The sequence below is a fragment of the Furipterus horrens genome, unplaced genomic scaffold (genome assembly GCF_987537825.1).
Source record: "Furipterus horrens unplaced genomic scaffold, mFurHor1.1.pri manual_scaffold_7, whole genome shotgun sequence".
NCBI lineage: Eukaryota > Metazoa > Chordata > Mammalia > Chiroptera > Furipteridae > Furipterus > Furipterus horrens.
The window spans coordinates 38,889,330-38,960,960 of NW_028327177.1; the positions used below are offsets into that span (position 1 = coordinate 38,889,330).

General features: G+C 37.2%; 1 protein-coding gene and 1 long non-coding RNA gene across 3 annotated transcripts; one reads left to right on the plus strand and one right to left on the minus strand.

The window, feature by feature from the left end:
- The first annotated feature begins 1,466 nt into the window (after positions 1 to 1,466).
- On the plus strand, positions 1,467 to 35,402 carry MYBL1 (MYB proto-oncogene like 1). Of its 2 annotated transcripts, XM_090283617.1 has the most exons (16): positions 1,467 to 1,720; positions 10,158 to 10,263; positions 10,592 to 10,663; positions 14,030 to 14,122; positions 15,213 to 15,433; positions 16,997 to 17,171; positions 19,312 to 19,383; positions 19,892 to 19,996; positions 26,818 to 27,051; positions 28,101 to 28,469; positions 30,324 to 30,466; positions 30,969 to 31,083; positions 31,880 to 31,996; positions 32,089 to 32,193; positions 32,638 to 32,817; positions 34,932 to 35,402. In XM_090283617.1, exons 1-16 carry the CDS (start codon positions 1,701 to 1,703, stop codon positions 35,058 to 35,060), a joined length of 2,256 nt encoding a protein of 751 aa, XP_090139743.1. In that variant the 5' UTR covers positions 1,467 to 1,700; the 3' UTR covers positions 35,061 to 35,402. The 2 variants fall into 2 exon arrangements, with proteins under 2 accessions (XP_090139743.1, XP_090139744.1); XM_090283618.1 differs by lacking the exon at positions 32,638 to 32,817.
- Positions 35,403 to 56,815: 21,413 nt separating this feature from the next.
- LOC150004308 (uncharacterized) lies at positions 56,816 to 61,595 on the minus strand. Its single transcript, XR_016512282.1, has 3 exons — positions 61,533 to 61,595; positions 57,489 to 57,587; positions 56,816 to 57,141 (listed from the first exon to the last, which is right to left on the minus strand). It is a non-coding gene; the product is annotated as an uncharacterized LOC150004308 (long non-coding RNA).
- Positions 61,596 to 71,631: the final 10,036 nt, after the last annotated feature.

Genomic DNA, 71,631 nt, shown 5'->3' on the forward strand with positions numbered 1-71,631 from the left:
AACACTGTCTTCAAATGACATTACTTTCTAAATTAAGTTAAACAAAAAGTGAACCAGAAACACAGCAAGGAATTATTTAAAAGGAAAAGCTGCCTGCCTGCCTTCCCAGAAGCCATACCTTGAGAAAAAGGAACTATATAAAAAGACAGATGTTTTAAGTTTTGAAAGTAGTGCATGCCAGCTCCTCTTAATTCACATTTGCACCTGCATCTCTAATTTGCAAAAAGTGATGCGTAAGATTTCAAAATAGCAAAATGTAGTCTGTTATAATATTAACGTGTGGTTTAGCGATCTATGCAGTACAGCATGTTACCTTGCAAATCTGGATCCTTTACCATTTCTAATGGTTACTGTAGTTAATCTACTTTAACGCTCCTTGAATTGAGCAGTTTGTAGTTACTAGATTTGAAACCTCTAAAGTAGTTGCAACTGTTAAAAGCTCCTCGGGAGCAGTTCCTCCTCCTCCCGTCTCTCCTACTGTGGACCACCGTGTCTTTTATCTAGGCGAAATCCCCAGCCTGCTCCCGACTTCCAGCACGGTTCTCCTGGATCAGGGCTCCTTCCCCGGGCACATCAGTTATTTACCCCAGTTCGAAACCTGCCGCGGACCTGGATTATTTCCCTTTTCCGTTCCAAACATGTCTCCAGCTAAAATCTTATTTTTCACCTGTCACACTCCTGTTCATTCGACATTCAGTTTTCTGCCACAGAGTGTTCGCCACCCCAGTAGTTATGCCGTCTGGACAAAAATAGCTCACAGTTTTGCTTGAACTGTAACGGCCGCCCAAATTTCATGGTTAGATTTGTCTCACGTCCAAAGACCACGTCTCCTATTACAGCGGTTGGATACATCCGAGAATTGAGGAGCTGTGGCCAAAAGAAGGTTGCAGGGACATGCCCCAGCTAGCCCGCCCAATACCCCCGGGAAGACACAATCCACAGACCCCCGGAGTTTGAGCTAAGGTCGCAGCTTTCAGACCGGTCCCTCGGAAGGTGCCGGCACTCCTTTTCCCGGCAGGCCCAGCGCCGCCCTCGGCGCCCCGCCTCCTCGAGGTGCGGCACTCCGCGCGCTCCGCGGCCTGTCACAGCTAAACCAGAGAGCCCCACCCGCAGTCCTACACTCTGGCTCCCAGCTCCTTCCCGAGTCCCGCGAGTTCCAGTCCCGGCTTCCAACACCCGAGCCCCGCCCTCAGTCGCGCGCGCTCTCCCCACCCCGCCCTCCCCCTCGCGTGCGGCCGCCACAACCAATGAGGTTCGGGGCCGCGTGCGCAGATTCAAACGGCGGCTCTTGAGCGAGGCTAGGCGCGAGATTCGGCGGTGGGCACAAAACCCTGCAGGAGGCTGCGAGCCCTGCAGAGCTGCTAGCTGCGGGGAGAGGGCGGGGGTCGGCGCCTGCGGCGAGGAAGCTGAGAGTCGGCGGGAGGGGCCGGTGGAGGGCGGGAGCGTGCCTGCTGACATGTTGGGGGCATCCCTGAACTGGCCGGACCGGGGCTAGGAACGGTGCTGCGGGCTGGGGGCGGGTCTCCATCCATCCCTCCTTCCCTTCATCTTGTCCTGCTGGGGACGCATTCCGCACTTGGTGGCCCCGGAGAGGGAACCGGGGAATCGGCGGGAGGGTCCGGGGAAAGGAGCGTTCGCCCGAGGTTGGAGGAGGCTGAACTGCGTCCCCGCCCAGCCCGCGCCTATGCGGTACTTGAAGGATGGCGAAGAGGTCGCGCAGGTGGGTGACATCCCTTTTGCCCTCGCCTGTCGGCACAGTCTGGCCCAGATCCTCTTTTCTTTCCCGCTGCTTCCCCACCAGACCATCCCCGACCAGGGCAGAGGTTTCCCTTCCCGCTGCTCCGTAGCCGCCTCGGCCCGGCCGGCCGGAGCGCAGCCGTGACGTGTGCAGAGTTGGGGACCAGTGTGTTTAAGACTCGGAAAGTAATAGATGCCCAGGTTGCTCCTTCGAGTTGATTCACTCCATAAACAATTACAGCCACTTCTTGGTGGGGAGTTTCTTGCCAGGTAAGTCTGTGCGCTTTGGGGACTACGCTACGCAGAGAAAAGTGGTAGTGTCCTGCCAGGATCACTTGAAAATGGTGTTCTGGGGGACTCTTTCTCTGAAGCACTACCAGTTAAAATGGGAACTCCGTGGTAAACCTGGGCGGGGACACCTCTGCCATCCTTGCTACCTGAATGGTTTGGAAAATCTGCTGAGGGATAGTTGAGAGAGGACCTTTTTGATATTTTCTGTAATTACCATACTCATGTTCTCAGCTATATATATTCTATTGGGAAGCTGTCACACTGTTACTACCAGTAGCTTTATCTTCAAATAAAACAATGTGTTTGATTCACTTAGTATTCTGAGTATCCATGTTGGTTCTGACAGTACCTAAGTTTGCACAGAGGTTAGGCACATTTTTTTGTTGTTGGAAAACTTGCTAGGATGATTTTATGTTTCTGATTTTTGTATGTAGTAATCTTAGGAAAAAAACAAAAATAAAAAAAAACTAGGTTGTCTTTTAATTGCATTATCAATGAACTTGAAAAGCAATTTGGCACAATTTCCAAGTGATTTTATTTTTAGATCCATAACCTCAAAGTCTTAGACATATATTTCTTTTAAAAGAAATATTTATTTATTGTTAGAGAGAGGGGAAGGGAGGGAGAAAGAGAGAGAAAAACATCGATGTGTGGTTGCCTCTCACACGCCCACAACCGGGGTCCTGGCCAGCAACCCAGGCACGTGCCCTGACTGGGAATCAAACTAGCAGCCCTTTGGTTTGCAGGCTGGCACTCCATCCACTGAGCCACACTAGTCAGGGCGAGATATATTTCTTAAGGAAATTTAGTGTCATAATTTATTCATTGCCGGTTTCTGTTAAAAATTGGTAATCACAATATTTGTTGCTTTATTCACTTATTAAGCATCTGCTGTATGTAAGATGTTTTTGCAAAAAACAGCATAAAATATAATTAAGTCGTTGTTAGCTTATTAGTTTATAGCAACTACAGTATAGGTCAAACTCTTGTGGTGGAACAAATGTACATACACACACATATAAACCCACATTTCTAGAACAGGGTTTTCAACCTTGGCACTATTGATGTTTTGGAAGGGGGCTGACCTGTGCTTTGTCAGATAGTTAGCAACATTCTTGGCCTAAAAACAGTTGATGCTAGTAACACTCCACTTAGCCAGTCCTGAAAATCAAAGATCTTCAGACATTACCAAATGTCTGTTGGGGGGCAAAATCATGCAGGTAGAATCACTGCTCTAGAATGTCAAGGACCCAATTAACCTCTTAAATTTCAGAAAAGATAGATAATAAAAGCTCCTGTAATTATAATTACTGAGGTACTGGTTTAGGCCTTTTTGGAATATACAAAACTTTTAAAGTAACTTCATAAAGCAAAATGACAACTGACTATATATAACATGTGGCATTATCTACTTATCAGTACTGATGTTAATCTTATTCAAAATAATTTCTTGGCAAATGCTGTCATCAACATTTAGTTATGTTTAAACATGGATACTTGAATATCAGAACCCTGCCTTCTCCAACTGGTTTTGTTTGTTTCATAATTTGTGTATGCTTCATAATAACAGACTAAGAATAAATGATTTCATGATTAATTTTCCTGTATAAGCTTTCTTTTATTGATAATACTGTGAGTTTTGCAATCTAAACATTATATTGTTGACTTTTAGTCCTTGTTTGCTCTATAAATTAATTTAAATATATATTGTAGAATGATATAAAGAGTCATAAGTTTGGAGTAATTAAACATAGTGAAGTTGCACTCCCTATGGGAGTATTCAGATAGAGGATGAGGTGAGAAATTATCATCTGTGAATGGTTTGTTTTCTTAGGGTCTTCATACTTGAATGTTTCCTGTTCTAAATTATAGTTCTTGTATATGGAAATGTGACTTATTTATCTTGGAAGATAATAGAATGTGAAATGTTTTGATGGAAATAATCAAATAATTGGGCAAAGCCTAGTCTCAGGTCTTTTGGCTAAGTATCTTAATATTAAATATGAACATAATTTATAATTAAAAGAGAAAGGAAATAATTAAGTCACTTTAAAATTTCCTCTAAGCAACCATTTAAGTATCTGAGTGAAAATTATACTTTGCAGTATACAAGTTTTGCATAAGACAATAGTCATAAATCCTATAATACACTTTTTTTCTCTATGATCTGAAAAAAAAAAGTAAAATTCTGTTACCTCAGGTGTGAAACTGCTGAAGGATGTTGGCTCTTTTGATCATTAAGATAGTTGTATCTATATATACACAAAGGAAAGGCTCATTTAGTGTTTTGACTTCAAATAGCTTTAGATCCCACTGGGGGTTTTAATGACATAATTTGCAGGCAATAGTAAAATGGGCATATCTGTTATTAACACATATTTGATTTTTAAACATGTTTATTAATTAATTTTAGTTTTTAAAGGCAGTTCTACCCTTAAAAATAAACTTTAAAAAATGTCATTTAGAAGACAGAGGCCTATTTATGTAGTTAACAGATTTAGGTACAGTATTTTCACTTGAGATGACCTGTGTGGGGTACACTAAGCTGAAAAGGGAAAAGCCAGCTATTGAGTTAGAAGATGTTTTGCAGTGGGGTACCTGTGTGTAGGAAGCAACTTTACTCTGTTGTCTCCAGCAAAAATGGATGTTATGGGTGAAAGAATATTGAAATATGAGAACTAATTTTTTAAATCAGCTTTGTCATGAGCTAGCAGTTTTGTTTTGGGAAAGCAAATAAAATGTGTATACCATGTTTTTTTTTAATCTGTTATTGTAATGGGTTTGAATCTTATGGTCTGTAAGATAACTTCTAATTTAATATACATCCTATTTCGAACACTTTGTAATACTCTTTTCTCATTTAAACATATCCACACTAATGAAATAAAATAGAAATGTTTTCACCTTGTTTTTGTTTATGGGTAGCTATATATAACTCTTTTCAGTATTGCTATAAATAATATTCCAAAAAAGTCACATTTGTTTCACCATAATGATGCTAGTTTGCAGGTAAAATTTGGGGGGAAAATATCCATGTATGCAGTACATCATATTTACCACTGGGTGGCCTGATTTCACTATATTAAATTAACCTGGTAAATTTTCATAACTTAAGTCAATTGGACTTTAAAAAATACACTGTTATTCTGCCAAAACAGTATAATAAAGTTGTATTTTTGATTATGATAAAAATTTCAGACTTGCTTCAGTTTGTGATTTAAAATATGATCAATTTGAAGTGATTTTATATTAGAGCAAATTTAATGCAACTACTGATGTTTTTCAATTTCAAACCAGTAGTTTGTTTTCAAATAAAAATAAATTCTAAACTCTCAAAATCTTCCTTTGGCTGCCTCATTTTACTTTTTTTTAGGTGGTTTACTTGGTGGCATATAAAATCAAACTTCTCCCAAGTGTTTTATTTTAGTATTGTCAAGTGTGAATAGTTTGTATATTATTTCACAAATGACTGTCACATCCTATTAGCTTACACCCCAATGTGAAGTTGCTCTTAACCATCTTCCTTACTTAATGAGTCATAGTATTTGTGTGTGTGTGTGTCTGTATGCTTCACTTTGCTGTTTCATAATCACCCTAATCACTTTGTTCATTCATAATTGACAAAACCCTTTTCATTTGAATACAGTACTTAGGTATTTATTAACAGTTATAGCATAAATATTTTCTTTGACTCAAAAAAGAAAACTGACAGAATGACTCTGGAAACCAAGGCCTGGATGAAGATTGAGACCAAATTCCTCTTCCAGTTTTGCTTTGTGACTGCAGATATAATTTCACTTTTTTTTTTTTTTTTTTTTTGCTGTCTTCTAGACTAGTCACTCTAAGCTAGAAATGGTTTATGTACACAGTAGGAATTTGATTTTATTTACTACATCTTACCAGCATTGATTGCTACAAAACAGAAATGCTAAAAGATAGTGTAAAAATCAGAAAAATAGAGCAGATTATAGAGCAATGGAACTTCTTCATTGTTAGATGGTAAAATTGGAATATTGGTGAGGTTTCTTGTGGGGTTTTATCCTTTCCCTTATTCTCGACCACCTTTCTGTTGTATGTTGATGAGTTTCTAGGGTCTTTTTCTGTCACATTTAAGAGTTAAATCATCTTTTCAACAGTTAGTTAAATAATATAGAAATAACTTGAGCTAAAACTAAGAATTAGCTAGGTAGATAGACTCTAGGAAAGTCCCAGTGTAGAGAGATGATTCTAAGAATTCTGTTTTAATCCTCACAATCACCCACTCAAAAACCCAGCTTCCTGAACATTGGTTGAGCTGAATAGTAACTGCTTGAAACTGATGACCGTGCTGATGAGAAATAGAATGAAACCTCATGTAGAAATAGAAATTTCTCACAGACCAAATATGTAGTTTAAAAAAAAGGTAGAATTTTAAGGTTAAAATGAACAAGTTTTCAGAATATTACTCTTTTGACTCAATATTTTTGGATCATATCCTTAACTTAAAATATTTTGATAAGAACCTTAAGGTGAATTTTGTGCAGATTAAATATGATGTAGATACTTTTGTGAATACTTAACATTTACATGGTCCAGTCCCAAAATAGAAAATTGTTTTGATTTATAAATACCCTAATTTTTAAAACAATCTCAAAATGCTATTGTGGTAGCTGTTGGGATCTGAGGGAAGGGAAGAAGAGAAAAACCTGTGAAAAGTGCAGCTAAGGGCTGTTTGCAATGGCAGAAGCAGTAATGTTGCTGGGGACAGTCCTAGGAGTGTGTGGCAACATTAGTAGACACCCCGAAGAAACACTTCTGTACTGAATATATATATATTTATGTTTGTTTCAGCAGGTTCTGCTTTATATATTCTACCACTTGGAGGTGCATTTGGATTTTAAAAGTCCTTTTTAACACATGGGAATGCCTTTTGCCTTCTCCTGGAGGTATTTTCATCTGTTAAAAAAATGTTTTCTCTCTCATTCCACTTGTGAAGTATTTCTGGAAGTCAGAACACTTGGGAAAGGTGAAAGAGTAAGGAAGATGATTCATTAATTTTACACATACATATATAGTGGCAGATACTGTGTTTGGTGCTGAGAGATCAACATATTAGGTGTGGTCTTTGCACTCCTGGACTTACTATTTAGTTGGGAAGGTTGGCAGGTGTAATGAGCATTACAAAGGAAGGGTAGATGCCATGGTTATATACAAATTGCACAGAAAGATTTCAGTATGGTGTTTTATCTGATATAGTGGTCACCTTCAAAATTTATGAAGTCATTGGATCCTGAAACATCTCCAATTTAACAATTTGTAAACTTTGCTAATCGGGTAGTATTTCTAAAAGCTGAAAATGGCTGCAAATAGCAAATATTTTCTTTACCTAAACTTTTGTTTTTATTTTAGGCATAGTTTAATGAAACAAGCATATATGGAAGTAGGACTGGCAGATTATTGTTACAAATAGACATTGGCTTTAGGGAGAAAGCATGGGATATTGAAGTGTGTTGAACTAAAGAAACACACTGTGGGTCTACCCTAGGTAGGGGAATAGGGGATCTTGGTGTCTTGCTTGGTCAGATGTGAAGAATTTTTGTCCTATGAAATTAACAAATCAAGGGAAATGAGAAGTTCTACAAGGGATTTGTAGACAGTATATATTAAAGCTAAGCCTTTATTTGTAGTTTTTGTAAAATTGAAACTATATGTAAAATTAGGAACTACCTACATGTTCTTGAGTATTATAGTAAGGTTAAACAAATCACCAGACTTCTACTATTTGAAATCAGAATGAATTTTTGGGAAATTGAATCTAGTAAAGCAAAATAATTTGAATATTGTTAGGCAATCATAATAATAATATTGAGCCACCTCTATATCACGCTATATAAGGTGTTTATACATTTTTTCATTTATCGTTAAAGAAGCACTATAAGATAGGTGGTATTATCTTCATTTTACAAACAGGTAAACTAAAGCCCTGAAAGGCTAATATGTTCACAAATAGAAAGGGAGTAGGTAAGTTAGAACTAGAACTCTGCTCTGATTTCAAAATGTACTTGAGGTTTATCTTTGGAATGCTCCGGCTTTTTGGTATCTTCTTACCTATTTTTCCAGTATGGTATATTTAGTGGTTAGGTGGTTAGTTTTGGAATTCAGCCATATTATATTTGGTGTAACTGTGGACAAGAAGTTATACTCTTCTAAGTTTTCTATTCAGTAAAATGGGCATAATAATAATAATCCCCTCTTAGAGTTGTGGGATTTTAGGAGAGAAATTTTATAGACTATCACAATGTCTGGTACTGAGGACGTTTAAATAAAGATTAGTTTATGTTAGTTTCAGATGCTGATGACTTTAGTCCCCTGGCTACTCAAAATTCCCTAATTCAGTTTATCATAAAGACCTGCCTTCTTTCTGGGGCTTCTTGTTCTCATGGCTTTAATTGTTCTCTGTATGTTGGTGATTGCCAGCACTGTGTGTCTACCTTTGACTTCTTACCTGAAGATCCATGAAAATCCACGTGCCCAGTTGCCTTCTGGATCTGGTCTGCACAGTAGGAGTGGCTATGTGGAGCCTTTGTAATGCAGCTAGTCTGAGTTGAGATGCACTGTAACTATAAAATACACACCAGATTTTGAAGACTTTAGTAAGAAAGAAAGGAATGTAAAACATTTTATGATTATGTTGATCCTATGTTGAAACGATACATTTTTAATAATTGGGTTAAGTAATGTTTATTATTAAAATTAATTTCTCCTGTGTTTTTCTTTTTTTTAATGTGGCTTCTAGGTAGTTACATATGTGGCTTGCATTATACTTCTTTGTACAGTGCTGTTCTATGTGGCTTCTAGGAAATTATATATGTGACTTACATTATACTTCTTTGTACAGGGCTGTTCTATATATATATCTACATGTATATTTCTCATATAGTTCTTAAGTGCCTTGAAATCAGCTAGTACAAAACTGCTTACTCTCCCCATTACCTTCTCTCTCCCAAAGTTTGGTTTCTCCTTCTCTGTTCCTTAGTTGAGTGAATTGCTCTATTTATGCTCCCAAAGCTGGAAATTTTAGAGTCATCCCATGTCTCTCATATTCATTAGTTGTAAAATCTTTTTATTCCTTCTTGTTTAATATCTGTTTCATGTGCTTCTTTCCATTGCCATTTTCATTACTTTAGTCAGTTCTTTAATCATTTCTTGATTTTTGTCATATTTAGATCTCTTCTACTCAACAATATTAAAAATAATACTATTATGATTTTTTTAAAATGTGAAATATTTGCTTCATCTGAATTTTTTATTTTAAAGTAGGACTTAATTTTTATTTTTTTAAATAGCTACATAATATCTTGACATTTATTGAAAAGTCCATCTTTACCACATTGATTTGATACATTACTGTTACAATTTATCAAATTCCCAAATGGGTCTTGATTTTTTCTGAATGTTCTATTCTGTTTTATTGATCTGTGTATCTGTTCATGTGCCATTGCCATTCTGTTTTATTGTTTCTCTGCAGCATATTTTGATATTAATTTAGGGACAATGCACATCAGGAATACTGTTTTCCTAGCCAGGAATATAGCCTGCATATTTTTCCATTTCTTCAAGTCTTTTGTGTGTCAAGATAGTGTTTTGTTTTTACTATACTTTGAACTTGTACATAAGTTATTTCTACATAATTTAACTTCTGTTATTGGTATTATTAATGAATCATTTCTTCCCTTGTGCCTTTTAACTGGCTGTGTTTGTATTTTACCATTGCCATTGTCAGGCCTTAATAATTTCTTACTTAGGTTATTGTAAAATATTACTAATTGTTCTTCCTTCATTTCTCCACACTCCTGCCAGCAACACTGAAATACAAGATATTTATCTTTCACTCCTTAAAGTCCTTTAATTATTTAGGATAAAGGTCAAATAAAGAATAAAGGTTAAACTCCTTAGCATGACATAAAGGTTACCACTTGGACCCTGGTGGCATAGCCACCTTCATCTCTGGTGTAAATAATAACTATAGATCCTTATTTTTATATAATATATGCCTCTTAGTCTGAGTGGCTTCTTCAGTCATACCTGTTTATTGATTGAATTTAAAAATTTAAATAAAATTCATTATTTTACAACTGTGCTTTTTTAAGTGAGGATGAGGATGATGACCTTCAGTATGCTGATCATGATTATGAAGTTCCACAACAAAAAGGATTGAAGAAACTCTGGAACAGAGTAAAATGGACAAGAGATGAGGTGATTATCTGATAAGGTTTACTCATTTCATACCCGTCTTTATTAATGCTATTACAGATATGAAAAATATTTAAAAACAAAACAAGAAAAGTTATCCATCAACTAACACATATTATTTTTCTTCAACTAGAGACATAAATAGTAGATTGATGTTGAGATCGACAGAAACAGTATAGTAAATGGGAGAACTTGTATCGTAGTGGTTTCAGTTTTTTTAAAAATGGCCGCTAGATATGACATAAAAGAATTAGAGGATTATCTATATTCAGGGGTAGAAGAATAGGGTGGGGGAAAGCTTTCTAATATTCATACCTTTAACATTTAATAGGATGATAAGTTAAAGAAGCTGGTTGAACAACATGGAACTGATGATTGGAGTCTAATTGCCAGTCATCTTCAGGTAAGTGAAACATTATATTTCTACATATAATGGATGATTTAGGTAATTGGGTTAAATTTGCTGTTTTCTAAAAATGTGTCTATATTATTTTAGATTTAGTTTTCCTTCCTAAAAACATCTCATTCTGGCTCTCCTGTAGTTGCCAATGGCTTAGAAAGTCTGATTTTCAAGTAGTTTACACAGGTCCTAAAATGATGACTAATCTAAAACAAAAATGATACGCGGTTTGGGTAGGGCTTTATAAATAATTGCTGATAACTGTTAAAATATTTTGAGAGAAGTTAAATATGTCGAATATTTGATAGCTACTTAATGAAATCAGAAAAGTATTGAAAAGTTTGCCATAAAATGCTTACATTTTAAAGTGTAAACTGATTTTTTTAGAAAAACTGTTCATCATATTACTATTTACATACTTTTATTAGCGTGTAATTTTATAATTTACAAAGTATTTTCATGTATATGACTTATGTACTCCTTACTATTCTGAAGGTAGTGAGGCAAAATATTTATATTTTAATTTTTGTATTGACTGGCTACTTTGAGCTTCAGAAACCATGCTACCTATGTTCTTTTTATATTGTCATGATACCTTTTATATAACCTTAAAATTGAGATCAAATACTGGAAAGAAAATAATCTTTTGAGTCAGTGTGAATTGTGTTCAAATGTCAGCTCCACCAGCTTAGAAGAATTTTAACCTCTTTGATCTTCAGCTTTCCTATAGTAGTACTGGTTTTGTGGTATTTTTGTGAGAATTAGAAATAACATATAGGATGTTTGGCACAGTTCCAGACATTTAGCAGATATTCAATAATGGAAGCCAAATCCAAAAAGTTATTTACATTAGATTTATCAGTGTAACTTCAATGGTATAACAGCAAATAAAGTAAACAGAAATGCTGCAAGAACATACAGGAACAACCTGATTGTTTTGAAGAAAGTGATAGCCTTAAAATGGATCAGCATCAATGTACAGAAGCCAAAAATGAAGTTCAATTTGAATAAAAATAATTTGAAGTCCACTAGGCACAAAGAGCTATTGGTAAACAAAGCATTTGTATCTATTATCCCTTTATATTCCTCTAAATTATCTATACTTGTGTATGAGGTCTGTCCAGAAAAAGTCCAACCATTGTTAAAATAATGAGAATGGTTTGTGCAACATCAATGTATCCTGGCAGCCAAGGAGAGTGGACTGGAATGTACATGTGTGAATAATAACAACTTCACTATACTAGTCAGTAGGGGCAGTAGACGCCGTTGAGTGAGCATGTGTACTGTGTGGCCATCACATTCAAAATGACTGAGTGAGCAGAGCAACACATCTGCATCAAATTTTGCATTAAGCTTGAACATTCCTCCATGGAAACTATTCAGATGATTCAGAAGGCTTTCAGGGACAATGCAGTGAGTGCAGAGCAAATAAAAGTGTAGCACAAATGCTTCAAAGATGGTCAAGAATCTGTTGAAAGTGATCCATGTTCTAGAAGGCTTGCAACAAGCAGAGCACCTGAGAATGTTGAACATGTACAGTCTGCAGTCAACAAAGATCAGTGACTGACAGTGCGAGAACTAGAAACTGATCTGAGGGTTCCAAAAACTACTGTGTCCGAGATGTTGATGCAGGATCTTGGCGTGAAACATGTCATTCCAAAATTTGATCTGCGGCTTCTGCTACCAGAGAAGAAACATTGTGCTACAGTTGCTAATGACTTGATTCAAACCACTACCAGTGAACCAGATTTCTTCAAGAAGGTTTTAACTGGAGATGAATCGTGGGTCTTTGGCTATGATTCGGAAGCGAAGGCCCAGTTGTCCCAGTGGAAGTTGCCTGGTTTTCCACTCCCGAAGAAGGTGTGGCAAAGTTGCAGCAAGATCAAGACCATGTTAACTATGTTTTTTTTTAATTTGGAAGGTGTTTCCCATTGTGAGAAAGCCCCTCCAGGCCGAACAATTAATAAGGAGTACTACCTCGATGTTCTTCGTTGGTTGAGAGATGCAATACAACGAAAACAGCCGCAGCTATGGGCAACTGGTGATTGGCAGCTTCATCACAACAGTGTACCTGCTTATGCATCATGTCTTGTGCAGTTTTTTAGTGAAACATCAAATCACCGAGGTGACTCAGCCCCCCTGCAGCCCAGATTTGGTGCCCTGTGACTTCTGGCTATTCCCAAAACTAAAATCACCTTTGAGAGGGAAGAGTTTCAGGCCATTGATAAGATTCAGGAAAATATGATGGGCCAGCTGATGGTTATTCCAACTAAGGATTTTGCAGTATTTTTAAATAGCGGAAGAGATGTTGGGAGAACTACGTTAGGTCCCAAGGTGTCTACTTTGAATAGTACTGAGGTGTCATTGTCCTATGTACAATGTTCTTTGTATCTTCTTCAATAAATGTCTGCTTTTCATATTACATGGTTGGATACATTCTGGACAGACCTTATATATTAACTAATATCTTTGTAAACTGAATCACTAATGAAAAGTTACTATTGTTATTGTCCTCATTATAAATCATAGGAGTTACTAGGTCATGAATTGACTAAAATAAGCCTTCATTTATTATTAATCATTTTTGGAGTTTGAGATATTTCCACATAAGGTTTTTTCATTTTTCTTTTAAGCTTCAACAACTAAATAATTTAAATGGTATATAATGCACACTTCCTATGTAGATATATTTAATTTTTTCTTGATACCTTGGGAGAGTCATTATTTATAAACATCCTTTAAGTACCATTCAGTAGTCTAGCAGTGTCTTGAGGGGTTCTTTAATTGTGTAGAGTTATATACTACTGAACTACAGTATATGAATCCAGACTGCTGTGCTATTTGAGTTCTTTCTTCTGCTTTGTATAGTTTTCTGTTTACTTCCTTTATTTCTCAACCTTATATACATTTTTTATGGGCAGTTTTTGTACTATAGCTTTGCTGCTTGCTGCTTTATAAGGCATAGTGTAGAAACAAATACTTTAATTTCAAGTACATATTGTTTTTATCTGTAGTCTAAGTCCTGCCACTACACTACTTTAATTAAAAAAGAATTGGGCTCTGACTGGTGTCTTAGGTCAAGTCCCTGATTGGGGGCATGCCAGAAGCAACTGATCAATGTTTATTTCGCATATGGATGTTTCCTTCTCTTTCTCCCTCCCTTCCCCTCTCTGTAAAAATAAACAAGTAAATCTAACAAAAAAAAAAAAAAAAAAAATTGGGACACAGGCATGTAAACAATATTACATATTAAAGAATGCTGTTGAATACATTATCCTTGAAGACTTTGTTTTTAAGGTTGTAAGACATAAATTTTGGAAGACAGTTGTTCAATAACAAATTTAGATGATTTTATCTAAATTCTTTCAGAATCGTTCTGATTTTCAGTGTCAGCATCGATGGCAGAAGGTTTTAAATCCAGAATTGATAAAGGGTCCCTGGACTAAAGAGGAAGATCAGAGGGTAATATGTTCATATTCTTTTTTATTTTTTTTCACTGTGTAAGTGGATTAGCTTTTTTTTTTTCCTAGTACATTATTTTGACACATAAAGTATGTCTAAGTTACTTTGATTTTGTTCTCTGGGTGCTGCTTGCATAAGAAATTTAAGTTGTGTCTTGAAATGTAGTTTTTAATGAACCGAGTCAAACCAAGTTTATGTAGAATTCTCTTTCTGAGAGTTTGGTTTGTGGGAGTAAAAAATACTGCCAGCTTAGCACTTTGTTTAGAGCTTAGGTTAGTAAAATTTAGGGTTTACTTTCTTTCTGAAAATCAAGTTAATATTTTAAAAACAATTTTATTTTATTTTATCTGATAACATTATATGTAAAGAAGTCATACTCAGCTTCCCCTTTTGACCTATAATGAGCTCTCAAATAAGATAGATACCAAAGCATCACATTTCCAAAGCATTGGATGGTTTAATCAAGATAATTCTTTGTATTATAAAAGTCTGAGAACGGGAGAATTTCTGTCCCCTATTTGGAATTACCCTTTAATTCATGTCTCATAGGGCATAAAAATTGTTAATGTAGTTGGAGAATTAGAGTATTTTTATTTCTACTGAAAAAAAAAAGTTACTTCATTACACTCAGAATTGATTTGATTTACTTGATGGCTGATGATAAGTTTTAAAATGTGTGATCTAGATCCTTTCAGTTTGAGAAATAAAGAAATGAAAAGACAATCTTTCCTGCTTCCAAACTGATTTATTTGGCTTTCAGCTGAAGTTTCTGGGTTGTTTTTTTTTAAAGATGTAAGACTAGAAAATGCATAAGTCTCAACATTTTTACTGCTATTTAAGATTATTTGTATGAAAACTATTTAACTTACAAGTCACTTTAATTAGTATCTTGTATTTTAAGTAAGTTTGGGATCAGTTTTTGAACTGGGCAAATTACTGAAGTGTACTTATTGGTAAAATTATATTTTTAAGTTGTAGTTGTGGCTTGGATTTAATGCATTTTTTTAAAAAAGTGTTTGTCATGTTATGTTATGTTTTTAACATTCTGTCAAGGTAATGCTTTTTTTAATTTTGTTTTTCTGTTTCTTAGGTTATTGAATTAGTTCAGAAATATGGCCCCAAAAGATGGTCTTTAATTGCAAAACATTTAAAAGGAAGGATAGGCAAACAGTGTAGAGAAAGATGGCATAATCATCTGAATCCTGAGGTAAAGAAATCTTCCTGGACAGAAGAGGAGGACAGGATCATTTATGAAGCGCATAAACGGTTGGGAAATCGTTGGGCAGAAATTGCCAAACTACTTCCTGGAAGGTGCTTATATAAATGTATATACATTTTTCTGTATTTAAATTTGATCTTAATTGTGTTACTATTAAATATATTGGCAAGTATCTGATGACTCTTATTTTATTTATAATTAAAATTGAGACTGTATAACACAAGCAACCCTTTAAGACTATTTGTAATATATCTGTAGTAAGGGATATAATTACTTTGTAATGGAATATTTTATAGTAGTTATATGTGCAATAAAATTACAGGCCTTTGGATTATGAATATTTACTGCACTCCCCAAATTATGTTTACATATCAGTGTCAGTCAGGCAGGTCTTCTGTGTTCAAACTTGGTTGGAATGGAATCTGAATTTAAAAGATTTCTTTTGTATTGGATTCTGTGCATAAGCCCAGATAATAATAAATATACTGGCTGCAATAAACTATGAAAGTGCATTAGAGAAAATGCAATTCTTAATTAATTATGGTATGATTCACATCATGGGAGTATCCCTGTGGCTAAAGTATAGAATTTCCCTCAGGGGCAGTGATGTGCTGTGTCCACTCTATGTTACTCTGGTTCAGATATATCCTAGTAGTACAGTAGACCAACAACCTCAGGAAAATCTGCCTCACTGAGAAGATAGGCATTTTTTTTTTTATTGTTGTAATCTCTATCTGTATAGCAGTTCATGGTTTATGAAATGCTTTTATATATATTTTAAAGTAATCTTCATATACTTGTGAAATACACAGAGCAGACATTGCTGTTTTCATAGGTAAGGAAATTAAAGCACAATGTTCAGTTTTTTTTTCAAGTCACTGAACCTGGTCTAGGAACTTTTGATGTTTTTAAACTCATACATATTTTTATTGTTCATAGAACCTAGCCTAGGGCCTTGACATAAATTAGGTTCTCAGTAAATGTTTGTAGACTTTATGAAAGATGGAATTTATATTATAAGTATCTGTAGGTTGAAGATTTACATTTATATAAAGGAAACAGGTAAAAAGGGAGCCCATGAATTTTCTTCCACAGATACTTTGTTCTAAAAAATGAAAAAAAAATATACTAGGATTCTATAATTTGTGGTTGCTTTTCAAACCATGTTTGTTCCTGGCTTCAAGGTCTTTGTCCTCACTATGCCCTTAAACTGGAATGCTCTTTTTTTTCTGTTTTTGTATGGTTGGTTTATCCTTATTATTCAGATCTTAGCTTCACTGTCACCTCCCCAGAGGTCTTTCTGGACTACCTAGTCAAAATTGCACTCCTTACTCATTTTTCTTATCCTACTTTAATGATCTGCATTGTACCGATATTTTTATTATATATTTAGTTTTTTGTTTTTCTAGTCTTCCTCCTTTCCTTCTGCCACACTTCCAATGAGAATGTAGATTTCTTGAGAGGGACTTTCTTTGTCTTTACTGCTATAACTCCAGTGCTTAGAACTGTGTCTGACCTATAGACGTACAGTTTGCCCTTTTAATTAAAAAAGTATCTAATTTTACATAAATATTGTAAAATGTACTTTGTATGTTTTATAGAGTATTAAAATTTGTGGAATTCTCTTTTTTAAAATTACACACTTTATTTTATAGGACTGATAATTCTATCAAAAACCATTGGAATTCTACTATGCGAAGAAAAGTGGAACAGGAGGGCTACTTACAAGATGGAATAAAATTAGAACGATCTTCATCTAAACTTCAACACAAACCTTGTGCAACAGTGGACCACTTGCAAACCCAGAATCAGTTTTACATACCTGTTCAGGCACATATTTTTAATACCTTTATTATTTCTAAAATTTCTTAAGTTGCTATATGGGAAGGTGTTTGGTTTCTTAATAGGACAAATACAACATATATTAAGGGGAATAGACATTTGCATTTCCAAGCTGAAAAAATATTGCATAACAATTATTAGTGGAGGTTTATCTCTATTTGTTTTGATAAATATTTTTGGAAAAAACTTATTAAAATATTTCCTTTTATTGATATGTGCAATTTTTACACATAAAAATTTAGTACATACAATTCCTAACACTACCATTCTTTGCCTCTTCATTTATGATTCAAAGCTAATGGTTATGTGTGCTTTAACACCTATTGTGGTTTTTAAAAAATTTGTGTAATTGTAGTATTCCTTATCCCTAAGATGTAATTGTATATAAAATGGTTTAAAGGAGAAAATAGTAAAATATCATTCAAGCCATCATTTTGGAGGGTGCGGTAAATAACTGGTTCTTTGATGGCATTCAACTTTACTTCCCCCTACTAACCAACCAGTTGAGTGACTTAAGTCTTCATTTAAAAATGTTCATTAGAGTAGAGATTATTCAAGTTCATAATAGGGCAACTCTATTTTCCTTACAGTGCATTTTCCTACCTATAAGAAATTAGTTCAGTAGGAGTTTTCATAAGGTTTGTTTCACATTTCCCTGTCGAGCTATCTGTCATGACATTGTTCATGTTGAGCAATTCTTGGTTCTTGTCACAATGTAACAATTAAGTCAGGACTTAATATATCTACCAAAAGACAAAATCTGGCTAAGTGTTAAAAATTTATGCTTAGTGTGCCTAAGAATTGATTTTATTCCATTATTGGACATTTTTAAAGACGTATTTTTAAAAGAAAGTCATGACATCTTAATTTACAAATAGGAAGGCATATGAAGACATAGTTATCTGCTGATACTCAATACCTTAAGGTTTTTATTGTCTATTTCTTTACATTTTTCTTTGGAGTCCTAGATTTCAGCAGCATAAACTAAAATAGTCTTCTGTCTTAGAAAGTTATTTAAATTTTTTTTTAAACTCATAAATAATTTTTAAAAATTATTTGGAGCCAAGGGAGTGTTTAACAGTCTCAGTCAAAATCTATTGAAAAGATAAGAACATTTCTTGTACTTTAAGAATTGTTTCCCTTGCATTTAATAATTCTTGAAAGATGTATATATTAATAGTTGAATTCATTTAAACTACTAAAAAGATCATTCTAATTTTTACTTGAAAGAAAAAAATTGATTGATTTGAAATACTGTCACAGATTTTAATGAAAGATGTGAGAAAGATATGTTTCTAATCCCACACTGTACAAATGTAAAGTGAAAGACAACTGATGCTAATCAGGCATTGTGAAAATTAAATTTAATGTTAGAAGTTATGTATAATGATTCTACATTAGTGATTTAGGTAGGCCATTATGGAAAATATACAGTATCATGCTTAGATTTATTATATTTTAAGGGTTTAAAAATACATTCTCATATTTCTTTCCACCACTGCACACTAACTACATGCAACTTCAAAATTCTTATTACAGATGCTTTAGAAAAGAAACAGAATAATTCTTAGTCTATTGTTGGAGTATTAAAAATACATGAGTGATTCTTATTTTTTTCTAAGACAAGCCATATAAGATGCCTCTATTTTCATAACTTTCTACCGAGAGGTTGCCATGGGATGGTGGTAGGGGTAGGAGATACGAACACTGAAAAATTTGCTTTAGTCTCCATCTTTGTGAGTGCTTTAAAAGGACTAATCCCTTCCTCTGAAAGATAGGAACACAGTTACTTTGTTTTCTCCAGGAAATAGAGCAATCTTAATAGCATATTTGAAAAAAATACTTCGTGGATATTGTAGTTAATAGATAGAGTGGTTGGCTGATAAATCTAGGCCAAGTAATTCTCACACTTCATCTAGAAGATAGATCTTTCCTGTGTTAAAACTTTTAATCAGACCCTGAGAACAGATGCACTTACTAGATAAGAAACTATTGTTGGTATGAACATTCAAAGTTAACAAAGCTACTTTCTGGCTTTTTAATGTTAGTATTTCATCAAGAGTTTTTGTGTTTTGTCTCAGATTTTAAAGTGTTATATGTACAATATTAATGATTTAATTACTTTTAGATCCCGGCCTATCAATATATGTCACCTGAAGGCAATTGTATAGAACATGTTCAGACTTCTGCCTTTATTCAGGTAACTTTTTATTTATAATAAAACAAAGGTAACATTTTCAAACATTTTTGAAAATCTAATAGTGCCTGTTTCCTCGTATATAAGACTAGGACAAAAACAATACTATCTGTCCCACACTGTACGAATGTAAACTGAAAGACAGCAGCAGTAAGGTGGTTCTTTTATTTTCCAACTTAACACATTCAGGTTGTGAATGGACATATTTTTGCTAAATTGGTTAAGAATGTATATTAAGATTTAATACTCCAGACATAATTTTTTAAATTGATATAGATGATGCAGTATACATTTTTATGCATTTAAATTTCACAAATATTTTCTATTGTAAATATTTACCATCATATCTTTATGTATTAGAGGGATTATGATATTGGCTATTTGGGATTTAGTAGTATTGAGCTTTAGAAAAAATAGATTTTATGTTCTGCAGAAGAAAATAAAAATTAGAACACTTATAATAATAAAGCAGTTATATAAGGAGTCTGTTTTTCTATTTTACTTATTTTAGCAACCCTTTGTTGATGAAGATCCTGATAAGGAAAAAAAAATAAAGGAACTTGAGTTGCTTCTTATGTCAGCTGAGAATGAAGTTAGAAGAAAGCAAGTTCCATCGGTAAGAAACTAGGTTAAGTGTTTAGATTTTATTGTTATAGTCTTATATTTTAAAATTTTTGTTAGCATTGACTTTCATATGTCAGGAAGTGGAAATCATATTCATTATAACTTCAGATTTTTAAATAGACTAAAAATAGTCATTCTAAGTTACAACTTTAAGGTTATCTGATTTTTTTTAATTGTATTTTTTCCATTACCATTTAGTCCCCTTATACCCTCACCCCGCAATTACCGCACTGTTGTCCATGTCCACGAGTCCTTTTCCCTTTTTGCTCAATCCCTCTACCCGCTACTGTCCCCCTCTTAGTGGTCATCCTGCTCTCTATCTATGAGTCTGTCTCTTATTTTGCTTGTTAGTTCAGTTTGTTCATTAGATTCCATATATGAGTGAAATCATATGGTATTTATCTTTCTCTAGCTTATTTCCCTTAGCATAATGTTCTCCAGGTCTATCCATACTGTTGCAAAGGGTAAAACTTTCTTCCCTTTTCACAGCCGAGTAGTATTCCATTGTGTAAATGCCCCATAGTTGTTTTATCCACTCATCTACTGATGGACACTTGGGCTGCTTCCATATCTTGGCTACTGTAAACAATGCTGCAGTGAACATAGGGATGCTTGTGTTCTTTTCAATTAATGTTTGGGTGCTTTCAGATATATTCCCAAGAAGTGGGGTCGCTGGGTCAAAAGACAGGTCTATTTTTAATTTTTTGAGGTATCTCCATATTGCTTCCCACAGTGGCTGCACCAATCTATATTCCTACCAACAACGCAAAAGGGTTCCCCTTTCTCCACATCCTCACCTCCACTTGTTCTTTGTTGATTTATTGATGATAGCCATTCTGACAGGTGTATGACGGTATCTGATTGTGGTTTTAATTTGCATTTCTCTGATGATTAGTGTCGTTGAGCATCTTTTCATATGCCTATTGGCCATCTGTATGTCCTCTTTGGAGAAGTGTCTATTCAGGTCCTTTGCCCATTTTGGGGGGGTTGTTTGTTTTTTAGTGCTGAGTTTTTTCAGTTCTTTATAAATTTTGGATATTAACTACTTCTCAGATGTATTGGTGAATATGTTCTCCCATTCCGTGGGTTTTCTTTTTATTTTGTTGATGTTTTCCTTTGCTATGCAAAAATTTTCAGTTTGATGTAGTCCCATTTGTTTATTTTTTTCTTTTGTTTCCCTTGCCTGGAGAGATATATCCTATAAAATATAGCTACGAGCAATGTCTGAGATTCTGCTGCCCATGTTTTCTTCTATGATTTTTATGGTTTGTGGCCTAACATTTAAGTCTTTAATCCACATTGAATTTATTCTTGTGTCTGGTGTAAGAAGATAGTCTAGTTTCATTTTCATGCATGTATCTGTCCAGTTCTCCCAACACTATTTATTGAATGAACTATCTTCAGCCCATCGTATGTGCTTGCTTCCTCTGTTGAATATTAATTGACTATAAAGGTGTAGGTTTATTTCTGGGCTCTCTATTCTGTTCCATTGATCAATGTGTCTGTTTTTATGCTAGTACCATACTGTTTTGATTACTATGGCCTTATAGTTTGATATTAGGTAGCATGATTCCTCCAGCTTTGTTCCTCTTTCTCAGAATCACTGTTGCTCTGCAGGGCTTTTTGTGGTTTCATATAACTTTCTGAAATATTTGTTCTAGTTCTGTGAAATACGCCATTAGAATCTTGATAGGAATTGCATTGAATCTACAGATTGCTTTGGATAGTATGGACATTTTAATGATGTTAATTCTTCCTATTCATGAACACAGTATATGCTTCCACTTACTTCTATCTTCTTTAATTTCTTTCTTCGGTGTCTTATAATTTTCTGAGTACAGGTCTTTTACATCCTTGATTAGGTTTATTCCTAGGTATTTTATTCTCTTTGAAGAAATTGTGAATGGGATTATTTTCTTAATTTCCCTTTCTGTTAGTTCGTCATTGCCATATAAAAATGCTGTGAAGAAAAAGAACATTTCGATTTTATGCTCTCTAAAGAAATTTTTATATGGATGTTGGGTTTTAGTTACCAAGTGTGAAAAGAATTATCTCTGAGATTTAGTTGATAAGAACAACTGTTAGTATTTAATTAGGATATATGGTTATCATTCTAACAATGATAATTATATAGCCTATGCTAGATGGATTAAGAGGGGAAAAAAGGTTGTGCTTAAGTAAAATTAAAAATTTTTAATATCCTGAGACTTTTTACATTTAAGAAAGGGATTTCCTTGGTTTGGGGCTGAATGAGGGGATAATACATTTAGAGGGATGGGAACTAATATCGAATTACTAAATAAAATAACTTGAGATCTTGAAATAGTATTATGATGTAGTTGGTGAGGTCTTTATACTATTTAAAAGAGCATTAATAAAATGATACTTGTTAATTATAATAGACAAGATATATACCACAGGAAGAGTAGTTTTTGTTTTGAAACTACAAAAAACCATGGGCAAATAGGTAGACCTGAAGAGTGCTTATTTTAAGATTAATTTTGGTTTTATTAAGCAGCTACAAATAAATAGTTATGGTTAGATAGTCACATAATTAGATCATGTTTAAACCAATTTTTATTTTTCAGATATTTTTATTTTTCATTAAAAGGGAAAAGGGGCTTTTTTTTTAAAGAACTTGCTATCTAAAATCCACTCTCATAAAGAACTGGTTTATAAGGAGGTTGGATATTCTAGATTCTAGAGAAAAGTTGCTGCACCCAGCAGAATAGACTCCACACAGACGAATAAATTATTTATTTTTAACAATTACATGATAATGATGGCTACTATTTTTCTGAGATCCATTGTAGATGTGTTATATGAATTTTTGGTAATCCTTATCTCTGTGAAGTAGGCAGTTTATTGTTAGGGATTTGGATTCAGGTGTGTATGATTGCAGACCTATGGTTTTTCCAGTGATCCAGTGATCTCCCTTGATGAATCTTTTTCCTACCTGCAAACTCAGTTGAAATGAATATGGGTTAAAAGCTCTCTTCAGAAAGTGATTGTAAACTCAATGCTAATGATATAAGATTGCTTTACTCTCTTATATTTTTTCGGAAACTTTAAAACAGGTGGATCTTCTTTTGCAACACTGTTGAAAACTTGTTTTGTCACCTTACTTAACTTGAAATGTAACATTTTGTTATTGTGAGTCTCTAGTACATTCTAGCAATCTTTATATTTAATAGTACTAGGTACAATTTATTGAATGCTTCCTCTGGACTGAGGCAATGTTCTCTTTAAAATATGGTAGTTACTAACCACATTTGATTTTTTTTTTCTTGCCTGTAAATTAAACATCTTTGATAATGCCGCAGACATAGTTTAACTTTCAAATGAAAACAAATTTTAAATGAAAAGAAACTTTAAAGACGGTTAGCTGCACTACTTTATAGTCTACCTCTGAGCATTGTGATTTTCCTTGAATCGTGATTTTTGTCCCCAAGATTACTCTCCTTGTCATTAAAGGAACTGCATTAAATCCATTTTTAATTTATCCTGTTCATTTGCATAAACACAACAAGAGCAGAAAATGATCACTTTTATGATCTTTAGTTCTGCTTTGCTGGAACTTACGCAAGGAATATTTAGGGTGACCTTCAGTCTGCCCTTAAAGGCACAGAAGCAGAACCACATACCTGGCATTCAGCCTTGCCTGTAAACACTTGTCTTTTCCAAGTCCTTCCAGTTTTCCATTGTGCCTTAAGGTCCCATCCAGCCATCTTTCAGGAAAACAACCTTCATTCCTTCCCTGGAAAGATTGCCATGGACCGCGCATCCATCCAAGGTACCAGGCCTTTTATCTCGTGGACTTTTATTACCTTTGAAAGTCAATCCCAGTTCCTCAGGGCTTTTTGGTAACAACCAAAGCCCAAGCATGTCTCCTTTAGGCATGACATTCCAGTCAAAGTCTTAGTTAAAAAAAAAACAAAACCTCTATTAACAACTGGTCTTATTAGTTTTATGCAAAGAAACTTATGTCATTACTTACTTCTTTAGAATGCCAAACTCTGGAGGGATCAGATAGGGAGAAAAATATACAGTGTGAAGGAAAATCCTTGTCCTTGTAATATTCACTGAACTTGCATTTCTATTCTTTATATTTTCATTTTTTCCCCCACTAAAAATTTTCTTTGTTTGTTTTTTCATTACAGTTGTCCCACTTTTTTCTTCCTCTTGCTTCCCTACACCCTGCCCCCACTTCTCCCACATTCAGTCCCCACCCAGTTGTCCATGTCCATGGGTCATTTATACATGTTCTTTGAGTAGACCCTTCCCCTTCTTACCTCCTTCTCTCCCTCCCATCTCCCCCTTTGTTACTGTTAGTTTATTCCTTGTTTACATACCTCTGGTTCAATTTTGCTCATTTGTTTGTGTTGTTCATTAGTTTCCTGTAATAGGTGATAGCACAAGTTATTTTTCTTTCGTTGCCTGGCTTATTTTCCTAAGCATAATTCTCTCTAGTTCCAACAATGTTGCAAGTGGTAGAAGTTCCTTCTTTCTTTCAGTACTTATTCATTGTCATTTTCCCCCTTTGTACTTGTGTTCCTCACTGTCTCTCTCTGTTTCTTCATCTTCTTAAAGCAGACCCTTTAGCATCTCTCGCAATGCTGCTTTGGTGGAGATGTATTCTTTTAGCCTTCTTTTGTCTTGGAAACTCCTTATTTCACCTTCCATTTTGAATGAGAGCCTTGCTGGGTAGAGTATTCTTGGTTGTAGGCCTTTGTTTTTCATTGCTTGGAATATTTTTTGCCATTCCCTTCTGGCTTGTAGTGTTTCTGCTGAGAAATCTGATGATAGCCTTATTGGAACTCCCTTGTATGTTATTAGTTGTTTCTCTGTTGCTGCTTTTAGGATTCTCTCTTTCTCTTTGAATGTTGGCATTTTAATTATGATGTGTCTTGAAGTGGGCCTGTTGGGGTTCATCTTCATTGGGACCCTCTGTGCTTCCTGAACTTGCATGACTCTTTCTCTCCTCATGTTAGGGAAGTTTTCTGTCATTAGTTTTTCAAAGAGGTTTTCTATCCCTTGCTCTTCTTCTTCTCCTTCTGGAATTCCTATGATACGGATATTATTATGTTTCATGTTATCCTGCAGCTTTCTTAGAACTTCTTCAGTCTTGTTCGTTTATTTTTCATTTTGTTGCACTGTCTGGGAGTTTTTGTCAACATTGTCCTCCAGCTCGCTGATCCGATCTTCTGCTTTCTCTAGCCTGCTTTTAATTCCTTCTATTGTGTTCTTCAATTCAGAGATTGTATTCTTCATTTCCTCCAGGCTCTTATTGATAGTTTCTATGTCCTTTTTCATGCTGGTGTAATTCTCAATAAGTTCCTTGTAGTTTTTCTGGAGTTCTTTGTAGTTTCCACTGAGCTCATTGAGCTTCTCCATAAGCCATGTTTTGAATTCCATATCTGATAGTTTGCTCCCCTCTATTTCATTTATCACTCTTTCTGGGGATTCTACCTTTCCTTTCGATGTGGGGTTGTTTCTCTGTCTCCCCATTTTTGTGACTCCTATTGTTTGTTGGTGCTTCTTAGAATCAACCACATTTGATTTTAAATAAGATTTAAAAATTAAGCTCATCAGTTGCACTAGCCACATTTTGGTTGCTTATATGAGCAACTTCAGATGTAGAACATTTTTATCACCTCAGAAAGTTTTATTGGACAGTGCAGTACACTTAAAATATTGTTCTTCTTTTTTCCCCCAGTATGTATTATAATTAACATAGAGTACTGTATAAGTTTAAGGTGTATAGAATAATGATTTGACTTACATGTGTTGTGAAATGATTACAACTTAAGTTTAGTTAACATCTATCATCTTATATACGTGCAAAAAAATTTTTTTTCTTTGTGGTAAGTGCTCTTATGATCTATCTACTCTCTTAACAGCTCTCAAATTACATATTGTTTGTTAATTATGACTCTTCCAGGTCTCTTTTCTTGTTTTTTTTTTTTTTTTTTAATTATGAAACACTAGGAAACTGGGCTCAAAGATAAGTATATTGCCCAGTGTACATCATTAGCGAGGGAAAGAAAAATGACACAGTCCTTGACCTCAAAGGATTTACTCTGTAGTGGGAATGCAGACAGGAAACAGGATATATTTTGTTAAAATAAGTCACAAAGTTTTATGGGAGCACATAGGACAGGTGCCTAACTGAGAGTTAGGTAGTCAGGGAAGGATTCCTGGAAGAAATTATATTTGAGCACAGTCTTGAAAGATAGGCAGTAATTATGTATTAGCAAAGTAAATGAACTAGGTCATTATTATACCTGGAATGGGTGAGAGTGGTCAGATGGAATACTTTCTAATGTTTGAACTTTATGTTAAATGAGGAATAGTTTTCCTGGTCAGTAGGCTGGACAGCATTCTATAGATGAAGGGAGCCGCAGTACGTTCAAAGGTATTCCAGGGTAAAAAGACTAACTCATCAGGGAATCACAAGTACTATACTTGGGTATTTCCAGGCAGGAGGAAGTGTTGGAAGATGAAGTTGGAAAGGTAGAGGCCAGATTCTAGGAGTTTTTACTTTATGTTGTATATACATGCTTGTATTATCTCACCATGATTTTATAAATTGTAAAACAAATTTAGTTAGAAAAAAGAAATAGTCAAGATATGTAGTTTAATGAAAAAAATTTATATCAATTTTTAGGAAAGACAATATATTTGCTATGATATTTTTAGCTGAAATGTTATAAAGTATGTTGTTCTAGGGAAAAAAACCTCTTACTTAAAATACAAATTTTATGCTTATATTGAGAATGACAAATAATATTCAAATTTCTTTTGTATTTTTAGCATCCTGGAAGCTTTTCTAGCTGGTCTGGTAGTTTCCTCATAGATGATAGCACATCTAATACTCTAAATAGCCTCGAGGAGCACACTAGTGAGTTTTACAGTATGGATGAAAATCAGACTCTGACTGCTCAGCAGAATTCACCCACAAAGTTCCTGTCCGTAGAGGCAAATGCTGTGCTGTCCTCTCTACAGACCATCCCAGAATTTGCAGAGACTCTACAACTTATTGAATCTGTAAGTATGAAATTATGAGATTACCAAAGGTTCAATTTTAGTTACATGGCTTCATGTTTAGAAACTCAGTTTAATGGCCACTGACCAGTTTTATGTTAAGCATTACTTTGTATGTCATGCTTAATTTCAATCTGATATTTTGCATTGACTTCTCGGAAAAATATATAAATCTTTCTCAGTATGTATCTTGTGTAGTTTTTTTTTTTTAATTTAAAATTTACCAATTCATTCTTTGTAATACAAGTTGTACAAATATGTTAGCGATAGTTGGGAGCTAGAGAAAACTGGAAGGAAGAAAATTAAAATCTTCCATAAATCAAGAGTTACTAATTTGAAGTATTTCCTTTCAGGCTATATCCTATACATATAAAACATATTCATATATTTTAAAAGCCCGATACACTTATGTTTGTGGATTTTCCCCCCACACATCATGAGCATGTCTGTTGTCTTAACTTTTTTTTTAACTTGAATTTTAATGGCTTCGTAGTATTCTATCATATGACTATAATAAATTTATTTACCCAGCGTACTTATATTATTGGTAATGGTGTCCAGTTTTTCAGTATTACAAATTGCAAAATGTATTATGTAAAGCTTTTTACAAAATTATGGTTTCGTCCTTAGGTTAAATTGAATTTCTGGATCAAAGTGTATGACAATTTTGAAGATGTCCCATACACATTACCAAACGATTATGTAGAATTTGTTAATATTTTTCTGATGTGGAGTAGAGTGTGAAGTTTTATGATGAATTATACTCTTTGATAATAACAAATAATTTGTTCCTTTTTAAAAAAGTACATTAACAGTAAGCTTCAGCTTCTGAACTAGATGGAATGTTATTTTGAGATATTCCAAATTGGAGTAATAGTAAAACCATAATCTGTTCCTCTCAAATGGTCTTGTTTAAAAAAAGATGAACAAGGAAAGGAAAGCAGTTCTATTGATAAAAATGAGTAGTTAATTAACTGTGAAAATCATCCCAAGTTCAATATCAGTTTTAACTAGGTTGTAGCATTAACTTTAAGAATTTTAATTTATTGCAGGATCCTGTAGCATGGAGTGATGTTACCAGTTTTGATGTTACTGATGCTGCTGCTTCTCCTGTCAAGTCCACTCCAGTTAAACTAATGCGAATTCAACACAATGAAAGTGCCATGGAGTGTCAGCTTAACGTCAGCCTTGTCCTTGAAGAGAAAAAAAACAGTTGTAATGGTGCAGAAAGTGAGGCTGTTCCTTTAACATCCCCAAGTGTGGCCAAGTTTAGTACTCCACCGACCATTCTCAGAAAAAAGAGAAGAGCACGAGTGGGTCAGTCCCCCAGCAGTGAACTTGGCGATGGCTCATTCAGTGATATCAGTAATGCAGCATTAAAACATACACCGGTGAAAACACTACCATTTTCTCCTTCACAGGTAGTAGTGTTGTTTCTTTCCAAATATTGCTGAGCTACATTAAATTACATCTTTAATATCCTTGCTAGCAGTTCATTGCTTTGATATCATATAAAAATGGATAATGTACTTAAAATGTATATATGAGCATGCTAAGCTCTGATAAATCAGAAGGTATCTCACAAAGTATAGTCGTGGCATTAGAGTGTCTTACAATTTTAAGATATAAAAGGGATGTTTTAGAGAATCTAGTTCCACATCTTTAATGGGATTTATCAGGAAATAGGCCCAGAAAGGTAAAATGATTTGTCCAAGTTATCTAATGGCAGAGCTGAACTTGATATCAAGTGTTCTAACTTTTCGGCAGATATCAGGTGTATATATATCCATAGATGACTGCTCACTGTAAGAATTTCATGTGTCAGAAGATTTTTCTAGGGGTATCAAGAACTACCTGCTTTTTCCTATAGTTGTGTTCCTGGGCAGCTGATATTTGTGTTAGGGCAAACTGTGCCTTTCTTAATGAACAAGTGTGTTCTAGGCTGCATGCTAACCACTTTTATTATAGCATCTCAGTTAATCCTCTTCCAAAAAACCTTAGGAGGTAGGTGGAATAAAATTCAGAAGTTAAGCAAGTTGTAGCCCTGGCTGCTGTGGCTCAGTGGATTGAGTGTCGGCCTGCAAGCCAAGTGTCGCTGGTTCGATTCCCAGTCAGGGTACATAATTAGGTTCCACGTCAGTTCCCCAGTTGGAGGTGTTTTGACATTAGGAATATGAAGAAGACCTGGCAAGACACAATCACTATGTTTTCTGAAAATTGTGCCTTCCCTGCCCTTCAAGAGGTGTCATTTTTGCAAAATACAATGTGATAGTGCAATCCCCACCCCCACCCTCACCCTAGCCCTCAAAGTTATAAAGCCCCTAGAAGAAGAAATATGCTTGGGCACACTAACAATTTTCTATTTATAGGGCTTTACACATTAGCAGTTTTTGTTCAAGTGTAAAATCCAAGGCTGAGAAGGTGAGGCATGATTAAAAAGACCTTATATCCAATGGCAAAGAGCTTGGATTTTATCCTGTAATGGATGGGTATCGCTACAGGGTTTTAAGAGGGTTTGACTGCTAGCTAATCTTAGGGGTAGGGATTTTGCAGATATTAGAAACTAAAAACGATAGAGCTAGAATTCACTTTGCTTATAAATAGCCTTCCAGCAATTTCCACTTCTTTCTACCACTGCTTCTAAACTATTGGCTTCAAAAATAAATTAGTATTTCACAACTGTGTGTAAGTTAAGATCCAATGAGTAAAGCATGCTATTTGGAAAATGGATTCTGTGATACCAATTTTGGCCGCTTAGGGTTCTGAGCTGTGTTGTAAATAAGCAAATTTGCCAGACAGCTGTATTTCTCATCAGCAAATCATTATTCTGAATTCAAAGTATTCTCATAGGGAAGGACACTTAAGATCATTTACTAATAAACTAATAAAACTTTTTTTCATTTGTACTATTATACAGATCTGTTGATCTGTTACATTTAACACAGCAATTTATGGTTTCTAGATTCCTATTTGAGAATATACTGTTTAAAAATTTTTATATTGTTTTGTAACTTTTGAATATGTGTTAAATGACTATTTCTTGAATGCCTATTATGTGCTAAACAGTGTTCTAATTGATGGAAAGGCAGAAATGAATAAAACAAAAATTCTTGCCCTCCTGGAGCTTAATTTTCATAGAGTGGAGCATAAATGTGGTATTATTGGCAATCCTTTTCTAAGAGGAATTGGAGAGTAATTTGCAAATATTATCAGTTTAATGGTTATGCAGGGACTTTGATGTTCTAGAAATTGTCTTTAAACTCTTCTGTTTTTAGTTTTTCAACACGTGCTCTGGAAATGAACAAGTTAATATAGAAAATCCTTCATTTACATCAACCCCTATTTGTGGGCAGAAAGTTCTCATTACAGCTCCTCTTCATAAGGAAACAACCCCCAAAGATCAAAAGGAAAATGTAGGGTAAGTAGGTATTAAGTAATTTTGTTTTTAAAAAAAAAAAAAAAAGAAGAAGCACAATTTCAAGAGTAGATTATTAGGTTTTTGTCCATTTATGCATATATCATAATCCCTATCCATATGGGACTTAGAATTGAAAACAAAATCATAACCTTATGTTTATCTACAGGAGACCAAAAACCAGCTAAATGCACTTGTTAAAACTTCTAACTCAAGCAAGACAACATTTTCACATTAGTTCTATTTTCCATTTTAAGGTCATTGAAATAAAGTCAACTAATTATAAACCTTAATCACATCTACAAAATACTTTTATAGGGGAAAAAAAAATCTTTGATTGGAATAAGAATTGGTTTAAGCAGGCATACCTTATGTAGGTAGTCCTGTAATTTTTAAATAAAGCATGTATACAGGAAAAATTTTGTGTATGCTTCTTATCATGACTTTGCCTTCCTTCATAAAGTCAAATTTTGACTGTAATACAAATATCTAAATGATTGAATAGGTTTAGAACACCAACAATTAGAAGATCTATATTGGGGACCACACCAAGAACACCTACTCCTTTTAAGAATGCACTTGCTGCTCAGGAGAAAAAATATGGACCCCTTAAAATTGTGGTATGTATACTCTTTATTTTTAAGAGTTTTCCTAATTTAATAAAAACACATTTTGATTTTTATCTTTTTAGAAAAGGTATTCACTGAAACTGATAAAAAGTTTTATCTCTTGATTCATAAGTTTGAATTTATGTTCATCTTTTTTTTGACTTATAAACTGTTGCTTGACCTGTTTTAACTTTTTATTTTTGTTGTAGCATCTAGAGAAGGCCAATCAAGTGTCAGCGGAGCTCTTTTCTTACACTAAAACCAACCTTTTAGTAGTTTAAGTAGTGGTTATCAGTAATAGAATAAAATAATTTTAATATTTTTATATACATAAGCACTTTTCTAATAATATTTTTTAAACTGATTGATCAGAATATCTCTTTAAGGCTCAGTTTCCTCTTCTGTTCAATGAAGATCATAAAACACACCCCAGAGAGTTATTGGTAAAGATAAAAGTGATAGTAGAAATAAATCTGGTGAGGCTGTTTCAAGTACAATAGTATGTGCTTCATTAACTGCTGCTATTAAAATAATTTTAATAATAGTGTTAGCAATAGTAGTTAATGAATAGAGATAGGAAGTGTCATCTGTGCTTTCACATACATATGTGAAGAAAGTACCACACTTTACTCAATGCTTGCAATGTGCAATATTATTTTTGCCATGAAACTGATTAGTTCATTAATTATTCAATTATGTATCACGAGGGACTGGGAGGAAAAAGTATAAAAGATGGGTTTCTACATATAGGGAGAAAAAAAAAATTGCTATAAAAGATTTCTTAAAAATCTTTTAAAAAACAATTTAGTCACAGCCACTTGCCTTCTTGGAAGAAGATATTCGGGAAGTTTTAAAAGAAGAAACTGGAACAGATATATTCCTCAAAGAGGAAGATGAATCTGCTTACAAAAGCTGCAAACAAGAGGTGATATTTTAGTATTACTTATTGTTAATAAAAGCCTTATCATGTCCAAGTGACTTTCCTATAATGTGTTCATTATAAATTATTCATTCTAGCATACTGCTTCTTTGAAGAAAGTCAGAAAATCACTAGTCTTAGATAATTGGGAAAAAGAAGAACCAGGTACTCAACTATCTACTGAAGACATTTCAGACACACAGGTTTGTAAAGCATTTTTTTTAATGGTTGCTTTAAGTCCTGGTGGTTTTTGTTTCTTAATCAATGTTGGTCAATTCATTAGAGATTTATATAAAGTTCCCTTTGGTATTATTTTGCCTAATTCAGAAAGAAGATATTAACTATAGAGAATATTTTATTTGCTTCCTTTTTATGTTTTTTGTTTTGAGAGGAGTTGGGTCTCTTATGTATGCTGTCAAAAAGTGGTAGTTCTTAAAACTTTAAATTTCAATATTTATCTTTGATTCATTTCTGAAATATTTAATTTTACTAGAAGTTTACATTACTAGGCATTTCATCAGAGCTAAAAGATTTCTTGGAGGAAAATGAACTGGGATTCCACAACTGCTTACTCAGTAGTCCCTCTATTTGTCTCTGTTTTTGAATTTGTTATTTTATTTTCCTCTTTCTTTGTTTTTCTCTCTTAGTCAGAAAATATATTTACAACATCTTTATTAATGATACCATTACTGGAAATAAATGATAATAGGTGCAACTTGACTCCTGAAAAACAAGATATTAATTCAACCAACAAAATATATACACTTAATAAAAAGAAACCAAACCCTAACACTCCCAAATTTGCCACATTGGAAAAGAATCTTCAGGTATGAATTTATAAATTTCTTTTAATGATTTTTGTTGTTGTTCATTCAATTATCACTTTGGACTTACTGATCACAAATTATGCTTTTTTTAAAAAAATGGCATTGACTACAACAGTACCTAAACATTCATTATTATTTTGTCATTTAACTAGATTTGGGTTTTGAATGACTCATTCATCAGGGCACATATAAACTAAATAATCAGAGTTGTAGCCAGAGACTCTTCTGTGATTTCCTAAGCACTATTTCATTTTATTTTATTTTTCTTTCTTATTTATTTGTTTGTTTATTTATAATGAAATTTATTGGAGTGATATTGGTTAATAAAATTATATAGGTTTTATGTGTACAATTCTATAATGTATCACTGTATATTGTGTTATATGTTCACCACTCCAAGTCAAGTCTCTTTCTGTCACCATTATCCTGCCTTTATCCTCTTCTACCTCCTTCTACCCTCTTTCCCTGTAGTAATCATCATACTGTTGTCTGCATCTATGAGGGTTTATGTTTTCATTTTTAATCCCCTCACCTTTTTCACCCAGCCATCCCCTCTGAGAGCTATCAGTGTGCTCTCTATCTATGAGTCTGTCACTGTTTTGCTTGTTAGTTTGTTTTGTTCATTAGATTTCACATGTAAGTGAAGTCATAGGGTATTTATATGTTTGACTGGCTTATTTCACTTAGCATAATACTCTCCAAGTCCACCCATGCTGTCGCAAAAGGTAAGATTTCCTTCTTTTTTATGGCTGAGTAGTATTCCTTGTGTAAATGTACCACAGCTTTTTTATCTACTCACCTACTGATGGGCACTTGGGCTGCTTCCAAATTTTGACTATGGTATATAATGCTGCAATGAACATAGGGTGCATATTATTTCATTTTTAAACTAAAGATACCTAAATCCACTTCTGGCATCTCTTCCCTTATTACAAATAAGTATTGCCCTAATTGCTATCTTGAAGGGGTAAGTGATTGGGAACAGTTTATACTTGATTTTGTTGGTGTAATGGTTTCCAGTGAACTTCTTGGCTCAAAAGTTGTAAAAGAAAATCCTTTTTTTTTCCTGTTGCTATGCAGCTGTTATGTAGCTGCACATGAAGGATGGAAAATTTTTACTATTTTATCTGAAGAATTTAGTCCAAAGAATTTGAGAGTTCATTGAGGAGGAAGTTTTCTTTACACCACAATGATTGCAGGAATGATTTCTTGAAAACATCTTGGGCCATCAAATATGGCCACCTCATCTCTGTCTTGAGCCATTGCTCATCAAAGGGCCTTGTAGCATATTCTCTTAATCCATTTAAAATGATTTGATTTCCATGTGTTGAACGCAAAGCTTTTCAGGAAAATTTATTACATAACAGGTCATTCTATAATGTAGTAGCCCTTATAATAAAGGCAGAAAACAAATAAAACAAACATAAACTTGACTTTGAGATATGAATGCATTTCCTAATTTGCAAGACATAAAGCATTCTTTGCTCATTTTTTGACATTACATCCTTTCAATCTTTTGTTAAATTTTGAAGCAATAAAGACTGACATTTCTTTCCATGTTAAGACTGATTTGATTGGCGGGATGGGCAGGAAGTTGTGGGGACAAAACTTTTAAACTGCTTGTACAGGCTTGTAACAATATAGATAGCTTTAAAAATGACCTTAAATATTTCAGTATGCATTTTTTAAATTGTGACTTAATGGTCACCATTTTTCTTTTTAGATTTTATTTATTTATTTTTAGAGAGGAGAAAAGAGGGGGAAATAGAGAGAAACATCAATGTATGAGAGAAACATCTCTCAGTTGCCTCTCGCTTGCACCTCAATCAGGGACTGGGCCCACAACCCAGGCATGTGCCCTGACTGAGAATTGAACCAACAACCGTTAGCTTTGCAGGACAATGTTCAACCGACGAGCTACGCCAGTCAGGGCTCAGTATGTATTTTTAAAACATAACATCATTTAAAAAGAATCATTATCCAAACATTTTTACTTTAACTACTTATCAAAGGTCCAATCAATTAAAGTAATTGATTTTTAAAAGTGTACTTGTGAAGTGGTATAATTAAATATTTTAGTAATTTTAATGTTACTATTAATATTTCCTTCCTAGTCAAATTGTGAATGGGAAACAGTGGTTTATGGGAAGACAGAAGACCAACTTATCATGACTGAACAAGCAAGAAGATATTTGAGCACTTACACAGCTACCAGCAGCACTTCAAGAACTCTCATACTGTAATTGTTATTAAATCTGATGAAGTGCCCCGTTCCCTTATTATATTCTGTACTAAATTAGGTTACAATGAAATTTTTGTCAGTTAATTGTTTTTAAAGTTTTAATATATCCCTAAAACTGTTTGCATCTTTTTTCATACTTAGCAGGCAGAAAGCTAAGCCACTTAAGTAAGGGGTAGGCAATTTCATAGTTTATTTTTCAAGAGATGAGATTTTAAAAAATTGTTTTTAAAAAACAAGATGAAAAATTATATTGGAATGTTCATGGATATTCTAAAAGTAAATTCTCACACATTTTCTTTAAAAGATATATTTCTACTCTCTTAATGCTGCAGTTTTGTTATAGATGTGTGATTTCTGAAGTTAGTCTATGTATGGGAAGCACACATGGTTTTATGAAATACTTTTGCCTGCGTGCTGATTTACTTAGGCTGCCATTTACAAAGAAACACAATGGAAAAGAAGTTAAAGGAAGAATAGAAAGTTGCACTACTAATTTTTGGTATTTTTCAAAAACAATTAACTACAGTGTTAAATGTATTTATTTGAGCATAGTACTAAAAACAAAAAGCATGGAAAAAGGGTATTTTCCTTTGTAAAGAGTCAGTATTTTCTTCATATATCTCAGAAGAGCTGAGAGTTCGTTGAATGTATTGTACAGTATGTAGGAGCAAAAAGACGTTGTAAATTGGAAAGTCTGTTTTTATAATTTATTTTCATTTTTAAAGCTTAAATGTAGATATTTATACCTAGACAGGGTGTCTAGAAGCCAGTGTTGTTTCCTGTTATTACAACTGACATATTAAAGAACAGTTTTGACTTTTAAGTATGAAATAGTAGTAAGTTATAGCTACAGAGTATACAGATCTATACTGTATGTCACATTTACCTAAATATTGCACTATGCCCTTTAAATCATGTTGGTTATAAAGTAGTTCCAAAAAATATACTAAATAATAATTTAATATTTTCTTTTTAAATTATATGGGGAGGGGTTATATAAATTAATCTGGTGATTTGTATATGTGTTTGAAATTTTTGCATTTTGTTTAAAAAAATAATATGGTACTTTGGTCCCTAAAAAAAGTCTACACTTAGAAGTTTATTATATTTACTCAGTGTTTCAGAAGTAGAGAACATTATTTTTTATTTATAAAAATATTTTGTCCTTTAATAAATTTTGTGTTTCTCTACAGGTTACAACAGTTACTTCAGTTACCTGTTTTAGGTGTTTGCACTTATTTTATTTCTTCTTGAAAGAATGTCTTTATTTGCTTTTGTGTAGAGATTTTATGTATTTTTTGAGACATATAATGGTGTGCTGTCAACTTAAACACTGACAGGTAAATAGAATTGTACACTGTAGTTTTAATTTTTATTTATAATTGACACACTCTCTCCCTCTCCACCCCTGAAGTATACTGCTATAGACAGTAGCAGAGTCGGCTTGCTGCTATGAGAGAAGGAAAGAGCGACCACCACTTGCACTGTGTGAAAAGAGAAAAAGCAAATGATGGCACGTTCTCAAGTTAGCTTTAATGGAGTCAACCATTACCAGGCAGATTCTTGCAAATACCAAAATGCTATGCCTTAAGACAAGAACAGCTTAAAGATTTTCAGATGTCTTTATGTTAATAGAAATGGAAATACTAAGTATTTTAATGCCTAGCTCCTGAACAGTAGACCTAATAGGATTTTAAGCTATTTAAGTCCACTAGCTCATTTTTGCATATTAGATATAGTAAGAAGTTAAGAAAGTGTCTGGTACTAAGATTATGCCTTGTTGATAACAAATTGGTGAACCAATTGGAACCTTCTTAGCATGTTTGTTAAGTATGTTGATTGCTTCTTAATTAGTGAACTTCTCACAAAAATTTCACTTTGTAAAACCAATGATTGTAGCAAAATCATACTGGATTATTTCAATTTTAATTGCCTTGAACTAATAGTACATAAAGGTTAATTTTTTGTTTTGTTTTTTGAATTTATGTAGCCCTTAGCTAGTTTGGATGTACATAGTCTCTGATCACCAAAGTATATCTTGGGAGAGCTATATTTTTTAAAGCATAATTTTTCTTGAGCATGAAATTATCCCAAAAGTAATATATTGCAGAAAAGCCTGGTATTATTGGGCATAGTACCTGTTTGGGTTGGTATTGGTTGAATCCTTCAGTTAACTGCTTTCTTGCTTTTTGTAAGAACTTACTAAGCATGTCAGGCATCTTAAGTTACCTTTATTCTGTTGTGTTCATTTGAATTTCTTTCAGTATGTTATAACAATGCCAGACATACATATAGCAGCCATACTTGCATGAAAACTGAGTACACATATATAATACTGTATTTTTTTGTAAGGTTTTCACATTAATACAACAATTACCCTGACTAAATTGAGTTCCTTGATGTATGCAAAAACTTTCTATTGTAAGAGAATCTTGCTTACAGTTTTGACTATTAACATCTGAAATAAAGCATCTGTGTACAAGCTGATTTAGCATTGCTCATTTCTCTTTGGTTTTATGTTTTATGGTATTCGTTGAACCTTAAGTCCTTAACCCAAGATTCTGTTCTTAGACCTCTTCTCCTTTAGTACTCTTCACAGGTGATTTTATCTGTTAACACAACTTGATATATTGTACTTTACTCTTGAGTCTCATTCTGAGCCATATTTTCAACTGTCTTTAGATATTTCCGTATGACCTCTGTCAACACCTTAAATGCATCATGCCCTCTTTTTCTTAATTTGGACCTCCCCTTCCTTTTTTCTGCCTCTTAGTGATATTGCTTTCCCTTCAATCATCCACTGAGAAATCTCCTGCCCTTCCCTTACCCCTCACATTGAAATCTGTTATAAATTCTCAGCCTGCATAAGGCCACTGCTCTAGTTCCATCCTTTCCTCACTATTGCACTTAATCACTCCACTCTCCATTCTATAGGAACATCAAGAAACTGTTCAGTGACATCTGGGTGACACCTGGGCAAGGCCAGCTGGTCCTCAGTCAGGTATCTGCATTATTACATCAACTCAATAAATTCATCACCATCCAGATTTTACCCTTAGCTTTCTAGGCTCAGAAATATGATGGATTCACCCACCAAAAAAGAGTTTACTTCTCAGTAGATTGCTTATATCAAGTGTGAGACTGATGCATGAAACCAGAATGCCAGTCTGAGTTACAGTGTGAAATATAGCTGCTGAGAGGACAAGGCGCAGTCTCTCCTCATACTAAGCATGAAGAAACACCTACAGAAAACACACAGATCTGTCACATTTCTCCTTTTCAGAGACCTTGCATAGTAGTCTGTTGCCTAAATAATATTTCTTATGTGCATGCTCCTATCCCCATGCCTGTGTTTGTAATGTTCTCTCTGCATGACTGCTTTTGTCTCCATAGCCTCTTAAAATCTTAATCTTCAGGGTACAGATCCATGAATCATTTCCTCATTACCCTAGTGCTTCCATAAAACTTGCCCACCAGACTTTGTTTTGGAAAGTAGGGATTGCTATTTATAGCTCCTGTGTCTAGCATGGTGCTTAGAAAATTTCAGTAAGTGTTAATTCAAGATTTTTTAAAAATTAGTCATGATCTGGAGAATATGCAGCAGATTATAAATATCTTTGGTTTATTAGTTATCCGCATGAAACTGATTTTGCTTTATAGTCAGTAAACTATTATTTTGTTAAAATCTTTTAGCTCCTTTTATAACCATCTGATTTCCTTCTTGATTTATTCACTTATAGAGTGATAGGCTTGCCAGCCAATCAGAACTTTAATATAAAACAGATGTTAGTTTTTGAAGAGGTACTTCACTCTGTTAGAAGTGAAAATTTATTTTTAATTAAGTACTGGATGGTAAAATGAACCAAGTGAAATTCCATTGGAATTTCCCCTTTCCTGCTTAAAAAAATGGATATAGTTAAGAAGATGTGAAATATATTGGTAGAAAACCAAGATGAAATGCACCAGGAAAAAGAATTATTTATGGCTGACGTATTGGGAAGAGAGTATTTTTGAAAACTTTGTAGTATCTTGGCGTTAGCACATTAAAAGCTGTTGAGTTTGAGCAAACAGTATCGAAAGCATTGTAGTACACTATCCTGGAAGTTTCAGACCTGGTGTGCTTATTCAAGTTCCAAGTACAGAGTGTGCTAGGTTGTAGTGGATTTTCCTGGCCAGCGCAAGGAAAGAGGGAGCAAGATTGACTTCACTCTGATTTTACTACTGCAAATTTTCCAACCCATAGCTCAACGATTGGACCAGATTCTGGCCTAATTGTCTAAGCCCCAATTACAATTAGCACGTATTCTTTCAACTAGCAATCAATACTTAACTGAGTGCTTACAGTACCTAGTGCTAGATCTTGGGGATACTGTGCTAAACAGGACATGACTCTTCCCTTAAGTCGATATTCAAGAAGGGGAGATGAATAAGTGTGTAACTAGAAATTGCATCTTTTTTTTCCTTTGACCTCTAGTGAGATGGATCAAGTAGCCAAATTTTCTATTTTATTTCAAGTGAAGATGCTCATTTGAGAATAAGGGGCTGGTTGGTCACTGCCTGGATAGTGGGAGAATGTGGACTTTTTCTCTATATACTACGAAGTCCTGGTTGGGCTAGCACCACCCAGGGGTCTTGAAAGTTCACAGGCTAAAAGTTTGAGAATAATGTCACAGCTGTAGCAATGTATTGTACCAGTCACATACATTATTTCATTTAATCCTTCCCACAACTCTATTAGGTAAACATTATTATAATCCACTTTTATGGATGAAAACAGGCTTAGGTTAAAAAGCTTGTCTAAACTCACACAGTACAATGCCGAGCTGTGATTCCTTCAATTGTCAGAGAACTGGGTTGAGTCTTTAAATTTAAAATTAAGCACAGTGCACAAGAGTATACAGTGTATGCTTCCATTTCCATAAAAGTACAAAAACAGGCCAAACTACTCTATGCTATTAGAAGTTAGGGTAGTGGTTACTCTGAGTGTGAGGGTTGCTGAGAGCAGCCATGAAGGGGGGCTTTTGGAATGTTACAAAGCTCTGTTTCTTGCTCTGGAAACTGATTTTACAAATTTAAGCTCCACTATTATGATATGTGCACTTTATGTATGCACATTATACTTCTATGATTTGTTAAAAATTAAGCCTAGTTGGAGAGGAAAATAAAAATGCCCTGCCAGAGCAAAACACAACAAATTATCCCTTGCACTTTTGCATTCATATGCTTACTTATAAGAGTCTACGAAGCTAGACTCAGGAACTTCTCACCATTCTTCTCTAGCATTTGTTGGGTCTGTTTCTTCTAGTAAAGTAAATTTATGTTAAATTTCTACATGAAATAAGTGAGTAGTTTGTGGCCTATATATACCAAATATATCAAATTTTATGTGTGAGCTTACTCTTCTCCACTGCTTGAACCCTTTACTCAATAATTATGGTTCCAAACTAAATAGTCCTAGTTGCCCATATATACTCCAAAATTACATCTCTGAACCTTTGCTTAGTCTCTTGCCTCTACCTTAATGTTCATGTTTTCACTCCCACCCCACTGGAAATTTACACACTCACCAGATTACCTATTGCCAAATAGTCATTCGTCTAACTAATGTGGTCCGCTGGTTAGTTTGCATCTTATCAACTGCATTTCTTCCTTTTTTTTTTTTAATGTTCAGTGATCTCTGAACTTTTTATTGGCCTCCTGCCTCCCAATGGATGCCCCACTTCTGCCGCCTTAATGCCTCAGAACTTTGGTGTTGTTGACCTCCAGACATCACTTTGTCGTCCACAGTCCTGTGGGTGGTGGTCTTTGGATGGATTGTATGGAGCTGCTGTTGTCCAGGGTGTCAACAGTGTTTCTTTATAGTATAATGTGTTACTATCTTGTTTGTTTAGTACTGACATTCTCTTAACCACCACTCACTTAATTCATTCATCTGACTGACCCACATTCTTTATTCCCAAATTCTCTTCACCCAGGGCTAGTAGGCTATTTGACCTTCTCCAGCTTATTGAACACATTTGCTCAATTAACAACGAGTGCAAATAATGTCAGGTTAAGAGGGCTTCTATTACATTTTTTAAAAGTTTAATAATATATTTTATTTAACACTATATTCAAAATATTATCATTTTAATGGGATTAGTATACATCATTAATGAGGTATTTTTCATTTTTTTCCCTATTCCAAGTCTTTGAAATTCAACGTACATCTTAGAGCCACATTTCAGAGACTCAATAGTCACATGTAGGGAGTGGCTACTGTATTGGGCAGTATAGTTCTAAATCACTAGGAATTCACAGGGAAAATGCTTTGTAATTCAGAAGAAACACTCGCTATTTCAGGCCACAACAGAACAATTTAGTAAGTTAATAGTCATTGTAATCCTTTTCCCCCTCTCTCTCTCTCTTTTCCCTTCCTTTCTCCCTGAGTCTTTTGGAGTTCATTAATTTGATATCAATTCTCCTTACTGACTGTGGGAACATGCCCAGCACAAGCTTCAGTTTCTTCATTAGTGAAATGGAAGTCTACTGCATTAACTTTCATATTACCGCCTCTCTCAAGGGGTGGTAGACTCCCTGAGGAAATGTGCCCAGCTTTTAGTACACCAGCTGGAACTATGCCATACACAAAGAATGTGCCGGTGAGCAAAACAATCCACTAGCATGCTTAAATCTTGTGAAGGGAGGTGGACAGAACTCTTTAAGTGCCGTGAAGGAGAGAAATATGCTGTCGTGAGAGGCTGTGACCAAGGAAACTGATCCGTTTACGTCAGGAGAAAGGTATGTCTGAGGTGAGGTTGCACAGATGCATAGGCATGAGGTAACTAGGTAGAGAGGGCTGTGGAACAGCAGGTAAAGGCCCCACAGAGGGAGCAAGCATTCCGTATTCAAACACCTGAAGGCCAGGTGGCGGAAGTGGTGAGGCTGGTAAGAAGGACAGTGCAGGGAAGGGTCCCAAAGAAGAGGGGCCAGATTTGGTAGGCCATGTATTCTCTGGGAAGCAGACCCTGCGATGGAGCTCAGCATGCAGGAAATGCATCTGGGAGTGCTCTTGTAATCCACACCAGAGGACAGAAAGGAAACAGGACCTGTCAGCGGAAGAAGGCAGGTGGTAATGCAACTGTGGTCGAGCTTGGTGGACTCCATGGACTCCACGAGGAGCTCTGAGGCTCATTGAGGGTGCCCCTAGTCAGGTGAAGAGATAGGTCTTTACAACCCTGGGTTTATCATTCAAGTGGGCTACCCCAGGAAAGGCTCCTGCCCTTGGGGGAGGACTCTCCTAGTAATTCTTTGACTTCAGTTTCTTTGTGGAGTAAGAGGCAGGACTGTCTGCTGAGAGAGGAAAGGAGTAACTGTTGTTGTGGGAGGCACCGTCAGAGAGCTGAGGAGAATAAAGAATCTCTGAAATAATCCTTGAGAAGAAGGGGAAAGGGAATTGATTTGATCAAGGAAACAAAGTAGAAATGCCAAGCAGCAGTGGTGACTGGCTTTAGGTTGGCAAGCAGAGGTTCAGACTCCTGCTTAGGTCTATAAAGGCATTTTTGTGTTAATTCAGCCCCACTTGTTTCCTCAGCTGGGCGCATGACCGCCAGCAGGGGCCCTGCACCGATACATAGTGATACACATCTTCTGTCCCCTTGGCGTCCCCATTGATCCCATGCAGCAGCAGAGGCGGCAGATTGCATATCCATTTGCCAAATGGATGTGACTAAAGGGAATATTATAAAGGAAGGTGATTCGTGGAGTAAGTGGGGGATAATATCAACAGGAAGTCACTGTGCTTCAGAGTTCTCATCACGCTTTGTCTGTCCTTCACTTGTGGCCGTCATTACTTCTGGTTTTTGTTGTAGCTTTTTTGCCTCCTTAGGTCCTCTTCTAGATTTGTAGTTCTCTGAAGAGTCCCAGCTCCCACTGGGTCCTCAACAAATATTTTCTAAATGTTCTGGAATATTATATTCTGGTGTTTGAGTCACCTACACTGACTCATCTGCACAGAATTTATTTATAGCTTAGCCACGTGTTTGATAGGGGAGGAGGAAGGGAGCTGGCGTCCACACCCTAGGCTCCTTATTCATTCACTCAGCAACATTGATCCTATCCTACCATACACTAGTAGGAATAGGTCAGATCTGCTTTCAGTCTTATGGGATTTAACGTTTGGTGGGGAGAAAGATACACTCAACAGTGAAGACATAACTACCAACCATGAGAAACATTCTGAAGAAAAGGAATACCATGTTTTAGGGATACCTGCACTATAATGAAGGGATCAACGAGATGGGTGGTCAGGCAGGGAAGCTTTCCCTGCGGCAAAGATGCTTGAGTAAACCCCTGCAGAAGGGGTCAAGAGGAAGGGAGATAAAAATATAAGAATATGAACAAAACAAGGCTAAGATTATTTATTGGCTCACATAGGTTGCCCAGGCTCTATGCTGAACACACCTGTGGGTCACTGAACACAGTCTGTGCAACCCCGCAACAGGGCAGGCTCTCTAGACTTCCAGGAAGCCATTGAAACAATACATTCTAAGATCAGAGGCCACAGCTGCAGGAGGTGTAGGGTGCATGCCTCGTCATAACCTCTGCATCTTTCAAAGTTTCAGGAGAGCACAAGAGCTATGGCATCTGGTTTAGGGAGTGTTGGAGAGAGTTCAACCTCTTAGGATAAGCGCTTTGATCTCCTGGTTCTCAATGACCACCTGTAGCTACTTCTGGCAGGACCTTCCTCTACGAACATTTACAATATGTTACTATAACTACATTGAACCTAGAAAAATTAGGGCCTTCTTGGTTACTGTACCTGTCAAAATACTGTGTTTCCTATTGTCACTAAGTCCTACAGGGCTCCAGAGTTTATTGAATCAATTTTTTTTTTTAAACTTAAAATGCCTTGAAAGACATATAAAGGCACTTATTGGGTAAATTCTTTCTTAAAATAAGAGTCAAGAGGAGCCAAAAACACACAATAGAGAAAAAAGCCTCATAGATGGTGCTGGGAAAATTGGAAAGCTACATCCAAAGGAATGAAACTAGATTACAGTTTGTCCCCATGGATAAAATTTAATTCAAAATGGATCAAAGACCTAAAGATAAGATATGAAACAATAAATTACACAGACGAAGACACAGGTACTAAGCTTATGGACTTTGGTCTTAGAGAACCTTTTATGAATTTGACCCCAAGGGCAAGGGAAGTAAAGGCAAAAATAAATGAATGGGGCTATATCAAACTAAAAAGCTTCTGCACAGCTACAGAAACACCAGCAAACAAAAAGGCAACCAACCCAATGGGTGACGATATTTGCAAAAGATAGCTCTGACAAGGGGTTAATATCCAAAATATATGAAGAACTCATACAACTCAACACCAAAGAAGCAATCCAATTGAAAAATGGGCATAGGACCTGAACAGACACCTCTCCCAAGAAGACATACAAATAGCCAATAGATATATGAAAAGGTGTTCAACTTCACTACCTAGGAGAGAAATACAGATCAAAACTATTGTACAATGAGCCCTGGCCAGGTAGCTATTTGGTTAGAGTGTTCTTCTGATATGCCAAGGCTGTGAGTATAGTACCTCATCAGGGCACATACAAGAATCAACCAATGAATGCATAAATAAGTGGAACAACAAACTGATGTCCCTCTCTCTCTCTAATCAGTTAAAAAACTACAATGAGATACCACCTCACATCTGTTAGATGCCCATTGGTCGTGCATACAGTTCTTCTCCACATCTTCCTGTCCACTCCCTCCTACTATGCTTCTTAATTCCTGTACCCTCTCCCTCCCTTTCCCCCCCTTCTCCCTCTCTGCTGACCTCCCCCACATAATGTTACCCATACCTATAATTCTTTCCCACTCTTGTTGCCTACTTAGTTTACCTTTGTTTTGGTTTCCTAGCCTCTCTTGATGGTTGTTGTGATACAGTTTTCATTTTAATGTTCATAGTTTTGATCCTCTTTCTCCTAACCAAGTCCCTTTAACATTTCATAAAATAGTGGTTTGGATTTGATGGACTCCTTCAGTCCACCCTCTCTGGGCTTCACAGTCCAAGGCAATGGGAGCCTGCCCTCCCCAGCATTGGAATCCCAAGCTGATGGGTCTGGTCTGCAGCCGAGGGTGCTCCCCAGGCGCTTCTTGCCTCCCCTTAAATACAGGTGTCTGTGCTTACCGCCATCCTGCCGCTGTCGCCACTGCTGTTGCTGCCAGCACAGCTTGACCTCTCCACCTGGCTTTGCCTTGCCCCTCCTACCCTTCTAGTTGAGCACCACTTCTTTATAACGTCATACGTTAGACTTTCATTTATTTTCTGGAACTTCTGGTAATTTCTGGGTTGTTTTTTTAAAGTATATTTTATTGATTATGTTGTTACAGTAGTCCCAATTTTTTCCCCTTTGCTCCCATCTGCCCAATACCCCCCTTACCTCCGGCAATCCCACCCCCCTTAGTTCATGTCCATGGGTCGTGCATGTAAATACTTTGGCTTCACCTTTTGCTATATTATTCTTAACTTCCCCCTGTCTATTTTGTACCAACCAATTATGCTTCTTAATCCCTGCACCATTTCCCCTTTCTCCATCCCAGCTGATAACCCTCCAAATCATCCCCATACCTATGGTTATGTTCCTATTCTGGTTTGCTTAGTTGGATTTTGTTTTTATTTTTTAGATTCAGTTGTTGATAGTGGTGAGTTTGTTGTCATTTTAGTGTTAATAGTTTTTATCTTCTTTTTCTTAAATAAGTCCCTTTACATTTCACATAATAATGGCTTGGGGATGATGAACTCTTTTAGCTTTACCTTGTCTGGGAAGCACTTCATCTGCCCTTTGATTCTAAATGATAGCCTTGCTGGATAGAGTAGTCTTGGTTGTAGGTCCTTGCTTTTCATCACATTGAATATTTCTTGCCAGTCCCTTCTTGCCTGCAAAGTTTGTTTTGAGAAATCAGCTGATAGTCTTATAGGAACCCCTTTGTAGGTAACTCTCTGCTTTTCTCTTGCTGCTTTTAAAATTCTCTCTCTTGAACCTTTGGCATTTTAATTATGATGTGTCTTGGTGTGGTTCTTTTTGGATCTAGTTTATTTGGGAATCTCTGTGCTTCTTGGACTTGTATGTCTATTTCTTCACCAAATTTGGGGAGTTTTCCTTCATTATTTTCTCACTTAAGCTTTCAATTTCTTGCTATTTCTCTTTCCATCTGGCACCCCTATGATTTGGATGTTGGCATGTTTAAAGTTGTCCCAGAGGTTCCTAAGCCCCTCCTCATTTTTTTCAATTCTTATTTCCTCATTTTGTACAGGTTGACTGTTGTTTTCTTCCTTATGTTCCAAATCATTGATTTGAACCAAGGTTTTCTTCCCATCACCATTGGTTTTGTGTGGATTTTCCTTCATTTCACTTAGCATAGCCTTCACTTCTTCTCTTATGCATTTGCCATACTCAAGCATATCTGTCAAGTCTGTGAGCATCTTTATCACCAGTGTTTTGAATTCTGTGTCTGTTAGGTTGGCTATCTCCTTGCCGCTTAGTTCTCCCACTGGACCCTTGATTTGTTCCTTCTTTTGGGCCATATCTCTCCATCTCCTCATCTTGACAGGCCGCTGTTCTTGTTTGCCTCTGTGTCTTAGGTAGAGCTGTCACACCGGCATGTTTTAAGGGGAGGAGCCTTAGGTATTCGTCAGTACAGGGCAACCTGTTTCACCACGCTGTGGGGCTGCGTATGGGGGAGGGGTCTGAGAGGGAACAATGCTGCTTGCTCAGCACTTATCCTTTTTCCAGGCACTTCTTCCACTTCTGTATGGGACTGGCGCCTTTCGCCATCGTTCCCAGAGTGGGTTGGTCTGCGGATGTTCTAGGACTGTGGGGGCCCTTTAAACCAGCGGACTCTGCTGAGACACTGGCAGTTTCTTCCTCCACCTCAACCCCCACTGGTTTGCACAGTCAGAAGCAATGAGGCTTGCTTTTCCCCGACTCTGGGACCATGAGCTGTGGGATCTGGTCAGAAGCTGGGTACGCTCCTCAGGTGTCCCTCCCGACTTTTAAAAATGTGTAACTGTGCTTTCTGCCTGCCTGCCGCTGCCGCAACTGCTGCTGCCACCACACCGCATTCTCTCTGCCCTGGCTCCGCTGCTCCTACCTGTCTGGATGAGTATTTCTTCTTTATTTCTTTGTTTATTGGACTTCCATGCAGCTCAATTTTTTGGAACTTCTGGTTGTCTCTAATTTTGAGGTAGTTGTATTCCTTCTTAGTTATGGAGGGAGACAAAGCATGTCGATCTAGGCTTCCATCTTGACTGGAAGTCTCTACTTCTGGTTTTGCGGTAGTTGTATTCCTTCTTAGTTCTGGAGGGAGATGGAATGTGTCAGTCTAGACCTCCATCTTGGCCAGAAGTCTCCTGTGTGTGTTTTCAGAACCTATATGGTCTCATTAACCAATGTCACCTCAATAAAATTAATAATAAAAGAATCTACATTGGATTATGTTCATGGATTTTCCCTAGACACTTTTAACTTCTAGATTGATTGTTTTCTTTTTTCCCCCTGTTATTCCTGATCAAGAAATATCAATTCATCATATTCAGGTCACTGTTCTCATTTACTTTGGAATATAGACATTCATAATAGAAATATCTTAGATATTGCTCTGTAAAATGAGAATTATTGCTCCTATAACAAATTACCACAAATTTAGTGACTTCAAACAACACAAATTTATTATCATAGTCTGGAAGTCAGAAATTTGAAGTTCATTTCAATGAGCTAAAATCAAGGTATCAGAGAGGCCTGTAATTCGTCTGGAGGCTCTAGGGAAGAACCCATTTCCTGCCATTACTAGCTCCTAGAGGCTGCCTGCATCCTTGACTCATGGCCTCTTCTTCCATCTTCAAAACCAGGAATTGTTGGTGGAGTCTTGCTTCCTCTTTCTGACATTCTTCTTTTAAGTTGATTTGCCCTCTCATTTCTTTGTGATTACATTGGTCCACCCAGATAAACCAGGCTACTCTCTGCCTGTCAAGATCATTAACTTAATCATATCTGCCAAGTTCTTTTTTATCACATAATGTAACATGTTTATAGGTTCTGGGGATTCACGTTAACACGTTTGAGGGTTACTTTTCTCCCTCCCACATTCAGCTATTATGATAGTGTAAATCATTGCATTTATGGCAAATATGTAGTCCATGTACTAATTTTGAATAATGGAGTAAATATATTAATTAAATAATGCTCAGAAATTGCAGTCAATGAAAAGAAACTATCCAGGTAGCCCTTTATAAGATGGACTGTATCTTAAATGTTCTTTTGTTATTACATTATTACTCTTATTACATTCTTAACTTTTTTTTTTTTAGGATACAAGAAGCTTTCTCCACCGTTTTCATTTATTTAATAAATATACATCTATGTATGTGTATGTGGGAAGCACTCTTCCCAGGCATAGGGTTTGGCACACTCTCCTTATTAGAAATCACCATTGATTGAGCTACACTAATGTTACAAAGAAGGAAGAGGAGTAGGAGAAGAAGAAAGAAAAGAAAAAAAATCAGCTTAGTTTTGAGCAATAGTAGGAATTAGTACAAATGTCTTATGCTTTTGGACTGGGATGTAAATAGGCGGACCAGATATCTTAAGAGAGGTAGGTATAATCATGAAATTTATCATAGAATCAAAGTGTTAAATCAATGCAGATATACTTTTTACCACTTTCCTATATTTAATTTAAATGTGAGGTCGATTATATCTCTTACAGAATACACAATTACTAAACACTTACTTTTAGTATTTAAGAAAATATTCAATATCTCTAAGTATTTTAAACATATACATACTTTTAAATATAAATGAATGCCTTAGACTTAATAAGAGAAATCTTGGGAAGTAATAACTATCTATGCCTCACCACCCACTCTTAATTGCTTTCTTGGTTCTTCTCTCCAGCACTGAGAGGTGGTAGATGGCCCATTTTCCTGCCCCTTTGCCCCAGATCTGCTGTTGAGATGGTGCCAAGCCTTCTTTCCAGGTTCATTCAAGGTCCACCTTGTAGCTCTCCCTTTCCATTCCTTCTTCCAATAGTACATACCGTAAGATAACTGAGCTGAGGCTGGTGTAGCTATAACTGCAAAAGCACGGTGTAGCTATAACTGCAAAAGCACTTCTTTCACGAAGGCAGAATTAAAACTGAAGTTAATTGTTTAAAACGGAATGAGACACTTGACATCTCTTGCCTGTTGGGGTATTAGCACCTATCCCCAGGTCTATTATTTTGCAGTTACCTAATTAGTCCTTGTTTGTCAGAGCTGGTAAGATATCAGGTAAAATGCAGCCACATGAAAACAGTCCTTGAAGGGGAATAAACTGTGGAATAAATGAGCAAAGGACAACCCTCAGGGTCACTTTCAGACTTTTCATAACATTTTGGAGAAGTTGCGTAGACAAAGTTACCTTTGTTGGCAAGGAAGCAGTAACAGGAAGTAGTTAATTGAAACTTCTGTGGCTTACTTACAAAATAAAAAGGTCTGTGGTGGAGTCCCAGTGGTATGAAGGAAAGCATTTATGTGTTGCCGAAACTGAATTTCCCTGTAGTGATTTGTAAAAGCCAAATCACTGATGAATATAGGCCACCAGAGGGGCCAGCCCTGAGCGGTGCGCGTTGCCAGTGGAGCGTGAAACATACTCTTCTCCAGGCTTTTGTCTTGTAAGCAGACCAGCTTGGGAAGGAAATTCATCTGAGACTGCTGTGAATTAGAAACTACAAAGCTATTAATGGCCCTTCTGCTCACAGGCCAGAGTCATTGAATCTCTTAGTCCTCTTAACCTTTGTCTAATTGCTTCAGTGCATTAAAAAATAAAAAAAATAAAAAAATTTAAATTAGGCATTGTTTTCAGAAGAAATAATTAAGGAGAAGACCCAGATAAAGTGTGACTTTACCTAAGTCCTATTTTACCTATACATCGCTGGAGAAGGTTTTGTAAAAACTAACAAAATCTGCTAGTCTAAAATTCCATTAAAATTGACATAAGAGAGGAAGGCATAGATTGTTTTAAAAAATGGCAATAATCTAACGGGACAGGAAATGGTCTCTACGAGGAGCCAGAGCAGCGCCAGGCAAGGTGTTGAGGAACAACCAGCCTGTATGTGCTCACTGGGATCCAACACTGGTTTGTGCATTATTTCATTTGGTCTCTCAGCAGCCTCCTCAGGTAGACATTATGATTCTATTTTATAAATGAGCAAACCGGTGACCAGAGAAGTTATGCCACCTGCCCAAGGTCATACTGGCAGAGGTGTATTTAATATAAAGCAAATGAAGCTAAAACTTAAGGGCTCCCACTTGCTTGGGCCCCTCAGAGTTCCAGAGACATGTGGTGTTCCGCGGGGGTGGGCAACCAGATGCAATCAGGAAGCATTTCTGGTAAATTGCCTAAAGACATCTCAAAACAAAAGATCAAAATCTACAAATCTCCAGACATGTTATTTCCTTTTTTATTTCACAGAAATACTCATTCTGCTCTCAATTTTGTATTCTTAAAGAGGCCATACCCCCACCCCCCGCAAATTGTAAAAGCTTTGTTTTTTGGCTTTATAAGACCTGCCTTTGCAGATAGGTAGTAAGTGGTAGAGCTAGGTGTGTTTTGAACTTGGGTCTTCTGATTCCAAGACCTGTTCTATGTTTAGACTTATGTTGAAAAAAAAAAAAAAAGTCTAAATAGAAAAGGTGAAAATAATACAAGCCGAGTATGAGAACCTAATTGTAATAATGTAAAACTTTTGCCTGTTAAAAGACTGAATGAAAACACTGTCAAGCTAGCCGTGGTTGTTAATATCAGAATTTTTTGCCAAATTTTCTGAAATGTTGTTACTTCGATAATATGAGACAAAACTAGAAATGCAAAAGAATTACTCGTATTTGAAATTTTTACTGGTTTAACAAATAACAGTATTAGTTGTTCAAGTTTTAAGTATTTGTAAAGCAAAGTCAGATTACCAACAATTTAACTTATGAATTCAAATAAATTCAAGCAAATAGTTAATTTTTCTCAAAGCATTGGTAGCTGCTTTATGTTATCTTGGTGGAAGAAGTAACACTGAATTTTATTTCCAAATACTACTAGGTTGCATTTGTTTTGCAGCATTTCCTGACTTCTGTTGTGCTTAAGTGAGTTTTCTCATTCATAAAGTGGATATAATATTGCTTATACCTCCTCCACATCTGGTTTCTGGAGGTGGTCAGATTGGACAAGGAGTGAGAAGGCCAACATCCTTATCCTAGATCTGACACCACTTTAGGTGGTTAACTTAACCTCTCTGAACTTCAGTCTCCTCTTTAATAAGATGGAAACAGGCATATCTCTGCACTACCTCTGCATTAGGATGAAATGAGATAATGAATGTGTATGTATCTATCAACTCTGGAGTTGTCTACAAAGGCGAGGCATTCTTGTTGGCCAAAGAACCAACTATTGTGTTATTAGATCAGGAAAAAAATACATTCTAAATAGAAACTCTTTAAAAATTCTCAGAATAGACTGACTAACTAGCAAAGGCCAGGATGTGGTGATGAGGTCAGGAAACTATATTTGTCTCATCCACTGCTGAAGTTCAATCATGTAGTGCAGTGCCTGCAATATAACAGGTGCTCAATAAATATTTGTGGAATAAATGTACACTTGCATATAAGAAAGACAAACTGAATTTTTATCTATTCCATGTGGAGCTCCAATACTGGAGGGTAATTTTGATCAATTATGATGAAAGAATTGCATTTTAGGCAGAAAAAACAAAAATAAGTAAAAGTTTGAGAATGGAAAATTAAGGACATTCAAAGGGAATGACAAATGACCCATTTTGTTTAAAATGTGGAGTGAATAGTAAGTAATAATACAGTGAAAATGCACATTAGGACCATATCCTGAAGAGTCTTAAAAATCCGGGTAAGAGGTTGACATTTATCCTGAAGGAATTCGAGAGCTTATATGTCTCTGAGCATCAACATGGAATTATTTTTATGAGCTAGGGCATACATGTGAATAAGATATGAGTATGCATTATTCCCACTGAACAATGGAAAAATTTGTTCTGGCAACATGATGAGACAGGCTACCAAAGTATGGTTTACTTAGTGACCATTGGCCTGAAGCAGTGTGCAGTTAGTAATTAAAGCTTATTCCCATTCAATCAATCAACACATATTCATTCAGTACCTTCTGTATGCAACACCCTGTGTAGGACATCTGTAGTAATCACAGATGTGCAAGACAAAAACAAAGATTCATTTTGCTTAAAGCTTCCCTAGAGGGATGGACACATACATGCTAAAAGTTTATCAAAAACAAATGGGAGTCCCTTCTGTGTACCAAAGCAAGGGGTATAGACAAAATACTTAGTTCTGGGAAGATTAGATGGGTTGGGAAAAAAATTGCTATAAGGAATATTGTTGGGACTATTGGTGTATTAGTCTGCTCAAGTTGCTATGACAAAATACCATAGATAGGGCAGCTTCTGCAACAGAAATTTATTTTCTCAACAGTTTTGGGGACTGGAAAATCCAAGATCAAGCTGCCTTCAAATTTGGTTTCTGGTGAGGGCCCTATTCCTGGTTTCTAGAAAGCCATCTTCTGGAAAGAGAGAATGATAAAGCAAATGGGGCTAAAATGTCAGCAAATGGTGAGTCTCATTCAAAAGGTTATGTGAAAGTTCCTTGTACTACACTTGCTAATTTTCTTTTGCTGTGAAATCTTTTCAATATGAAAAGTTAAACAAAAAAATTTCAGCAATCAAAAGCAGGCTAGGATTGTGGAAGAGATAGGAACAAATATTTTCCTTCCTGTTGTTCCTAAACATTATGCCCCTAAGCTAGTTCGGCACCCTGTGGCTCCAAAGGCCTGTGCTTTGTGCCCAAGCCTTAGTTCCCTTGTAGAGACTACATCATATTCATCTCTGTCCTCTCCCAGCACCTAAGGGGCTAAGGAGGTCAGTACTCTAGTAGATAGTTGATAAACCTCATGTAACCAACTTAAAGTGGTAAGTGTAATTTGTACTTTTATATTTGGTTTTCTGTTCACTTTCCAAAAGAGACTGTATATCATATCACCAAGGAGTCATAAATAAATTTGGAGAATAGATGTGATAACACCTAAATTTATTGCCATTGCTGAGCACTTTAGATCTAGTGATTTGTGTGGTTTCTCTCACTATAACTTTTTATGTTGTGGTTATAAAGGTGAATGTTTTCTCAGTTTTGCTAATGGTGAATGAGTGGCACAGAAAATGATTTCCTTAGACCATAACACAGATTAAGGGCGGATGAGGGGAACAGGATAGAACATAGAATCTCTGGAACTTGTGAGATCTTCACAGATTTTATTGCACTCAATTTGGGATTGTTTATCAATCTTTTGATCTGGGCAAAGAATCAGAAGCAAATGATTTTTTTCCTAATTTCATTGTCTATATGAAAGTCAGTTCTACCAATGATACATCTGATAAGGGATTAATATCCAAAATTTATAAAGAACTTATACAACTCAACACCAAAAAAACAAATAATCCAATTAAAAAATGGACAAAGGGGAACTTTGAGATTTTGCTTCCCACCACTGTCCTCAGGTTCAAATGAACTCTTACCAAAAAAAATAAAAAAAGAAAAGAAAAAGGGCAAAGGACCCAAATAGACACTTCTTCAAAGAGGGCATACAGATGACCAAAAGACATATGAAAAGATGCTCAATGTCACTAATTATTAGGTAAATGCAAATTAAAACCACAATGAGGTATTACCTTATACCTGTCAGAATGGCTATCATCAATAAACAAGTGTTGACAAAGATTTGGAGGAGAGGGAACCCTCATGCACTGTTGGTGGAAATGCAAACCGGTGCAGCCGCTGTGGAAGACAGTATGGGGTTACCTCAAAAAATTAAAAATGGAATTGACTTATGACCCAGGATTTTCACTTTTGAGAATATATCTGAAGTAACATAGAACATTAATTCAAAAGAATATATTCACGCCTATGTTCATTACAGCGTTATTTACAATACCCAAGATTTAGAGGCAGTCCCAAGTGCCCATCAGTAGATGAGTGGATAAAAAAGCTGCGGTACATTTACATAATGGAATACCACTTGGCTATAAAATAGAAGGAAACCTTACCTTTGTGACAGCATGGATGGACCTGGAGAGTATTATGCTAAGTAAAATAAGCCAATCAGAAAAAGATAAATATCTTATGATTTCACCTGTATGTGGAATCTAATGAACAAAATAAACTAATAAGCAAAATAGTGACAGACTCATATAGATGCAGAAAACAGACTGATAACAGTCAGAAGGGAGGGGGTTGAAGTGCTGGGTAAAAATGGTGAAGAGGTTAAGCTAAAAACCCCAAAACTCATAGACAGAGACAACAGTATGATGATTACCAAAGGAAAAGGGGGTGGGGGCACATGAAAGAGGGTAAAGGGGTGATGGAAGGAGACTTGACTTCGGGTGTTGAACACACAATACAAATAATGTATTATAGAATTGTACACTTGAAATGTATATAATTTTATTAACCAATGTCACCCCCAATAAATTCAATAAAAATTTAAAAATTTTTAAAAAGTCTATTGTATTTTGGCTGAGGATATGCTCTTATTCAACGAAAACAGGTAGACATAAGTTTTTAGGTAAAGCAAAATTCAATAAACTTATAGAATAGTCATTTATTCTGAGAACATGTTCTTCCTTCCTGGGGGGGTTCAAATAATAATCTTTTTTAAAAGAAAGATATCCTTACTTGAAAAAATATGCCAGACTCTGAACTATTACTTCTCCAAACCCTCAATATTTTTGGAATCTACGGGTCCATGAAATCTAAAAGTTTGGGATCCATTCTTGGGGCTCTTGATCTTGAATAAGATAGTCCATCTATATAGCTTTTTGCTGGAGGGTTCTAGAAAGATTTTTCTCTTTTTCAGGCACTTTGTATTGTTGATGTTCTTGAATGTATTCTGGGTCCAGTGAACACAGATAATAAGCTGATTAAGAAATTAGGATTTAGCCCTTGTTGCTCTTAACTTTTCTTGGTACATTGATATCAGAAACCTCACTCATATTAGTTGGCAGGATAGTTGAGTTTACAATGTTAAAAGTATAAGAACACAAAAGTAGTAGATTTCAGTGCAACCATGGTGGTTGGTGTTGTTTTAGGTTATGATGAAAGAGAAGTTGATAAGTAATTTTCAGCTCAGAATCCTCATTGAGGCTGATGATCTGTGGTAAAGAATAAAAGGGGCCCATGGGAAAACAAGGCCCCTTGCCTTCCCAGCAGCTGCATGGATTTTCTTTTCTGATAATCCAGAAAAAATGGCTTTAAATGACAAGGCAGGGTGTCTATTAGTAATAACCACAAAGTCTGAGTAGCTGGCTGAGGAGGTGTGATGCTTGGGTGACAGTGAGGAGGGGAACCCTGGAGACAGAACTCCGGGCCATGTAATTAAATCAACAGATGTCAGCTATCATCTTTCTTCTACTTTATAAGGAGAAAGCTATCTTCTCATTTATGATTATATCCCACCCTCCTTCATGAAAAAATAAGATGGAGTATGTCTGGAAAAAAATACTGAAGTACTATCATATTTTATAATTCCCATTTATTGTCTTAAGGGTTGAGATGAAGTCATTCCTTGAGACAGAAATTATTACCAAAACAGTTAGGAGAGAGAGTATGTGTGTGTTAGGGAGTGTATATTTCTAGATGGAATTGAATTTATTAAATAATCATTTTAATAGAAAGCTCAAGATATGCATAATTTTCCATTATATAAATAAAATTAATTTAATTTTTTGTTGTGTTGGTTGGTTGCACAACTCTGAATTTACTAGACATTATTGAGTTGACACTTAAAACACACAGATTTTATGATATGTAAATTATACCTCAAAAAAGTTGTTAGCAATTAATTCAGTTTTGTTTGGTGTGCAAAACCAATAAAAGAGTGACTAAACAAGAAAATAAGAGCAAAACATTTAAAAAGATATACTTAGTTTACACTCACATGTAATACTGTCAAGCTGTGGTGGGAGGGTCAAAAGTGAGAATCTGATACTGAACCACATAAAAAATATGAAAAAGTTTGGAAATTTCAGTTTGCAGATTGTTCTGAATGCTTTGACCCAGTAACTACCCTGACAGTACTCAGTGTCCACTGGGTCCTGAGGTGCTGACAGGGGTTTGCAGGGGACAGTGACTCAGAGGCCTTTGTTGACTTGATAGTGGCTATAGCTGGGGTGACCATATAATTTATCATCTAACCTAAGGACAGTTGGGAGCTTGAAATGTGTTGATATTATTAATTACACTGGGACAATAATTATAAGCAAATCATATATATGCAAAGTCTTAAGAGTTTTAATTAGTGTCTAATAATACAATAAATAATTATACTTAACCCTTAGTTGATTCTATAAGTAGAATTTGGACCTATGCTTACCTTTGTGAGCTTTGATTTCCTAAATTCTAAAATGAAGAAATTTCTTCCTCCTTCCTGTATCCTTCCCTCCCCTTCTCCCTTCTTCTCCTTCCTAACATTCTTCCTTCAACACATATTCATTGGGCTCCTACTACGTTTTTTTAATTTAATTTAATTTTTAATTTTTAATTTTTTAAATTTTTTATTTTTATTGTTTTTCTGTTACAGTTGTCCACTTTTTCCCTCATTGTTACCCTCCACCCAGCCCACCCCTTCTCCCACGGTCCATCCCGACCCCATTGCTCTGTCCTAACAATTCAGAAGATAAAGATAAAGATAACTCATTTCTAGCCCTCAAGGAACTCCTAGTTTAATTTTAGAAACAGATACAGGTACATTATTACAATTCATGAACCTGCTGAGGGCACCTCCTTCAGCTTTCTGCAGGGTGTGACCTCTACGTTGTCAGAACAGACTTTCCACAGCAGTAGAAGCAGCTATTTACAGCAAAATGTTCCAAGGTAAGAAATTCTCTGCAGGGCAGCCTTCCTGAAGGCCTCTGCTCATCTCCACCATCACCCTGGGCAAGTCTCCTCATTCACAGAATCTACCAGAGGGTGGCTAGAGGCAAAGACAAGAGTGCCAACTGACTTTGTGTGCGTTGATGCCACAATCCCATGCCCCCAGGACAACCGAGCCTGCCCTCTCTGAAGGCGTCCTTCTCCCGGGCTCTCTCCTCAGACTTCCACTCTCTCTCAGCTTGCTCCTTTTCTTTCTTTCTTTTTTTTTTTTTTTTTTGAAAAGTAGTGACAATCAGCCTAGATATATCTCACCTTCCCCACCCCCTCCCAACACACCAAGCTGCCTGCATGGTGCCCACGTGTAGGAACTCATGTTCTCCTTGCAGAGAGAGAACTGTCTGGCCTGCTCCTGGCCCACCCCTCCCCTGAGCAGACCAAGCCTCTTACCGGCCATGCATGTTGCACTTGAAATCCTCCTTTCTCTCCCAGCATCCCTGTTCCTTGTTTATTCTCATCATCCTACAACAGTATTGAAGTATCTCTCACCTTAAAAAACAAAAACAAAAACTCCTCTCTCGGTGGACACAAACCTCCTCTTATTCTGATTAACATTCCCTCTTGCCAGACCAATGCCCAGTTTGCTGTCCTAGTCTTACGATGTGACCTCTCAGGGACATGTGACGGAGCCACTTCTGTCTGAACCACTTCTTTCACTTGGCCTCTCGGACCCTTCTGGTTTTTCTCCTTACTGGCTGCCCTTTCTTGGTTGCCTTTCCTATCTCTTTCTCCTCCTATGTCCAGCTTCTAAGTATTAGATGGAGTCCCCAGGCCTCTGCCTTGGACCTCCTTCCCTCCTCTGTATTTTCCCTCAGATGACCTCATCTAGTCCATGGTTTTAAATAATATCTGTAAGCAAACGAGAGAGCGTTCATTTTTAATTTCATTTTCATTATCAAGTAGTGCACATTCAATTATAGGAAATATGTAAAAGTAAGAAAATACAGATAATTAAAAAGAGGAAGATGAAATCAGCAAAAGCAATATACAGAAGGAATTAGTTAACATCTTGGCATATACTTTCTCTTCATACACACATGCATGCATACATACCTATATATACATTTATATATAACAAAACCAAATCACATGGCACACACCATTTTGTAACTTGCTTTTTAACTCTAAGAATGTTTTTGTGGATATCCTTTGATGCCAGCATACACAGGTCTCCAGCATCATCTTTAATCATGACACAGTAGTTGATAGTATGGCTACTCCCACAATTTATGTAACCCAACCTGTTCTGAATTGTTAGAGCTATTTCCAAAATTTTGCTATTACACAGCAAGATGGTGCCGCAAAATCCTGGCAGCCCCGTCACTGGGTCTCTGACCCTCTGAATTGGGGACATCTCTGTCACTGGGCCCTCCTGAATTGCAGCCCAGGACATGTTCTTAGGGGCTGGGAGCTGCTCAGTCACAGGACCATGTGTTTTAATACACACTGCCAACCTTGATAGGTCCTAGGGCTCCAACATCTACTTTCTCAGGCCTGTCCATGGGCATCACCTGTCAGTCTTAGGCTGACAAAATGTCCTTGATGTCCACCCTGGAAAGCCCAGATCCCTGGCCCTGCGCCCTGAGCCAGGCCTTTGTCCTCGTCCCCTAAGTGACCACAGATGGCCCTAGTCCAGGTGCCTGCCAGCATGTGCCCTGCCAAGCCTGGCAGGGGGTGGCCACAGCCTGGGCCCCAGAGACTCACAAAACTGCCTGGAGAAAGGCTGGGCAGGGCCAGGTGGAGGCCTTTGTGTGTGCCAGACACCAGATGGGATGCAATTAGGGACATGCGAGGGGGTCAGATGGCAGGCTCTCCACGGACCTGCTGCTGTGGCTGGGGGTGCAGACATTTTGGCGGGAAGAAAAAATTCTTAAAAAGAAAAGAACTTTTTCTTTGTGACGGGTCCTTCGGCCAAGTGTCTTTTTGACTTTGTGTTGGGGTGGGGTTGCTGCTCTGACACTGGGCTCTTTCCTTCTGAGATAAAAGCCTTTTGCTCTGTCAGATGTGGGCCAACAATGACACAGAGTTTCCATATGGCCTTTCAGGGAGCAGAGAGCAGGCGGATGTTTGCACTCCACTGAGCACGGCTGGCCATTGTTGGGAGAACTCTTTGAATGCAAAGGATGTCAGTGAGGGATGGATTTGTGCTGGGTCCAAGGTGTGAGCACATGCAGAGAGAAAGGACACTGGGGAGGTGGGAGGAACATGGGACCCCCAGAGAGAAATCCCCAGTTCACATCTTAGCCCAGTCTTCCTCCTGGGCAAAGCAAGACGAGGCAGGTAGGAGATGTGGGTAGCTTCCTGACCAGGTGTTGGGGTGTGTGTGTGTGTTTAACACCTGTGATGGCGGATGTTAGGACATAAGCAGGCAGAGCTGTACTTTATCTGTAGCCACATGTCCCATGGCCTCTGACAACTGGAATAGCCTTTCTTCATGTCTGAAGCAGAAGTGATTATAGTAAAAATGACTCATGTAGGCCTGAGGCTTGGGAGTCGTTAGGTGAAATGCATCTGGGGGTAAATGCCCTGTTCAGATTTGATTGGAGCACTCAGTTCTAGAACACTGCTGTCCTGGAGCAGCAGACATGAAGGGAGATAGTATAAAAGCCTCTATCTCCCCAACATCTGCTCTGCTGACTTGCCCCCTCAGGTCTAGGTGCCCTCTCTGGAACTACCCAGTTACATCTATAGTGGTGACCCCAGGTCTAACACATCAGCACAGTTCATCACTTAAGCAGAGAGCAGTGCATGCAGGGAACAACACGCAGCCCAAATGTACTATGAGGACATGAGGCTCTGGGAGGGGTCTGTAGTGAGTTGGAAAGAGAGGACAGACCAGGGTGAGGGTCCAGCAGAGGGTCCCTATGGGAGGGGAGTGAAGAGAGAAGGCACTGCAGGGCAGCTTGAAAAGCCACTTCTGACATGTTGGCCCATGGCCGCCTGCTTGGATCCCACCTTCCCACAATTATCCTGGAGAATATACACAGATGTCTACCTGTGTTAGGGGGGTGTCATTGCTCTTCTCCAAAGAGTGAAATCTGTATGGTACCAGACAGAACAGTCACAGAGAGTCCTTTGGAGTTTCAGCAACTGTCCCTGGAACCAGGGCTTTTCCGGAGCACTGTGTGTGGCCAGCCTGAGGGGTCGGGGTTCCAGATCCATTCTCCTTTATGGTGTGACCGTGGACCAGCTCCTTTTTACTGACCCTATTTTCTTGTTGCTAATCAGGAGAGAATGGTTTTCAGTTTACAGGCTCAGGGTATGGGATAAGCCTGTAAAGACTATGATGATAACGACAGTGGCATTATTTTCAATACTTATGGTGGCATCTTTCCTGGCAACCAGGCTCCCTTGTCCCCTACTGCAATAGGCAGCCTACCTCAGAATACTGACTCTGAGGGGTTCAATATTGTGGCCATTAACTATGTGTGGCTATTTAGCACTTGAAATGTGACTGGTTTGAATTGGGATGTGCTTGTGTGTAAAAAAAATACCAGATCTTAAAGATTTAAGACAAAAGAGAATGTAAAATATCTCACTAATAATTTATATTGGCTACATGTTGAAATGACATTATTTTGGATATACTGGGTTAAATAGAAATATTAAAATTAATTTCTCTTTTTCTTCTTGCTTTTAAAATGTGGCTTCTAGAAAAATTAAAATTACATTTGTGGAATGCATTATATTCAAATGGACATCACTGACATCGTATGAAGAAGCAGACTACTTTCTTGCTGTCCCACCCTCATCCTCCCTTATCACACTGGCTGGTGGTGTGACAGAATGCTCTGACCTGTCTTTACCTTGCTCTTGGGGAGCCCAGTCTTCCTGGATTTTGTGTTTTGTGATATGAGGTTGCTTTGAGGCTGCGAATCTTGCCTTGTTTCTATAAATCAGGGGCCAAAGTAAGCCTCTGCCCTCAGGCTGACCAATGGTCTCCTGGAAATAGGAACTCTGGCTTATGTTTTAGCAAAGGTAATTAGGGGAAGTCCAGGTCAAAGGAAACTCTGCCAGTAACTTGCAGAGTTTGATGTCTTATTTAACTGGCTGCCTATTTTCCCCTTTCTAAGTTTAAATCAAAGCGCAAGACAGTTAAGGCATGAGGAGATATTTTGAGGTGGTGAGGCTTGTGGCCACTGACTTGGAGAAAGTATCTGTCCTTCCCTCTTTGAGCAGCAGTAAGCCCTGAGCACTTTGTCAGCAGGCACTTGGTCACCACGTACAGTCATTCTCCACTGCAGAGAGAGAAAAATGACTCAGCTCCTTCTCACCTCCAATGAGAAGCAACTGAGCGTGTTGCACGATTCACTTAGTTCCCATCGAGTAAGTGATTTCACACCAATCTCTTCGCATTTTGGTCTAGGCCAAGCAGAATAAGTGGCATGTTCTTAACTTAAAAATTATCTTCTAAACAGTTTAAAATTTACTTACATTTTTGTTTTTAAGAGTGAAAACAGGCTCTCAGCACACCGGATACTGGTATGTCAGCTGCTTCTGCTACCAGAGGTACTTCGACCTCTCCTGCTGGCCTGCAGCCCAGAATGAGGTGGGGACAGGCTGAGTGCACACATCCTGTGGTCATGGGGGGCAGAAAAGCCCCTAATTCCAAGTGTGGGGGATGCTAGAGATACTCCTCCAGCTTTTATATTTATATATTTTTCAAAGGCTGTACTCTAGCTTGGCTAGCTGCAGTTAGATAAATCATTCAGCCCCTCCATTAAATGAGGGAATTGGCAAAATGGCTCTACAGTTCCATCCAGTTCCCAAGTCTGTGATGTTGATATGACAAAGAAGAATTAAGTTCACAGATAAAGGGACTGGATGTTTCTTCTTAGAACAACAGCACATACCAGAAACAAGCACAGATGAAATGGGCTTTCCTATCTGATCAGCCTTTCCTTTCTGATGATCATAGTCATCGCCACCCCAGACCTTGATAAGTCCGTGGCTTTAATTCTTTCCATCATAACACACCCATGCTCTGTGGCCATCTTCCTGGGAACAGGGCTTGTGCTACTCCCCAGCCCCTGTTCACTTTGAGATGCTGAGCATCTTTTGACTGCATGCTGGCAGGAGGGTGGAGGAGTGGGGAGATGGATGAACATGAAAGAAAAGAATAATATCTGTATTGTCAACTGGGAAATATTGGAAGCAATAGGAGAGTTTCATAAATTCTTACCCTTTCCAACTCACTCCCTCACCTGTACAAATGCCTGGTGCATAAAAACTCCAAAGGACAGATATGATCATATCATTGCTCTACCCAAAAATCTTTGGTGCCTTCCAGCTGCCTGCACTTGAGCATTTGAGACCATCTATAACCTAATTCCAAGCCTTTCTGTCCAGCTCGCTGTCACATTCCTGATTCTTTTTTCTCCTCAGAGAAAGCCGTCCTCTCTGCATGTCCACAATTTTTCTTGGCTAAGCTCTCTTTCTACAGTAAAATGCTCTAAACCCATATCAACCTCTTGAAATACTAATCATCATTGAAGGCCTAACTCATTCTGCTGCCTCCTTCATGAAGCCTTCCTGGATTTCCTGAGCTAGGACTGTTTTCTCCCTTATCTGAACATTCATAGTTTTTGGTACTACTTGCTGTCTATATCTTGTTAAAATTATTTCTATACATCTTTGACCACACCTTTATGTACCTGAGAACATTTAGCTCCTGTTATACACTTTGTAGGTAGTCAACAAATGTTTTCAGATCTATATATAAATTGAAACCAGCATAAAAATGCATGCATGGGTGCCGATGTGGCACAGCAGGACCGCTGAGAGGCAAGGTGAAACAGAGATCTAAGAGCAACGGCCTCAGACCACCTCAAAGCACCAAGGCTTTATTTACTGGAACTGAATCCATGGGTAGCTTGCCAGCCCCATCTGCCTCCCAGAGAGGGCCCAGTTCTTCCCCTTCTCTTTTCTTTTTTCAGCCCCACACACCTGCATCCCTCTTACACTGAATAAAGGAAGAGCTGGAAATATAAGATGCATTAAAGAAAAGAAGCACTAATTTTGACAGATTATGTTGTGGTTAGGCTAATCTCACAATACAGAGAGTTTAGTTTTGATCACTTTCTGCTTATGGTTTCCTTAAAAACAAACAAACAAACAAACAAAAAAAAACCATATTTAAAACAAGCTTTAAGGCCGTATGAGCTCTCAACCAGTGATTCTCAAACTTGAGTGTGCACAGATACCACCAGAGGATCTTATTAGAATACAGACCCTGATTCAGTAGTTCTGGGTGGAGAATATAATTTTGCCTTTATAACAGGCTCCCAGGTAATGCCTATGCTCTGGGTCTGTGGTCAACACCTTGAGAAGCAATTTTCAAATTGTATGCAGTAACTAAGTTTTTCAAATCACCTTTCTCACCTTGAATCCCCATAATGTCTTTTTTTGTGATGTTCTTAAGCCCATTTAGCCAATTTTATTTTATTATAGATATGCTATACATTAGAACTCATCTCCTTGAAGACAGAAACCGTTTCTTCCTTATATCTCTATATTTTTCCTAATAAACGGCATGCTGCTAGCACATAGTAGGTCTTCACAAATGTTTGTTAAATGAGTATACGAGTAAATTCATGGGCAAGAAGACTACATTCCAGGACATGGTTATGCCCTTCAGAGAAAGCAGAGTCCAGGAAAAGATATAAAGGTGTTGTGTGGAAACTTGGCTCCCTCAGGAGCTGACTTCATTGCCTAAGGAGAGGGGCCATTTGGAATTGACTGAACCAGATGCCCTTTTGGATGTCGTAGGCTCCCAGTCACACTTGGGAACGTGCCACTAGAAAGGGCATGTCACAAGGCACATGGCAGTCACCATACACAGAGTTTTAGTATTATGAATCCCTGAGAACTTCTTACTGGAACCATGTAATTATTCACATGCTAATTATAGAACCCATGAAATATCCAGCCTCTTAGCCTTTCTTCCTAACTTCTCCCTCCTCATTTCTTTTTGTCACTTTTCAACATTTTGGCACTCTCCATCATATCAGACAGAGTTGCTGCTGAGAGCTTTCTGTAACAGAGAACTCTTCAGAGCACTCGTCTTCCTATGGGCTTCATATACCTGCCCGCTGCCAACCAGAATCTAAAACATCTGCTTAGCATGGCATTCTAGGCCCTTAGCTGCCTGCCCGGTGCCCCCTTTGCAGTTTTATCTTTCATCCTTTCCCACCAGATACACCATTCCCCTCAAATGGGTTGTTTCCCACTCCCCAAGGCCTCTGTGGTTTTGCTTGTGCTGTATGCTTTACCTAAAATGCCTTCTCTCCACCTAGCAACCCCATACTCCTGACTCTCTCCAGTCTCACTTTCCCCTGGGGCCCTCCTAACAGCCCAGAAGAACTAAGCAGTCTTCTTCAGGGCTGCCTACCCCTTCGCTCTGCCTCTGTTTCTGCATTTATCTCATTGTATTATTGATGAACTCTGCCTCCGTCTCACCTGCCTTCTCCTTTGTGCCTTCAGTACCCAGTGGGCACTGAACTCATGATTGTTGAAAAAAGGAAATCAACAGGGAAGTGCTTTAGCTGACTATGATTTTTTATAATCCCTCTTTCTTTCTCCCAGAAATCCAGAAGGAATTCACAGTGATACAACACTTACTATGTGCCAATTTCACTACTCTCTCTTACTTATTCTTCACAATTTCTCTATATGGAAGGTATTGTTATCCTCGTTTTATACATGAAGACACTGAGCATCAGGGAAGTTAAATCAGTGCCCCAAGGATTTCTGAAGATTTTGTCTGCAGAATTGGGGCCCAGAATTTAGCCATATGCTAGAAATTGGGGCTCTGAAGCCTCTGTCCCTTTAAGTATACACTGAAAAGCATGTGCCTCCCTAATAAGGCTATTGGTTGGGGAGAATCAGTCAATGGCATCTGAGTCACTCATTCCTGAAACAAGACTTCAGAAGTTGAATGGATTTCCCCCTTTTCCCATCCCTGCATTCATATGACTCAGGTGGAGGGCACCATAATAGGGAGCTAGCTGGCTGACTTGGTAGATATGGCAGTGAGGATGAGGTAATATTTCTTAACCACAAGTAGCCAATTTATTTTCCCTTTCAAAAAGGGTTATTGCTGGTCATGCTCAAGTAGCCATCATTTGAAACCATTTGCAAGAGGCTTTTTTTTTTTTCTTTTCTTTTTCTATTCAATTTAAAGACAGTCATTTCACACTTGCTTATCTAGTTCTTCAGCTATATTGCACCTGTGGGGTAATTGACCAATCTAGGACAGATGTAAACACAAACACACTTGGGATCTGTGTGAGCTTGGACAAATCATTAAAACTCTCTGAATCTCCACTTCCTCATTTAGAAAATGAGGTTGCCTGAGAGCATGTATCTGTGAAAACAGGTGCTGAGTCTATAATAGCTGCTCACAAATATTTGCCGAATTTGGGGTCCCAGGTCTTCTAGTCCTCCCCAGTGCTTCTCTTTTGTCTCAATCCTGCTCAGGTGTTGATTGAAGTGCTTAAGGAATTCTTTAAACAGGTTGGATATAAATTACAAGCAAATATTAACTTATGTGTCTGAATATTTAAATAAGGGTGCCCTTTGGGATTCTCTTCAAAAAAATGGACCACAGTGAAATGAAGTGAAAATAAAAAGTAATGAAACTCACACATTCACTAAAAGTTTAAAAAATTGATTTTATAGACAGAGAGGAATGGGGGTAGGGGGAGAGAAACATCAGTTTGTTATTCTACTTATTTATGTGTTTATTGGTTGATTCTTGTATGTGCCCTTAGTGGGGATTGAACTCACAACCCTGGCATATGGGGATGATGCTCTAAGCAACGGAGCTACCCGACCTGGACTCACTAAGGATTTAGAGCCAACTGGACCACTAACACCTGAATCCCTGCTTTGTTTTGTTTTTAATGCCCCACCTTAACCTATGGTACTTTCTGGGTGAGAGGTCCAGATCTACCTGGATCCCTTTTGAGTGGGTATCTAGAAAGAAGATGTAACTTTAATAAGATACAAACTCATCAGGTGATTCTTAAAGGATTGACTTTGGGTGACTCAGCTGCTTTTCTTAATCTAGTAAATTTTACCAACAAAAGGTGCTATCCTGGCAAACTGGTCTCCCTGCTGTGACATTTGTCATATCCCTTGTTGATTTCTGCACACAAACTTTAAAGCCTGAAAGTAGTTAACTGACATGTGTTTTGGAAGGATGATTGTGGAGATGTTAAAATTAATCTCTAGTCACTGCTGCTTACAGTATGGGGTTTTAAATCATATGACCAAAAGCAAGCTAGAAGGTTGATTTTGATCATTCAGGTATTGATATCAGGCATAGATTTAGATAATTCAGTTATTCTAATAGTCTCTACAAGGAATACAAAGTAAACGAATCTGTTCTGTTATGGTGGAGAGCATTTAATTCAGGGAAAGTGGTTTGCGTAAAATGCAATGTGCATTGTGGGGGCCACAGTAGGCCTTGTTGGTTTCTGGCTTTGAGATCTTCTTGTTGGATAAAATAAGAGATTATTTTGGCTGGAGGATCTTAGGACCATTTATGTTACACAGTGGATGCTAAATTTGCCCAAGAGTGAGCTGCAGTCTGTGTAGATTTTTGACATGTTTTGTAGGGGATAGGGTGAACATGGTCTTGTAAAGCTCCATGAATGAACACAGGCTTATTTTACTGGACTGTCCAACATGAATGTCTAGAGGCTTTTCTGTGGCCTCCAGGGCAAGCACCACTGAGGCCTTGCTCCTTCCCAGCATGCTGGGAATTGTTTTCTAGATACTGGGTGCTCTTTCCACACCATAGGACTTAGGGCTGGCAGATGACTTGGAGACTTTATTTTATGTGAGAATCTGTGCCCTGGGCTCAGAAAGACAGAGGGACAATCACTGTGGTTCAGGTCTTCACCTAGATATGATCAACAAGGGAATGAGCTTAAATTCCAATCTTAGTATCTGAGTGAGCAACAGCTCTGGGTATTCAGGTGCAATAAGACAAATAAAATACCCCCTCTTTTATCTTATCATCATAATAATATACATTTATTGTGGTAGATAAAGAAAACACTGATATGAAAGTAATAAAAATTAAATTGTCCATAATCTCACATCAAAGATAATCTCTGAATGTTTGTGTGTGTATTCTTTATATATTCTACTTAGATCACATCCTGTTTCTAATTTTCATTTACTTATCCAGCAAATACTTATTGGGAGACCCCAAAGTGCTGTTGTCTATAGTGGAACAAGACACAGTTGGCCTCTAAAGAATTACAGTTGGTAGGGAAGAGACATTGTTGCAAATACCCAACCCTGATTTCAACAGTTCCTAAAACAGCTGGCATGATGCTCCACACAGAGTCTGGATACCCACACACATCACAAACATACAGTGTGCTCAGTAACACTGGTCGAGAGAGCTCCTCTATGCAGTGGGTATTCCTTTGCTTGGGCTGCCATAACAAAATACCATAGTCTGTGTTGCTTAGACAACAAATGTTTATTTTCTCCCAATTCTTGTGCTAGAAGTCCAAAATCAAGGTATCAGCAGGGTTGGCTCCTTCTGAGGGCTGTGAAGGAAAGATCTGTTCCAGGCCTCTGCCCTTGGCTTGTAGATGGATGAATGTTCCTCTGTCTCTTCACATCTTCTCCCCTGCAAGCATGTCACCGTGCCCAAACTTCTTTTCTTACAAGGACACCAGTCATATTGGATCAGGACCTACCTGAATGACCTTATTTTACTATAAGGTCACATTCTGAGGTGCTGGGGTTGGGACTTCAAGATGTTACCTTTGGAGGAGCACAATTCAGCCCCAAACAGCACCTTTCCCTTGAAGGTTGGCTCCATGTCCCTTGCCCAGAGTTTCTTCTACTGAGAGGCATAAGTAGCTATGGGGTCACATCTGTTCCTGGAGGACAGGTGCCACAGAGCTCAGTGACTCCATCGCTGCTACGAGCTTCAAACCACAGAGCAACCCAACTCTCCATTCAGGAATGACCTCAGCAGTTTCAGGGCAATGGGTGACCTTACAGGGATGTAGGTGACGTGATGACTGTCCCCTGGACCATATCAATGCCTCTCCTGCAGTTCCCTTCACATAGCCGGCAAGGTGCAAGTGTTGAATGGGCATTTTTTCTCTCCTTTAGTGGATATAGTACCAAACCCTTTCTTACGCATTCTAATCCCCAGGAAAGAAATGGATTTGGTTGATTTCCTCTGGGTAAACTGATTTAGAGTTGTTAACATTTTAAAAATAATTCTCAGCTGAGGACACATTTATTGATTTTAGAGAGAGGAAGGTGGGGAAGAGAGAGAGAAAAAACATTGATATGAGAGAGAAACATTGATCAGTTGCCTCCTGTATGTCCCTGACCAGGGATCAAACCTGCAACTCTTTTATTTAATATACTCTATTGACTATGCTGTTACAGTTGTCCCAATTTCTCTTCCCTTCGTTCCCCTCCACCCAGTGACCCCCCTCCCTCAAACCCTCAACCTTTTGATGTACCAGACAATGCTCCAACCAACTGAGCCACTCAGCCAGTGCTAGAGTGGTTAACTTTTAATTCAACAAATATTTATTTTAAAATTATCATTTGGTCCCTGACTGATGTAGCTCAGTAGTTTGGGTCATGTCCCACAAAATGAAAGTTGCTGGTTTGATTTCCAGTTAGGGCATGTGCCCGGGTTGCGGGTTTGGTCTTTGGTCAGCGCATATAAGAGAGGCAACCGATCGATGTTTCTTACATCAATATTTCTCTCCCTCCCTTCCCTTCTCTCTAAAATAAATGTAAATAAATAAATTAATTAATTAATTAAAAAATATTTAAAAATATATATCATTTGGTGAACACCCTCAACAAACCACGTTAGATAATTTGCTATCTTTACCATATGTTTATTCTTACTATAACTTTTGAGAGTAGCAAATAAGTTGTCTAAGGTAAAAGCTGACACGCGAAGTGTAATCCAGACCATGCTCTCTCTTCCCCTGCCCATCATCCCTTTGGATTCAGGCTGACCAGTATTGCCATTCCCCAAACCCAAACAGTCCAGACATCTTGCCCCAAAATGCTCCCTGCTCTCACTGTAACAGAAATCCCCTGAGCTGGCTGGTCTTGTGGCCCTTTTCCTTCAAGTCTTTTCTAGCTGACTTATCTTTGGAATGCTCTCACTCAGGCCCTTTCACTTTTTTGTGGCAAAACTTATAATCATTTTTCAATACGTAGCTCAAATATCCCCAAACACTCACCTACCCCCAGTCAGATGCTTACTCCTTTAAATGCCTCCACCCTGCCACAGGTCACATGGTTTCCTAATTGATTTGTGTCAGTGTCTTAATCTAGACTGTTGCTCTTTTCCAGAACAAGGCCTGTCTTTTCTTTTTTCATTCCTAGTGTCCAGCCCAATTTCCTGCCTGAAATCATTCTGCTTTCTGATCCTAAGCTTCTTTAAGCTCCTCTTCTTTTCTCTTTTTCTTTCTGACTGCCACCTCAAATTCTCAGGTCTAATTCCCTGCGCATTTCTGCAGTCTCATGCTCCCTAACCTCCTTTCTCTTGCTTGCCATATAATTCCTGCTTAGGCCCTGTTAAATTCTGTGTTTCCTTAGGCTAAGTCTTGCTTTTTGCTGTCTTATAGGAGAGGAAGATATTATTGCATTTCAAAACACAATATTAAATTGTGAAGGAGGGTGTGTTTCTTAATCCCTGTCACAAATCCAGGTTTTGTGGTGGGGGAGGGGCTCTCACCCTGGAGGTCAGCAGCACTGTAGGAATTACTTAGGTCGGAATTAGGCCTATGGTCTTTTATTAACTGCATTTCCAGGCTAAATAAAGAATATGGAATTTTTTGAGGTTGGAAAAATGTTCTCACATCAAGAAGCCTACTCCAGAACAACAGTGATGCTATTCACTTTGGCTGCTGTTGCTCCTTTCTCAAATATGCCTTCTGCATTCATAATTAATGCCTCTGTTGCTTTAGAGCACACTGGAACGGAAAAATACTGTATAACTGAGAAATGTATTAAATTCTAAATGGAGATAATCTGTGAATAACCAAACACTAAATTAATATTTTGGTAAACAATTAAATAGTTCTTTTCCTTTAAAAAAACATAAGAAGAAGCCTACCTGTTTTTTTCCTGTGCACTCACGACCAACCCCCCCCCCCCACCCCCCCCACCCCCCCGCCCCAGCACACAATACTCAGGAATTTTATGTAAGGCCGCCCAGGGCACTGACCCATACTCCTCCACACTGTTTGTGCTGTTGCCCTGGACACTGAGACACAACCACTGTCTTTCCAGATCAGCTCACCTGCTGAGTAATGGGCTGGCTGAGGGCCTGACTCGCTCCTCCTGGCTCCCTGAAGCATCGGGCCCCATTTCCTCCCTCTAAAAATTAGCTGTGGTTTTGGAGTTTCTACCCTTCTCTTGGTCCTTAGAATGAGAGATTATCCAACAAAACAGTTAGGTCATTAGAAATGGGGAAGATACCTGTCCCTTTGTCCTGAGCCCAGACAGGCAGGTAGGTGTAGTCTTCACGTGCAGAAGTTGTGGAGGGACGACACTGTAGGAACCTGACTTTCTCACACCACCCTTCTTTCCACAAATGTCTCCATCAGTCTTTACTAGTGTCAGAAAAGCTCCAGCCTTGTGGAGAGGGAACCCAGAGTACAAGGAATCATTTCTTCTTTAGGTTGATTTTCTATTACAATCAATAAAGTGTGATGAGATCTTGAAGGCATTTTGCTCTGGGAGTGGTGGGTTGGGGCTGGGGTGTGAGTGTCTAGGTGCTGGAGAACCTGTAGTTTGGGACACGCCTAACCTTTTCTTCTGGCACTCCCAAGTGGAGGCGGGAGGGTATGAACAGCCCTGGCAAGCTCAGGGTACTTGCTGTTTCCAGACTTGGCCTGGGTATGGCCAGACTGCCCAGACATTTTTACTTTAGTGCCTCTATGAGCAGAAGACCATGAAGATATGCTTTGGGGTCTCTGACCTAAGGATTTTCTTTCAAGGTTCCTGGTATGTATGTGTGTGTGTTTTCTTTTAAATTAAACTACTTTTTTTTAAACAATCCTAAACTTATAGAGAAATTGAAAGTATAGTGCAAAGAGCATTTTTTTCTCCTGAACCACTTAAAAGTAAGCTGCCTATATATTTGTCCCCCCCCCAGTAACCTATATTTTATTAACATTTTTTGACTTGACAACCAATGTAATAAAAGTTTAACATTGGTATTCTTTTTTTAATAGTGGAAAAAAATTTTAATTATTATTTTTTTCTTGGCTATTTTATTTTATTGAGATGTAATTGACATATAACATTCTGGTAGTTCAAGGTATATAAGATCATGATTTGATATATGTATATATTGTGAGATCATCACCACAATAAGGTTAGTTAACATCCATCATGTCACATAGTTACGCATTTTTTCCTTGTGATAAGAACTTTGAAGATCTGCTCTGTTACCTATATATTTGTATTCTATGGAACTACTACCTGAATGATAGTGGTGACTGCTGAAAAAGGT

What these genes read in the sequence shown, in the direction of transcription:
- MYBL1 (XM_090283617.1), top strand. Translation starts at nt 1,701, where the DNA reads ATGGCGAAGAGGTCGCGCAG. An exon ending in TAATTGCCAGTCATCTTCAG is followed by an intron (nt 10,664 to 14,029) that starts GTAAGTGAAACA and finishes AAATTCTTTCAG; the next exon opens with AATCGTTCTGATTTTCAGTG. An exon ending in ATGGACCCCTTAAAATTGTG is followed by an intron (nt 31,084 to 31,879) that starts GTATGTATACTC and finishes AAAACAATTTAG; the next exon opens with TCACAGCCACTTGCCTTCTT.